The 72,089-nt window shown below is 40.3% G+C and overlaps 2 protein-coding genes across 2 annotated transcripts; one reads left to right on the top strand and one right to left on the bottom strand.

The window, feature by feature from the left end:
- The first annotated feature begins 26,300 nt into the window (after positions 1–26,300).
- On the top strand, positions 26,301–31,578 carry LOC131223588 (omega-3 fatty acid desaturase, chloroplastic-like). Its single transcript, XM_058219023.1, has 8 exons — positions 26,301–26,865; positions 28,525–28,614; positions 28,770–28,836; positions 28,953–29,045; positions 29,165–29,350; positions 29,445–29,525; positions 30,816–30,953; positions 31,049–31,578. The coding sequence occupies exons 1-8, from the start codon at positions 26,402–26,404 to the stop codon at positions 31,232–31,234; spliced, it is 1,305 nt and encodes a 434-aa protein (XP_058075006.1). The 5' UTR covers positions 26,301–26,401; the 3' UTR covers positions 31,235–31,578.
- Positions 31,579–50,666: 19,088 nt separating this feature from the next.
- Positions 50,667–52,740, bottom strand: LOC131223587 (uncharacterized). Its single transcript, XM_058219022.1, has 2 exons — positions 51,536–52,740; positions 50,667–51,224 (listed from the first exon to the last, which is right to left on the bottom strand). The coding sequence occupies exons 1-2, from the start codon at positions 52,530–52,532 to the stop codon at positions 50,866–50,868; spliced, it is 1,356 nt and encodes a 451-aa protein (XP_058075005.1). The 5' UTR covers positions 52,533–52,740; the 3' UTR covers positions 50,667–50,865.
- Positions 52,741–72,089: the final 19,349 nt, after the last annotated feature.

The raw sequence follows: 72,089 nt of genomic DNA, 5'->3' as shown, positions 1-72,089 counted from the left end.
AATAGCAGCGAGGACAATGATTTTCACCGTTAAAAATTTCATAGGGCCCACCATAACGTTTATTTTCCATCCAATCTGTTAACAAGGTCAAAAATGCATGGATGAAGAGAAAAAACAAATTTCATATTGATCTGAAGCTTCTGTGACCCCCGAAAGGGTTTCAATGGTAGACGTTCAATCACCCACTACTTTTTGCAGTGTGGTCTACTTAGATATTTAGATCTGTCTTATTTTTTGGCAAAAGCCCTGAGACGAGCTCGCCAAATGGATGGACGGTTTGGATATAACACATGCCTCGTGATGAGACCCACAGAACTTGCTGACGTAAATACATCAGCTATATAGGTTATAGCTGGTATGTGGTACACCAGCCAGTCCGCTTCCGCTACTCACCCTGCAACCAGCCAATGTCTACTGGTCCGTGCTCTCTGGCCAAGCATGATGTATGTGTGTCATCCATTCTGTCCATCCATTTTTCTAGATAATTTTATGGTATGAACCAACTAAGGTAGATCAAAATCTCAAGTGGGGCACACAATGTTGATTGAATTCTCACCGTTGAAAACTTCTTGGGGCTACAACAGTTTTGGATTACCCTGATATTTGTTATTTACATTCATCCACGTCCGTATGATCTAATCTAAAGGTTGGATGTCAAATAAACATTATAATGGGCCCAGGAGGTTTTTTAATGGTAGATATTCAATTACTATTGTTTTCCCATGGTGTAGGCCACCTGAGATTTTGATCTGCCTCATTTATGAGATATAATATTAAAATGCCATGTAAAAATAGATGGACGGTGTGGATAAAACACAGATCATGGTGGGCCCACAGAGCCGCGTCCCATTTTCACCGGTTGCCACTGCAATTGGTATGCAAGCGTTAAATGGGCCGGATCAACTCAACGGATCATTGGACCCGAGTAGACAATTAGTGGGTATAAGTCCGGATTTAGACTTATGGGACTAGATTAATGAAAATGTTCGACCATTAATCACCAAATTTGAATATTAATTTTAAAGAATTTTTTGGCTTATAAATGTAAAATGGGTCATACATGTTGAACGGCTAAGATTTTGTACATGCCAGATGTATGCTGTAAAGAGCCATCTATCAACATCATTTTGGTACGTGGCTTAGCACAACTACATCCAACCATCCATCTGTTTATTCCAGTTTGCTTGTTCCAGATTAGATTATCCTGACCATCAGATTTATGACCATTTTTGTTATGATCATCAGTTTTCTAAGCCATGCAGCACATTTCTTTCCATCATGAGACATAAGTGATTCTTTAGACTGATGAGGAATTACAGATGGTACACATTGGATGAATAATCCTTTGAAATGATCTTTGTGTTGACGAAAACAAAGATTAATAAAATATTTTTGTATTGAGATTGACTTCAAGATTAGAGTAATCAGAAAAATTACTGAAGAAATTTCTCAAATTAATAGTATATAAAAGGTCCACACTAGCAAAGATCACGAGGTCGTCTGTAAAAAGAGGATGAGAGATCGTGACAGTTCCCAATGAAGGAAAGTCCTGATTAAAGCATTTTCTCAACATTTTTGCAAGAAGAGTAAAAAGTATCTCCATAACATTAATGGCAAATAAAAGTATCCCTTGATATAAGCATCTATTGCTTTTATAAAATACACAAACCTCACCATTGATATTAATTGAAAAAGATGGAGATGAGATGTAAACATTAATCTAAAAAATCCAAGTATTTGGAAAATTAAGGGCACGAAGGGCCTCAAAGACAAGATCCCAACAGACAAAGTCAAAAACCTTCTTAAGATTAATCTTAACACATTCTAGGCAGACCTTGATCAAGATGAATCTCATAGACAAGATTATGGCTAAGCAAAATGTTATTAGAAACGTAGCGGTTAGGAATAAAGGTGGATTGAGAATGACCGATAATTCCAGGCATAACCACATTCATTTGGTTTACCATGATTCTAGATATAATTTTATATATCTCAGTAATTAGGGAGATTGGTCTCAGATTGTCTGGAGACTAAAAAGTTTGTCTTTGAAAACAGTGATAAGCATAGTATTTATAAGTTGCTTGAGAATTTTCAATAATTTGAAGAAATTAATTACAACATTACAGATATCCTTACCAATGATCGGCCAATAGGCTTTCTAAAAATGTATGGGGGATCATTTTATTTAGATGGGGGGATCGTTTTATTTAGATTCGTTAATTTAATGATAATCTCAATTCGGAGATGAAGATGGGGGTCAACATTTTGCTCCTAAGATAATTTTATCATGTTATCAATGAGTTGCATGTCGACCTAGGATAAACCCTCCTAACTACCATTGAAAATATTCTTGAAATGATTTACAATTATATTCTTTATATCATCTTGATTTTTAATAGGGATGCTGTCTTTATCGTTACATTTTTAGATTTTAGATTAAGCCTCTTACTCTTGTTAGAGGCTTAAAAATATTAAGAGTTAGTATCGCTGAGGTTCATCTTAAAATCTCTAGCTTTTTCCCTTAGTATATAGATCTCATGCTTTAGAGAGTGTCCAACCTCTCTTTGGTTGCTTTTTCTTTTTCCAATATTGGTTAAAGATGAATATGATTAGATTAATATCTGAACAAGCTCGAGGTCATCTTTCGCTTTTTAAAATTGGTCACTTAATTTAGGATTATTTGCTAGCTAGCTTTTAAACACAATTTTATTTTTTTTAAAGCTTAGTTGCAACAATAAACATGGGGATACCACCAACATATGTCTCTCATGCTTTCTCTACAACGTGTAAAAATTAAAAAATAATTTAAAAAAAAAAAAAAAAAAAAAAAAAACCATTCTTCTTATACTAATGATTGAAAAAGCAGAAGGGCGATTTAAAACTAGGAATAAAGGATGTGAAGTCCAAGAGCATATAAGCATGATCAGAGAGGCCTGCGAATAAGTAGGATGCCTTATAAGACTTAAAGAGGCTAATGGAGCCTAAATTTGCAAGAAGCCTATGCAATCTACATTCAATCCTTTGAGATCTCACACTAAAGTTAAGCCAAGAGAAGATGTTACCCAAGAGGGTGGGGTCTTCAAGACCAACAAATGTAAGACGTTTGTTGAAATATTTGATATATATATCTTGAGTTTAGATCTACACCTCCACATTTCTCTTAAATAAATCTTATGCAGTTGGAGTCACGCACGAGGATCCACGGGGACAGCATATGCATTCCAAGTTGAGAAATGTCCTTCTAAAGGCAATCTCTTTGACCAGAAAAGTTAAAGGCATAGATGCCCGTGAATATAATCTGACCTAAATAATCATTAGATCTAACATAATAATGCATTAGTTGATCAATTTTATGAGATATACATACTTGAATTGATCTATTCCAAGCTAGTAGGAATCTTCAATTAGAGCAGTATTATACATTAGAGTCATAGGTCCATGAGATAGGAAGGAATTACAAGAGACCTATAGGTTGGTTTTCCTAATATGAGTTTTAATAATGCACACTATGAAGACATAAGATCATTAATAACGTCCTTAATCTCTGCATTAAAGGCCTATTAAGATCATTAATAACCAATTTATTTTGTGATGTGAGAGGTGGGGTTTGCCTATAATCATACTTGATTTATGAGCACTGATAGTTAGGGATTATATAAATTCATATTCGCATTTAAGTTAAAAAGGACACCAAAGTTATTATGATTGCTTGTACTCGCCAAAGGATGGGGACTAAAGGTTTTTGCTCATGATCTATTATAAGGAGAGTCTTACTCCTTTCATAATTTAGAATTAGTCCTATAATAGGTAACGAGGGCCTTTCACCCGAATCACTCCGGACCTTAATGTGGGCACTTGTATTTTTCTCAATTGTCGTGGGAAGTTCCTTGATTTGTTTGTTGACCTATACTTGCTTAGAGGAATCCCCAAGGTTATAAGCAGGTCATAGGTTGGTAGGAGACTCATTAGCTTTTGAAGAAGCCTTGTCGCGGCATTCATTTTCAGAGTGGTTTAAAGTAGCACATTCTTTATAAGCGGATGGCTTCCAAACATATTCCACGAGTTGAACGATAATCTTTCATTTGCATTTGATTTTGATGGAATTTGAAAGAGTGGAGTGAATTCCAACCTCAACACAGATGTGAGAGATGTTAATTGGTAATTTTATTTTAATAAGCTCTTTGGTAATTCTATTATGTACTTGGTGATATATGTTGATTATATGTTGATAGCTATAAAAGATATATTTGAAATCAATGTGTTTAAATCTTAATATAATAATAAATTTGAGATAAGTGATCTAGGCGCTACAAAGAAAATTTTTATACAAAAATAGAAAGGTAGGCAAGTTGTGTTTATCACATAGTAAGTTCATTGAGAGAGTTTTGATTATATTTGGCATGGAGAATTCTAAGTGGTTATTCCTCTTACTGTTCATTTCAATCTTTTGGCAGCTCAGTCACCAAGTTCAAATGATGAGAGGGATTACAAGTCATAGGTTCCCTACTCTAATGCAGTTGTTAGCATAACGTATGTCATTATGCACATTATGCATACACAGGTCGAATATTTCATAGTAATTAGTGTTGTGAGCAGGTATATGGAAAATTTATGAAAGGTACATTAGCAGGCTATGAAATGGATCTACACTACTTGAAGAACATTCAAAGTACTATGTTAGTGTTAGGAACAATGATTAGAAAAAATTTAAAAAAATTTAATTTAATTTAATTTTTTTTTTAAAGAAAAGAAAAGAAAGAAAAAGAGATAATATTGTTGGATATGTGAATGCTGATTTTGCAGTATGATTGGATAAGAGGTCTACCGTGGGCTATGTCTTTTACTCTTAAAGGTGGCCTGATTAGTTGGAAATCGATTGTTACTCTATCTATCACTGAGGTAGAGTTCATGACCGCTATAAACGTTGTGAAAGTAGCTTTATAGTTAAATGCTTGGTTAGTGAACTTGGTTTGAAAAAAAAAAAAGATTTGTGTCTATTGTAATAGCCAAAGTGCTTTGTATTTGGCTAAGAATCAAGTCTACAATGTGATGTCTAAACACATAAATGTGCATTATTGTTATATTTGAGACGTTATCTCTTAAGGTGTATTGTCCTTAATAAAGATTCAAACTAACAATAATGTAGCAGATATGATGATGAAATCTGTTATTAGAAAGAAATTTATTTGGTACAAGACTTCTCTTGTGCTTGATGTTACCTAGTGATTGGTGATGTTTGGACAACTATTAATATAAGTTGTTTTTGTAGTATTAAAGAAATTAGCCTTTAAGTGGGGGAATGTTGAGGCAACAGAGACTAGAGATTGGCATTTTTAAATATGAAACGCCACCTCTCTCTCTCTCTCTCTCTTGATTGATTGATTGAGTGTATACATGTATGTATGTATGTATTTATACATGTACACACACACACGTAAGTGAAGCCTAGTTTCATTAGGTTTTTGGTACGTGTGCTCTCTTCGCGTGTAGTCTACAAAAGGAGAACATGGGTAAAGAGTAAAGTCATCTTTAAGGGAATTTCCGGGTGAGAGATTTTTATGTAGTGAAAAAGTGTAAGAGAGAGGAAAACATTTTTTTCTTCTTCTTGTTTTCTATTGCTATTAGTGAAGAGAAAAGTTCCATATTGTTGCCTTATGAAGTAGGCATATTGCAGACACGTAAATCTCTGTGCCTCTTATCTTTTACCTTTTGGTTCAGCATTTAGATTTTTATTTTAAATCTATCTTTATAACTTTTTGTTGCTTGGATAAAATGTGTGACACTAGTTTTCCACAACATAAGACCCTAAGAGTAGGCTAATCCAAATGTAGCAATCAGATCAATGATTAGTCTTTCTTCATGTTAAATGCAAATAGTTGCACCTTAGGCCTGTCCATAACAAGGTGTGAAGACAAATTATCACATACACTGCTACATGTGAACCTTCAATTAGAGGCAGCAATGGCCATGGTTTGGCCCGCTCGACCCTTAAGGCCCAAGGCCCCAACCCTACAGAAGCCCAAAAAATAGTTGGGCTTGTTCCAACCCAGCCCAAAATTTAATAAAATCCCTATTTCCCACTTGATTGTCATTGATTAAGTGGGCCACACATGGACGCAACAAAATCAACAGTCTGCATTGAGATGAATGGGTTGCTTAATCAAAGATTAGAATGGTATACCTGTACTGTATAAGACGATATAAGACATGAAGTTGGGTTAGGCTAAAATAACATATAGAGATAAAGCCCAAGCCCTGACCAAACATTTATTGGGCCATACAACTTGGCTTAAAATGACTTGAGCCTAAGCCTGGCCTGAAAATTGATCAGGGCATGAAGTTGGGTTGGGTTTAAACAACATGTATATATAGCCCAAATCAGGCCCAAACATTTATTGGGCAATACAACCCGGGGCTAAAATGACTTGACCCCAAGCCTGGCCTGGAAATTGATTGAGCCATTCATGCTAAAAATGACTTGGCCGAGCCTCAACATGGCCCAAAAATTAATTTGGCCATACATGTCAGGCCCAATCCTGGATCACAGATCAAGCTAGTTCAAGCCCGGTCTAGCGGGTCACCCTGCCCATTGCGATCCCTGTCTTTTTAGGCCCACTAACATGTCACATGTGTGGAACATCCCAGTATCCAACCCATGTAAGATATGAGCCAAACCATAAGGTTTACCAGCCTTGAAAGTCAGACCACTCTTGTTAAGTGGCCACATATGTGAACTGAGTTAAAACTATCAGCTGCCCATTGATTTCAAGGGTGTAGCCTATCTATTGAGCCGATTAGCTTGATATCTGCCTAAGATGATCTACATGGTGTGGCCCACCTTTGGCATAGCTCGAATGTCTTATGGAATGGTGGGAAAGCTGCTCCTGCATGTCACAGATTATATAGTGTCCATACCCTATATCCTTGCTTAAATTATAGGTCATTATGACATTTCTTACCATCTCCACCAATGTTATTTTTAAAGCTTTCATTAATATAAGAGAAAAGACTTGATATTCACGAAATCCACACCATCCATTAAGTTTTTTTTTTTTTTTTTTTTTGTCCTTGACCCAATAATCAAGATGATTGAATATTCAGTCCGTGAGATTAAATGGCATGGAATTGCATTAAATGGGATTAATACCATAAGTGCACAATGATTGCATGTATAGAAATACCATGATATTTTGACTATTCAATCCACATGTTTGGGATCAGATTAACCACCTTATTAAGCAAAACCTTGTTTGGTGGATGATGGATTTGTAATCAATAGATCAAATTCACAACTGATGTCGGTCACTTGTACACATACAACTCAAATGTCATATGTAAATGATAAATAAGGATGGACCGTATAGATAAAACACATGCATGAATGTGGGCCCCCAGATATAGTTGATTTAAAAAATCCTGCATGGGAGTAAATGCAATTCCATTCCACCTAATCCCATTCATCCCTGTGTCTCCAAACATTCTGTGTAATTTGCATGAAACCAAATGTAATTCCATCCCACTTATTCCCTCCTAAGCGGACTTACCAAACAGGCCCTAAACCTTTGAATTCATGTGCTATGGCCAGAATGCATTTTGGAATACAGTGATTTTTGGATAATTCTTTTATCCAAACGAGACACATCAGGTGAGAATAGGGTGTGAATGCGTGCATTTAAAAAAAAAAAAGGAATATTTGATGGCGTATGGACACCATGGTGGGTCCTAACTATTTCTTATGGCATGGTCTCCTTGAGATTTGGATGTTCATGACTTTTGGGTTCAATGGTTAGAATGAGGTGGTTTACCTCAGTCTAAGATGGAGTGGATCTCAAAGAAGTTACATCCATATGGCTCTCGATTTTAGAAAGTAAAACCATAGTGGTACCTAGGGTTAGTTACCCTCGTGCTGCCCTTCTCTCTCTCTCTCTCTCTCTCTCTCTCTCTCTCTCTCTCCACCTCAGTCTAAGATGGAGTGGATCTCACGAAAGTTACATCCATATGGCTCTCGATTTTAGAAAGTAAAACCATAGTGGTACCTAGGGTTAGTTACCCTAGTGCTGCCCCTCTCTCTCTCTCTCTCCCCCTTGTAATGCCTTGTAATTTTTCCTGCCATGAAAACTAAAGCCCCATCACGAAGATCACCTAGCACAAAAAATAAAAAAATGTAAGTTTGCTCATCAGGTAGGCCACACCATGAAGATCACCATTGAAATCAACGGACAATTGATAGTGACAACCCTTAATACAGTTGTGGCCCACATAGTGAGCGGATGAGCATGATTTTTGAGAACGATGATCTTCATAGTGGGGCCTACTATTTTTATTGTACCAATTTCCTACACAAGTGGCACGCCACAAGTTGTCTACCATAGCCTGTAGGTGATCTCAATTGTCAATTTTGCACCAATATTACCTTCCTCAAAAAACATCTGTGGATATCACCCTTCAACCTAGACTTGGAAATTAGTGATTTTATAGCAAACACAAGAAGGGTCAAGGATCGACAGACTATAAATACAAGGGGTGCAAGTTGGGTGGGTTGGGTTGAGGGTCAACCTGAGCCCAACCCAACCCCAAGAGGGCAATACCTACAACCTAATCCAACTCAAATTCAAACCCAAGATGCCCAATCCAAAGTCCTCTTTGCTCAACCCAACTTGACTGAATTCCAACGCAAGGTGCTCAATCTAAAGTCTTCTATGCTCAACCCAACTGACTCGAATTCCAACCCAAGGTGCCCAATTCAAAGGCCTATGTGCTGAACACAACCTGCCCAAACCTGACCTAACTCGAATTCCAACCCAAGGTGCCCAATTCAAAGGCCTCTGTGCTTAACCTGACTTGCCCAAATCCGACCTGACTCAAATTACAACCCAAGGTGCCCAATCTAAAGTCCTCTATGCTCAACCCAACCTAACTTGAATTCCAACCTAATGTGCCCAATTCAAAGGCCTCTGTGCTCAACCCAACCTCCCCAAACCCGACCTAACTCGAATTCCAAACCAAGGTGACCAATTCATAGGCCTCTGTGCTCAACCCAACTTCCCCAAACTCGACCTAACTCGAATTACAACCCAAGGTGCCCAATCTAAAGTCCTCTATGCTCAACCCAACCTAACTCGAATTCCAACCCAAGGTGCCCAATTCAAAGGCCTCTGTGCTCAACCCAACCTGCCCAAACTTGACCTAACTTGAATTACAACCCAAGGTACCCAACACGAAGTCTTCTATACTTAACTTGACCCAAATACACGTGATTATTCCCAACTCAGCCCATCCTGACCCGAAGTTGCTCGACCTGAACCCAACCCAAAATCATATTGGGTTGGTGTTTTTCAACCCGAACCCAGACCTTGACTATCCAATCAAAACTTAGGTTGGATCAATCAGGCTTGGGTTGAACTAAACAAAAGTTGTGATTAGCTTAAGGCCTTTCTGGAGGCCTATATCCTAGGCTCCAAGAGGAAAGGATTCAAATCTAATTATTCATGCACCTGCACAACTAGCCATGTTATAGTTCCATGCCCCATCCAAGGAGGTGGGAGCATATACCCATTGGTGTTTGGACTTGGTTTAAGGCCTGTTTGGATACACTTCTTCAAAAGGGGATTTCTGAAAAGGAGATTTCAAGCTTGCTTTTTGGGTTAACTCGGCAAAAACCAATAGGACTAGTTTTTTGGCCCAAACAATATTTTAGAACCTATTGTATCTAAGAGGAGATGTGGAGGGGGTTTGCAAAGTGCATCCAAATGCACAAGTTTGGATCAAAACGGAGTTTCCACCCCCAAAGCCCCTTAGGAGGGTGCATCCAAACAAGCCCCAAGGCATGTTCTTGTAGGTTTTTTCAAAATAAGAAGAAAAGAAAATTGGAAAAGAAGGGTTGTGGCTTTGGTGATTGTTGGTGTGAATGGTGATGCCTCTCGATAAAAGGAGCATCTTTTGAATTTGAAATGGAGAGATGTCATTGTTGGAAAGACACCACCATTGATGAAAAGACACCATGGAAGAAGATGTCTTTTCATGAAAAGGGCCTTAAGCATCTCTTGTGATTTTATATAAACCCATCTTTGGGTTAATCCAAATTAACAATTTCCAACAATCTCTCCTCCATCTTCTTCTTCTTCTTCTCCATTTTCGTTTTTGGATGTTCTTTGGAAAAATATAGTTTTCGGGTGCTAAATTGCAAATAGTTTTTCAGGCAGTACATTACAAACAATTTTCAAGGGGTAAATTGTAACAACACAGAAGTAAAGGTTGTACGCTGTAAAAGTGTGTTCGGGGTGCGGTTTTTCAGTTTTGCAAGCTGAAACCCACATTTCTCCGATCTTGAAGAAGAGGCTTATTATATCCTAGAGGCGGATTTGGTATAACCCTCTTGCAAATTGGTTTAATCACCAGTAGGGTGCGAATATCGCCTTAAAGATAGCGACATCGTAACACGCATTAAGCCTATCTTTAAGTGATTCATTTTCTATTTTTTCCCCTCAATAATAACAATTTTAAGGCGATATAGTGACCTCTTGTATGGGTCATCCTAACTTTGTTCGAATTACGCCGTTCGACAGCTCAAATTTTCTTCGATGGCAATCGAGGGTCCATCTCTTCCTCACATCACTCAAGTTGGATCATGTGTTCACTCAAAATCCTCCTTCACCACCATCTGATGATGATATGTTAGAACAAATTCAAAAGAGACAAAGTTGGGAGCGTAACGACTACTTATGCAAAGGTCATATCTTCAACGCTCTTTTTGATTCGTTATACGTTGTTTACCTTCAAAAGAAGACTGTTAAGGATTTGTGGCAAGCACTGCTCACCAAATACACATCAAAGAATGAAGGTAACAAAAAAATTCCTAGTAAGTCATTTTTAGAATTCAAAATGTTGGATGAAAAACCTGTGTAACATCCTTAATTTTTTACTGTTTTGAAATTCCTAAAATCATTAAATTTTTTTTATGTAATTAACTTATATTATCACTTACTGGTCATTAGCACTCAATGTTAATTTATACACGGGTGGAACCAGTAAAGAACCGCACAAGTCCGATTAATCAACCGTAAGAAGCCAACGAATCCGCCCGATTACTTGAACATCAAGTTTAGCCCCATGATTTGCTCATATAAGGCTCAAATCTAACTGACTCATCACTAACTAATCAAGACAATCATAACTAAATTAAAAATATAACCGAAGCCGAGTCAGATAAGGCCTGGATCTTGACTAATAGACCAAATTAGCCCCGTTACTCTTTTAGCCTAAAACCGATGATTTAGGGTAATCATGACCAAATCTCCACTTTCACTAGTTATAAATAGGCCACACTATGTACATAGTTAATACAAACCCTAATCATTGCTCACGAGAAATCTCAATACCTAATTTATTCCAGAAATGCCTCGATTTTCCGAACAAGCTCTGGACCGCTCGTTGGTGGGCCACTAATTCCAAAACTATAAAATAATGTCCGTCTTACTGGGCTCGACATCCATCGTGGGAGTCAGACATGGGTACTGTCTAGAACCGCTCAATTTGAGCCAAAGGACGAGTGCATGAGAAGTGCAAATACCCTAAAGGAAGAAGCTAAAACTTAAGTGAATTAAGTCGTCCACTCTTATACGAAGTTGAGGATTTCAAACCATCGGTTTACGACCAAACTTCATACATAGAGTAAGGATATTTCCTTGCTTATATCCGTATAATCGCGGCCTCGATCGACCATCGGTGACCGTTGAATAGACTTCTAATCATATATGTTGATCGGCGCATCGAAATGGCGGGCCGATCATATCCATACGTATATCATCATTAGGGCTAACTATCATACGGTGTATATCAATATGTATGCCCCATAGTGGGCCCTAGAGGTTAGAAAGACCCTCCCATAGGGCTAGTATAGTAAAAACCAAGCCCTTAGGGCCATTTACACCAAATCTAGCTCTATATAAGGGTTTCATTTATACACCTCTCTCCCCATATGAATTTACCCTAGAAGAAAGAAAGAGAGAAAGAGAACAAAAAAAAAGAGGAGAAAGAGAGAAGGTAGAGAAAGAAGAAGGGGGAGAGGGTGAGCCGTAGTTGAAGGTGGGGCTCAAGGGAGGTAGAGTCTTGCAACTCCTTCCCTCTTCCTCAAGAAATCCCTCACCCACAACCACAAGAACAACTCTCCACCGATTGGATAGGTAATCACTCTTCTTCCTTAGAAACCCATTGTGTTAAGCTAGGCCCTGCATGTATTCTAACATTCAAGTATATTTGACCTATGATCTCTACAAATCGACCCGCGAGTTTGGCAACCCTAGGTCGACTCTGCAAGCTCTTGATGATCCGTAGGTGCGGACTATTATCCTTAGGTGGCCTGGTACCAATTTTATTATGACTTTAATGATTATGAATGTTAGGATGATGTGCTTGAGTAATCTAGAGAGAACATAGCCAAGACCCTACATGATAGGTCTCCCTAAATTTCATGAAATGGTTAAGTATTGTTTATTTGTTCTTCAACATAATTGGGTTTGATTTTAATGCGGCATGTTCATCCCATATAAGATTTTAGCAAATTTCATGAAATGATTAAGTGTTGTTTATTTTTTCTTCAACATGAATGGGTTTGATTTTGGTGTGGCATGTTCATCCCATATATGATTTTAGTATAACCTTCATTGTGGCATGCGTGATTTCATTAATCTTTGTTGCTTGTTTGTCCTATGAATGATGTATAGTTCTTAATCTCTTCGGTAACCCCACTCAACACACTCACACATACATTAATGTCATATTTTGTTAGTAGTTGCATTATATAAAAATCTAAATTTTTATGTTGGATGTCTGAGTGCATGACTTTACTTGTGTTAGAAGACGAATCAGGAATTATTGGAATATTATTGAATGTCATCAAACCCTTAGGTTGGTCAGGGAATTGAGGTGGGAGAAGGTGGTTCCTTTGGTAGGCTATCTTGTGGCTAAACCAACAGATTTGGGCGGATGCGAATGGGCGAGAGTAGTTGGATTTCATGGGTCACTTGTACTCGATGTCGTCCGTCACATACTCGCCTGAACTCGTATAGTCTAGTTCACTTACTAACCAACCATGTTTATTAACCATGTCTGCTCACGCCTGTATGGAACCTGAAACAGCCTTCAACCACTGAAGCCTATTGATAACTATTTAAAACCGATCCATTGACTTGAGAACCGGGCATGGTGGAATGAGACACTGTATCCGAGCTGTTAGCCTAGTTGGGGTGACGAGTCTCCCCATAGTGACCGGGAGCGATCCCTCTTCTCAGCACTCCTCACGTGCTTAAAATCGGGGATGGAGAACGCGATGGGATTAAGGATCGCGGAGTCTTGGCCTCGCACGTTGAGGGGCCTTGGCCTCGCAACCAGTTGAAGGCAATGATACGTGGGGTGTACCAGTTTCTCCAATCTGCTGGATGAACGGAATAAACTAAATACTCGGCTAACATTACTCACGCATCGCATTAGCTAGAATTTGGCACTCGGCAATTGAGTCACAATGAGGGAGTGTTGGTCATGCACGATCGTTAGACAAAGTCGCTCCAAGGAGTGTTGTCGCGAGGTCATACATCATATCATAATACATGCATATGCATTAACAAGACTAGTTAGGGATCTGTGAATGCATGTCATTCATTAAATTCATCATATAATTAATGTTTGTTGTAACTTAAGGCTAATAGTAACCACTGAGTTAGTTACTCACACACACTCTAGGACAGTGTTTTAAAATACCAACCAGACCCTTTACTAGATGCAGATGAGGCAGAGCTCGACAAGCTGAGTGGGGTGAGCATAGATAAGGAAGAGGAGCTTCCCTGCTTCTAGACTTTCGGCAGATCCTTTTAGTTTGAGTTCGGGCCACCGCGAGATATGAGCCAGGGCTCTAGTCGCTTTGGGTCATGTATGGGTGGGACTGGTTCCCTATTTAGATGATTTGAGATTTGTGGTTTAGATATTTTTATATTTAGTGGCACTTGATACTACTTTATGACTTACTTATGCTTCATGCCTTATTAAACTCTCCATTATTTATGAGATCATCCAAATGTAATTAAAATTTGAAGCCCATTAGGGCACCCCATAACACCTGCGAATTTGGGAGCCGAGTTCCTACACAGCCCCTGAAAACCCGGGGTGTTACAACCTGTCCTTGATCAAGTACATAAGTTACAGGTCATCATCCAACAGATTATTGCTGATGACCCTAATCTCGACGAATCTTTCCAAGTATCCACCATTATTGCTAAACTTCCACCTAAATGAAAGGATATTAGAAAATTATTGAAACTGAAAAAAGAGAAAATATTCTTAGAGGACCTCCTAATGTTTCTTCAAATAGAAGAAGAATCTAGGCTCCGTGACAAAAATGAAGAACAACGGGAGACCATAAGTAACACTAATATAGTTGAGAATAATGTAAATCGGGAATTCGAGAAGCCACCTTTCAAGAAAGACAATAGGCTCAAACCTAATAACCAAGTGTTTAAAAAGAACACATCCAAGAAGGGTCCATGCTTCTTTTGTAAAATCTTTGGTCACTTTAAGAAAGACTGCCGAAAATAGAAAAAAAAAATGCAAGAAAAGAAACGGCAAGTCAATATAACAAAAGATATAAATTTGGCAGCTGTCGTCTCTGAAGTTAATATGTTGAATGAGGATGTTGAATGGTGGGTAGATTCTGGCGCTACCAGACATGTTTGTAGAAATTACAACATGTTCAATTCTTACGAATTAGTGGGGGATAATCAAGAACTATATATGGGGAATGCCTCCACATGTAAGGTTGTAGGAAAATAGAAGGTACGTCTTAATCTAACTTCTGGAAAAGTCTTTACTCTGAACGATGTTCTACATGTATCGGATATTAGGAGAAATCTTATATCAACTAGTCTACTGACTAAGTTTGGATTTAGACTCCTATTTGAATCCGATAAATTGATTGTGTGTCTAAAAATGAGATATATGTAGGGAAGGGTTATGCATCCAATAGAATGTTCAAATTGAACCTTATAAATAAAAATTCTTCTTCCGTTTATATGCTTGATTCACATGATGTTAGGCATGCTAGATTATACTTGATTCATCTAATTCTTAAATATACAAAACCTAATGACAAATGTAGTATTTTTGTACAATATAAAATAACTAGAAAACCGTTTCCAAGGGTGGAACGAGAATCACAACTTCTAAACCTAGTTCATAGTGACAGATGTGAAATGAGTGAGTTAATAATAAGATGGGGAAAAAGGTACTTCATAACCCTTATAGATGATTTCTCTCGTTATACCTTAGTATACAAATAAAGATGAGGCACTACAAAAATTCAAGATATATAAGGCAGAAGTTAAGAACCAATTAGACCAAAAGATTAAAATTCTAAGGTCAGATAGGGAAGGAGAATTTTCGGAGTTTTGTAAAACTCATAGTATAATTCACCAAATTATAACTCCATATTCACTCCAACAAAATGGGATAGAAGAACGGAAAAATAGATCTTTTATAGACATGGTAAACTCTATGCTCAATAATACCGGTTTAAGTTCAGGATTTTGGAAAAAAGCTCTATTGACTGCCTGTCATATCTTTAATAGGATACCTCACTCTAAGACTTGTAAGACGCCATATGAACTATGGAAGCATAATATTCGTAACATCTCATACTTCAAGGTATGGGGTTGTAGAGCCTTAGTTAGGCTTACTAATCTTAAAAGGCCCAAGATAGGTTTGAAATCTCTTAAATATATTTTCATAGGATATGCACAAAATAGTAAGGCTTATAGGTTTCTAGTTGTAGAGTCTAATCATACAATCCTGATAAACACTATAATAGAATCTAGAGATGCCGAGTTTTATGAAAACTTATTCTCTTCTATAACTAGAAAAAAGACAAGACCTTAAAATCCTAGTACAAGCAGTAATTCTCAAATACCTGATCAAGATATCAGAAGTCTCGATAAAGAGGACATAGAACCTATAAGGACTAAGGAATCAGAAAAGGTACATCTTTCAGACCCAACTTCTACCTTCTGCTAATAAAAGGAGATAAAGATAATATAACAAAGGAAACCATGTTAGTTTGTAACATAGAAAATGATCCGGTACCATTATATGATGCACTTAAATCTCAGGATGCTTCCTTTTGGAAGGAAGCTATAAATGATGACATGGATTCTATATTGAAAAATGGAACATGAAAACTTGTGGATCTACCCCCAGGATCAAAACCTGTAACACCCCATACTTTTCGGGTGTTACCTTTTAAACCCACAATTATTGAAACCTAAGATCAAATGACTTAACTTAACACGTACAGGGTAGGAATTCCAAGAGACGCTGAGACAATATGCCATGACCCTGCAGATCCAGTTTACGATCTGCAACAATCAACGAGGTAAGCATGATCGAACGACTTAAGCCAAATCAATTTCTAAGACAACTAATGATAGCAGTATTCCAAAACTAATCCATGGGGATCAGTGGGTAACCAAAAAAGTACCCCTGTGTTTTAAATATGTATTTAACCGTTAATAACAAATATTGAATTCATCTGACCATCAGATCGCATCATATAAGCCAAATACTTCCCCAAGTGGTGTGTAGCGGCCCACCTGGGCCTCACATGCTCCCCAAACTGGGCTAGGGCCCCTATATAGGGACCCCAAACCAGTTGGACGGGGTAGATCTGACGGAAACATTACGGTGGACCCCAAATACAGTGCGTGTGCACCTTGGACTATAAGCACGGGACGTGCGCTGGATAGAGTTGCTCGGTCTGACCGAGCAAAATTTCAAAATGGCCGGGATCTCTCCCGCCATCCAAAGACTTGAATCTGTAAAACTTTAAACCCCAAAGTGAACCTCACCGAGCACTTTCCGGACGATCCAAACCGTCCATTTCACGCACGTGGGTCTCCTGATCAAAACCTTATAGGGGTTTTGACCCCTACATAGGAACGATAGAGAACGGTTTCAGCCGTCCAATCCATTCACGAACGGTTGAGATCCGAAGGAAAGGACGATCGGGTGGCTTCCGTTGCAAGCCAAACCCCCCATTAACCAATGGACCCAGACCTTCCACGAGCCAGCTGGGGAGGGTCGCGTCATTTTCCAAAAACGGCCGGAAATAGCCTTAATGGGGAAAGCAGAGGCTTCCGTTTATGGGCTGAAGAAAGCTGGCACGGCCGTCGGCAGCTCCTCTGCCTTGCCTATAAATAGGCACCGTTGCCCAACGAATCCCACACAGAAAGGAAGGAAGGAAGGAAAAAGAGAGAGAAAAGAGAGGAGGAAAAGAGAGAGAGAGTGGAGCCCGGGTTCGGCCAGGTAAACGGCCCGAACTTCTATCTTTTTTCTTTTTTCTTTTCTTCTGTCTTCTTCTTCATTTCATGAAGATATCAGCTCCGCAGATGGCCACGTTTGGGGCCAAAAATCCGACCGCAGAGAAGCTTGAAAACGGCCTGAATGCACTCTTTTGAGGCTACACATGGCCTGAATGCAGGCCCTGTTTGAGGCCGAGCATGGGTTGAGTGTAGGCTCTGTTTAAGGCCAAACCATGGCCTGTGAATGAGGCTGAAACGCAGTCCAGAAACGGCCTGCAAACGATTGCCGTTTGAGCTGCAACACGCCCCAAAAATCTGGCTGCAAACAGCCCAGAAAACAGTCCGGAAACAAGCTCCGTTCGGGCCGTTCTTTGGCCGAGAAAATGGCAGCCATCGTGCCGCTGGTTGAGCTCTGAAATGGATCGAAAAACGGCCGGAAAGGAGCCGCGTTTGAGCTGAAAACCGGGCCGTTTTTGGGCTGGAAACACGGCAAGGAATGAGCCCCTGATCAAGCTCCAACGGTATGCAAAGATGACCTTTCAATGGGCCGTAAGTGAAAACTCAACATGGGCCCTGCACAATTGCAGATGGGCCACGCCTTTTGTCCATTTAAAATTACGGGCCGCACCACGTTTATGATTGGTGGGCCTCACGTGTTCAACTGGTGGGCCGCACCATCAGGAAATCACGGTGGGCCACACCCAGATGTTGTGTTCTGCATTCAGACCGTCCATCAATGGACGTTACTCCCTGGCCGCCCATCAATGGACGTGCAGTGATGGGCGAGTTGCTATGTATGTAAAAAAAAAAAAAAAAGAAAGAGGAGAGGAAGTATATGTGTATGTTAATATTATAATAATAAATGTTACAGTTTACAAACATATATAAAACACGACACATATGGTGGGCCCCACGTGGGACCCACCTGTTGTGATTGGATGGAGTACCCCTCCATTACATGAAAAAAATATGGGCCCCACATCCACGTGGGACCCACCAGGTGTATGTGTCTATATATGTATATAATATATACATATCCTATGTGGGCCACACCACGTAGGAAAGCACCACTGATGGCGGTGTTCCATCTCAGCCGTCTATCCATTTGTTGAGCTCGTCCATATGACGGTGGGCCTCGTGTGTGGACCCCACCTTGATATATGTAATTTATCTGCACGGTCTGTGCAATGAATCCCACCATAGCATAAGTGTTTTATCTGCACCGTTTGTGCAGTGGACCCCAACCTGATGTAAGTATTTTAGTGACACCGTCCATATGGCGGTGGGCCCTACCATTGATATATGTGTTCTTCATCCACACCGTCCAGCCCTCTGGACTGGTGGGGCCCACCTTGTGATGTGTTGCATATCCGCACCACCCATGCGACTCCACTGTGATGCATGTATTTTATGCTCACCGTTCATCCTAGAACAGTGATGCGTGGGCCACCGCGCTGCACGTATTTCATCTGCGTCATCCAGTCCGGCTGGACGTGGGCCCCATCAACCCGGACCACCAGGATTTATGTATAGCCCCACCGTCCTGGATCTACCATTATGTGTGTTTTCTACACTCCGTCCAGTTGCGATAATGTTGACCCACCCTGATATATGTTTTGTACACCACCATGACGTACTTATTTCATCCGCACCGTCCAGATTGTGCTGGACAATGTTTGGGATAGTGCTGAACTGTACTTGGACAACACTGGATTATCTAAACGGTATTTGAACGGTGCCGATTTACGTAAATTATATTTGAACGGTACCGATTTACGTGAACTATATTTGAACAGTGCCGATCTACACAAACTACATTTGGACGGTGCCGACTTACATGAACTATATTTGAACAGCACTGATTTACATGAGCTGTGTTAGAAAATGCTAATAATGTACAGTAACACAAGCGTTACACTTACAACTATTAAAATGACTTTTTTTGTGTGTGTAACCCAAACTCGCACATTAGTTGGACAAACCCACAGGGCCCACCTGATACATATAGGTCCCTGTGCGAGGCCTAGTTCAACCCATAGTAAGGATGAGCTCGAGCCAGTAGGGCCACCCTGCTTGAATACTATATGGTGCGCCTAACACAAGCCTAAAAGGCCTTGTTGTTGTATCCCTTCAAACCCTAAGGTTAGTTGGACAAAACCTTAGGAATACTTGACAAATATAAACTATGATTTTAGGAGACTCTTTGGGTGACCTTGGGCTGCAAGAAGACTTGGACCGAGTAAGTGAACATGACCCTACAGGTGATGATTTCTTCCCCTTGAGCTTTCCATTTTCCCATTAGCTTAAGTTATAGTTTTATTTTAATTCAAATTGATAATTGCTATCTCCATCTTATATTCACTTGTGTAATTGAATTGCTACATCACATGCTTAATGTTATCCCGTATATTTAATTCATGATATTGGATTATTTGTGGATTGCTTCTGGGATTTAAACTGGTACATTAGTGGGAAACCCTCACTTATAAATGTACACCCATACTTGGGATGTAACTCGATTGATGGTGATTGTAATGGACCTTCGATTTAGTGGTTATTGAGTGGTGGTCTAGTGGATCATTGATGTGTGTCTACCATTTAGGGTTGTTGTCTAAGTGGTTTTCAAGGATGATCTTTTATCGTATGCTTTTGATACTCGCCCTATATGGCTTATTTTGATATCTATCTTATGTAACTTATTTTGATATTGCCCTATGTGGCTTCGTTTTAGGTATTTTCCTTATATGGGTTCAATGTTTTATATTGTACAACCATGCAATGGTAAGCCCTATATATTGTAATATGATTGGCCACTAGTCGACAGGTTTCCATTAAAAATCCTAAGATGGTAGTCTCATAAGCCAAGGATAGTGGTATGGGACCTATGCCCGAACTGTCGGCTTACACTGGTGACAAGCCCCCGTAGTGATCTTGAGCTTACCTAAATTGGCTAATTGTAACTGGACTAATAACGGTTTGGCTAATCATGCATCCATAACATATTGGTAATGACAGGTGGCTAATTTTGGATGCTGTAGCACGTACCCTTAGGATCAACGGGGTATTGTTTCGCTAGCTCCCAGACCATCGACTATCGACCCCTATTCTGACTAGATGATTTTCCCAGGTCAATGATTTGCATGGGTGACGAGCCCAATTTCCGCACGGAGGAGCATCCACGGGGCGATGTGCATTCAGGCATCCATGCATTTAAAAAGACTGTATTATGTATTATTTTGATTGCCTTGTTGTTTATAACTATGCTTACCTAGTGCGGCGGTGTGTAATCTTGAGGGGAATTCACACTGAGTTGGTCACTCATCCATCAAATATACAACCGTACAGGTAGCACAGGTGGCTTAAGTGATATGCACGTTTAGACTGATGAGGAGCCGTCTTGGTGGTCAAGGATGTATGACTGTATTGCCAAGAGAAGTTGGGCGATCTTGCAGCTCCAATTTACATACACTTTATTATCTCTCTTGTACAAGTTTTGAAATTCTTGTATTCGTACTTGTGGAGACATTAATTTGTATAAATCATTATGAGCAACCTCTTATACATCCTAAATATAAATGTAAATTTTTCCTTTATGCTGACTTGTTCATTCTACGCTTACCTGCTAACTCTGATAAAATAAAAAAAATTGCATATGAGACTCGGCTCTTTTTAGGTTAATACTCAAGTTTTTGGGAAACGGATCATATACTTGGGTCTTGAAAACACGGGGCGTTACAAAACCAATAAACTGTAAACGGATTTTCAAAAGAAAATTAAGACCAAATAGAACTACAGAAAGGTTTAAGGCCAGATTAGTGGTTAGATGATTTACACAAAAAGAAGGTATTGGTTTTTTCGATACCTATGCTCCAGTAGCAAGGATATCTACTATTCGAGTTTTAGTTACTCTAGCATCCATTTATAAGTTAGAAATCCATCAGATAGATGTAAAGACAGTTTTTCTAAATGGAGAGGTCGATAAAGAGGTTTTTATGGAGCAACCAGAAGGTTTTATAATTCCAGGACAGAAAACTAAAGTTTGTAAATTGATCAAATTGCTATATGGACTTAAACAAACATCTAAGCAATGACATGAAAAATTCGATAAAGTAGTCACCTCATATGGTTTTAAGATTAATGAATCTGATAAATGTGTATATTCAAAATTCTCTGATAATAAAAGAGTAATTATATGTCTCTATGTAAATGATATGCTAATCTTTAGTACATGTTTAGAAGTTATAAATAACAGTAAAAGATTCTTATCATCTAGTTTTGACATGAAAGATATGGGTGAAGCTAATGTGATTTTAGGTATCAAGCTATTAAGAAACAATAATGGTATAATTTTATCTCAATCACATTATATTGAAAAGATACTCAAAAAGTTTGATCACTATGATAAGAACCCAGTTTCTACTCCTTTTGATTATAATATCAAGTTAATTAAAAAAGAAGATCGTAGTGTATCTCAGTTAGAGTATTCCAAGGTGACTAACGGTTATGTATGCCATGATTTATACTCGACCTGATATTGCTTTTGCAGTAGGTAAATTGAGTAGGTTTACAAGTAATCTAAGTTTAGATCATTGAAATGTTGTTTTTAGAGTACTCAGATATTTGAGAAAAATTATTAACTACGGTTTACATTTTTCTAGTTACTCTAGTGTACTTGAAGGGTATAGTGATACAAGTTGGGTCACTGACTCTAATGAATTCAAGTCTACTAGTGAATAAATTTTTATACTTGGAGAAGTTGTCATTTCTTGGGGATCCAAGAAGCAAACTTGCATATCTCACTCTACCATGGAATCTGAATTCATGGTTTTGACAGCTAGTAGTAAAGAGGCAGAATGGTTAAGAAATCTGTTATTAGAAATACCATTATTGATAAGGCCTTTACCACCGGTCTCTATCTACTATGAAGTGAAGCGACACTATAAAAGGCATATAACAAGACTTATAATTGAAAATCCAGACATATTAGTCTAAGGCATAGTTTGTTGCGGCAACTACTTGGAGACGGTGTTATAACAATGCAATATGTACGATCTATCTAGAATCTAGCAGACCCGTTCACCAAGGGACTGGCAAGGGATGTTGTTAGTAGAACATCAATAGGAATGAGACTTAAGCTAATTTCACAGACACCGGATGAGGGAAACCCAACCTAAGTTAATAGGTTCAATGGGCAAAGTACCTCACAGGAAGTGGCTAAAGAAGCACTATACGTTTTCTGTTTGTCTCATTCCTGGATGTATATATAATGTTGGGTACCTATAATGATAAAAAGGAGGATGAGCTGCTGCTCTTAATGAGTTCTTTTAAGGGTGTTATAGTTACATGGGCATTCATAAAGACTCACTTATATAAGTATTGGAAGTGGAGCCACTTCCTGATGTTCGAGAGTTTTTAATTACTCTCATGAACTCATGAATTCATGACAGAGCATAAGGCCGTTAATGTGCTATAATTTTAGAACACATGACAATTGAAATATATGTGTGCGTAACATGTCCGGTTATGTCATATAGAATACTTAGTTCAAGACCATAGTCACTAAGGATTCTGATTCAACTTTGACTTATTTACACTAAGTAAAGGTTCAAGTCCATAAGACACCTTCTCCTATGCACATATTTTTCTTACATACCTTGACCTCTGTATTTTAAAAAATAGTGGGGGATTGTTGGGTTTTTTCAAAATAAGAAGAAAAGAAAATTGGAAAAGAATGGTTGTGGCTTTGGTGATTGTTGGTGTGAATGGTGATGCCTCTTGGTAAAGGGAGCATCTTTTGAATTTGAAATGGAGGGATGCCATTGTTGGAAAGACACCACCATTGATGAAAAGACACCATGGAAGAAAATATCTTTTCATAAAAAGGGCCTTAAGCATCTCTTGTGATTCTATATAAACTCATCTTTGGGTCAATCCGAATTAATAATTTTCAACAATCTCTTATCCATCTTCTTCTTCTTCTCCATTTTCGTTTTTGGATGTTCTTTGAAAAAAATACAGTTTTCAGGCGCTAAATTGCAAATAGTTTTTTAGGTAGTAAATTACAAACAGTTTTCAGGGGGTAAATTGTAATAGTATAGAAGTCAGGGTTGTACACTGTAAAAGTGTGTTCGGGGTGCGGTATTTCGATTTTGCAGGCCAAAACCCACATTTCTCCAGTCTTAGAGAAGAGGCTTATTGTATCTTGGAGGCGGATTTGTTATAATCCTCTTTCAAATTAATTTAATCACCAGTAGGGTGCGAATATCGCCTTAAAGATAGCGACATCGTAACGCGCCTTAAGCCTATCTTTAAGTGATTCATTTTATATTTTTCCACCTCAACAATAACAAAATTCACTAGCAAATTGGAGAGAAGAGGCGTGCCTTGGACAATGAAATGCTCTTTTGGACTTTCCACCCATAACTGAAATGGACATTTTTGGACCCTTCCTTTGCCGACAAGTAAAAAGATTATGAATTTAAAGTTTGATTTAACACATCTAAAATTGGTCCAAGATATAAATTCAATCCAGCTCACAAATTCAACTACTTATAACCTATGATTTTTCTTGAGGAAGATCACGTGAAATCCATCTAGACCCAGGGCTTTAAAAGTCTAAAAAGCCATAGTTCATAAACTTGATGACTTTACTTGGAACTCAGTCCTCTGAGTCAACAAGGCAGCTAGCTAACGTTGCTGCGTCTTGTAAATTTTTTAAATAAAAATTTTTAATTCAGAGAGCCATCCGAATATCTGGGTTATATGATTCTGATGGACGATATGTAGACACTCTGAAATTCTATACATGCCTATATTAACACATAATTAATGGACTAAATTGGGGACGTCACAATCCTAAAATTAAATTGTTTGATTATTCCAGCCTCTTGATTCATGGACCCTTGTTTGTTGAGGTAGGACCATTGGACCATTGGATAGTTTCATTTTTTTAATTGTCCAATAAATTCCTCTTGATTCATGGACCCTTGTTTGTTGAGATAGGACCATTGGACCATTGGATAGTTTCATTTTTTTTAATTTTCCAATAAATGCCTCTTGATTCATGGACCCTTGTTTGTTGAGATAGGACCATTGGATAGTTTCATTTTTCAATTGTCTAATAAATGCCCACAAATATGTACAATTGGCAATGGGCTGGGCCAAGCTAGGCCTGCCCGGGATTTAAGACCCAATACCCGAGCCTAGGCCAAGCCCCAGGCCAAAAATTTTGGTTGGACCCTGGTTTGACCCACCCGACTAGGGTTTCTTTTTGGGTTAGCTTGTTGGCACGCACATCATTGCTAGTACACAACCCACATTTAGCCGCCCCCGCTAGGAAATCAATACCAAAGGAGGCCTGAAAGTCGAGCAGGTTGGGTCAGGTTGGTGCTTAACTCTAGCCCAACCCAAGGTTCCTATACCTCAACCCTAACCCAGGTAAGGAATTCTCAACCCAAGCCCAACCCAAGCGGGCTCGGTCGCGTTGATTTTTCAATACTTGTCTTCTTCTTTTTTTCTTTTTTCTTTTTTTCAACCTATGATTTTATTAATTATATATGTATTTATTTATCGTAAAGAACTTTTCTAAACAAACAAGCTAAAATATAAAACTACGCCTTTGAAGGTCGTATTGTGTAGTACTCAATTTATTTGAGAGAGAGAAATCCAGCATATCTTTTTAGCTTGAGTCATTGGAAATGACGTGGACCAATGAAACCCAACGGCACTAGAATTTCTTGTGCCTTCAACACAGACGATCCACACTCAATTATAATTTATAAGTTACTCACATATCGATCGAGTTCGGGTTGGGTCGGGCAACCCGAGACCTCAATCCGAGTCCGACCCAAGTTTTATCGGGTTGGTGTTTGTATAGCCCAAGCCCGAGATCAAACCCGACACATTCTGCCCAAGCCCAACCCAATGTCGGGTCGATCACAAGTCGGTGAGGTTGAACCGGCCCAACTTTCAGCCCTGTACCAAAGACCCCAGTGTTAAAATGAGAATTTTTATTTTTATTTTTTCTTTCGCTTGAATATTCTTAATCTATCCATTAACCAAGTGAGCCACAAACAAAGAAATGAACATCTTATCTTAACGAAACTAACAACCAATATTGAAGACAGATAGATTGCCTAACCAAGGATTCAAATCCCATACTTGGGTAACGTCGCAGTCTACAAATGATATGTTCTGGTCCTGGCATGCGGATTCTAAGGATTTTTCTATAAACAGAAGTACAGAATTTTTCTAATGGCTATTCTCTATATTATTTAATCTGAAAGAAATAACCATTGCTTCCATAATAATACTGTGTCAGTTGCAGGGATGTTTTCAAAGATACTTGTGATATTCAGATATTAGACTCCTTGACTCATCTTTTAGTTGGGATTTAAGCTAATATGGAATAGCATGATGTTTTTGGTTTACTTTCTTTTTATTTTTTTCTGTTTTCTTCCCGTTTGTTTAGTTAGCTTTATTTCTTCTTGTTTTTTCCTACCAATAAAATTTTATTCTTTAAAAAAAAAAACCAATAAGTCGGTTGGGCTAAAATAACTTAAACCCGTATTCGACCTGAAAATTAATTGGGCCATAAATGCAGGCCGAAGGCCGGCCCATTAAGCCCACCAGACTGGGTGGGCTACTCGACCCATTGGCACATTAAATAAGGTTGACTTTTGGTGCATGATAAATCTAAAATGAGAATCTAAGCTTTGGATGAGTATGATTTTCGGCCAAGGTATTAAAATGATGTGGTCCAGCTATTGGATGGAGTGGATGTCACAGAACTGTCAAGGTGGGCCCATATAGGATTCGTATCCAGGACTTTATAATTCCAAACCAATCAGGGGCTCTGTACAATGCTCTGCTGTGGAAATCAAAATAAAGAGTAACAAGTGGCTCTGAAGTAAGCAGTACAACAGCTTATCATCTACTCACCCTTTATTTATGCAGTGGCTGCTGCTGCTGCTTCTGCTCCTCTCTCTCATCCTCTCTCTCCCTCTTGAAGAGAGAGAAGGAAAGAAGGAAAAAGAACCCATCTTTCCTGCTCTTGGGTCTCCATGGCGAGTTGGGTCTTTCCAGAATGCGGTTTGAAGCCCCTCCCTTCAATTCCGAGAATGAGTACGAGAATAAGATGCCTTTCCTATCCCAATAGCTCTAATTTCCGAAGATCTGATTTGGGTTTCATCCCTTCTTTCATCTACCCAAATGGCGTTTCTTCAAAAAGAGTTCTTCGATTGAATGTGGCCGCTCCTTTGCGGGTCACTAATGCTGGTGATGAAGAGAGTGAATTCGATCCAGCTGCGCCTCCTCCGTTCAATCTGGCCGATATCCGTGCTGCAATTCCAAAGCATTGCTGGGTCAAGGACCCTTGGCGGTCGATGAGTTATGTCGCCCGTGACGTCGTTGCTGTTGTTGGGCTGGCTGCAGCTGCAGCCTATCTCAACAGTTGGATTGTGTGGCCACTCTACTGGGCTGCACAAGGCACAATGTTCTGGGCTCTCTTTGTACTTGGCCATGACTGGTAATCACATTTTCCATTCAATGCTCTGGATTCGTTTTCTTGCTTATTGTTTTTGCTGGTCTTATTTGTGAAAGCACATTTGCGCCGTACTGAAATGGCGAATTGCAGTCGTTTGATAAAAATGGAAGGTGTATGCGGTTTCCGTATTCTCTCAAATCGGCTTCAAATCGCTATTGAGTTCAGTTATTGTATGATGAGAACTAAGCACAGTGGAAATTCTGCGAAGTGGGCATTTCACACATTGCGCATTTAGGATGTGTTTAGCTGCACATGCCAACTGAATTGCGAACATTCAGTTCAATCAAGATGAAATTATTAAAAAAGAAAGAAAGAAAAGAAGTTAATGATGCTTCTGAAAGACTGCCGGGATGGGTGGACCCACATGAAATTGAATTTAAATCTTGACTGTTTGAAATTCAACTTCAAATTTCAAGAGAAATAAGAAAAGATAAATAGGAGGAAAATTTTGTGCAACTCACCCACTAGTGGTTGCCCACAAGCAAGGTGTTCCGTATCCATTATGATATGCCCGTAGATGCTAATACGTATAGGTAACAGTTATTACCATTACACAATACTGGGGTGAAACAGGGCAGTTGGTTTTTTGGGACCGTCCCGGCCGTTACGGTCGTCGTAAAGGCTGTTACGGGGCATAACGACCGCTACCCCCATAACGGTAAAAAAACGGCCACTTTTTTTTTTTTTGTCCATTTAAATCCATTTTTCTACCCCCCCCCCCCCCCTTTATACGTTTATTCATTTTTATTTATTTATTTATCTTTTATACTTTTCTCATTCCAAAAACTCTCCTATATCATTTTACAATAGATTTCGACCACTCTTACTATAGTTTTTAATATTAAAATTGTAGATTGAAGTGATTTGAGCGAATAGAAGGCCCGATGGTCTCTTTTCATTTTTATTTTTTTTTCAAAAAATTGAAAAAGTAGTATTTATGCCCTTTTTTCTTATTTCTAGTTTTAATGCTTGGTTGTGATGTGTAAACATTAGATACATATAATCATGTTCACAAATTCACCAGACAGCCCAATACAACACTCTCACCAAAGAGTGGACCGTTACACTACCATAAACATATTTAAAACAAAAAATGAATACATATTGGGAGTATTTACATTATTCTTGATTTTCTAAATATTTTTTCAAAAATTTTCAAGCAAAAGAAAATTTTTAACCGTTACGGTGGTCGTAATAGTCGTTACGCCCTCATATCGGCCGTTACAGCCGATATCCGTATCAGTAATGGTGGTGACCGTTACGGCTACCGTTAGTAATACCTTGCCCACAAGGCAACAACTTGTTAGTAGTCACGATGAAGAAGTGGCCTCACATTGTAGCTTCATTTCTTTTGAATCCAACTCAAAATAACATTATTGAAATTTCAAGCAAAGACTATGGATGCGTTTGGTTGCACTAAATATCATGAAATTTCAAAATATTTCATGATTAGCTAGTCTAATTTAGTGCAAAATATCATGATGTTTGGTGCATCCATACACACCTTATTCATGTAAATGCTAATCACAATTTGGATCATTTCCACTTTACTAATAATTCAATTCCATAGTCCATTCAAATGCACCCTTAACAATTCCCAAGCATGGCATTAATGGTTTTTTGGTCTTTTTGATTGGCTAGCGGGCATGGAAGCTTCTCAAACAACCCGAAGCTGAATAGTGTTGCCGGGCATCTCCTACATTCCTCTATTCTTGTACCGTACCATGGCTGGTATCTCCTCTCTCACTAATCAAACTCCTTTTCTTTTGCTTTCCATTCTCTTCTTAACTAGTGGAAGAATATGGCATTTGGTCTGTTTCAGTTTCAGCCATTGCACCTTCATTTGTCGAGTTCTAAATCTTGTACATTGTTCGGATGATCTTTAGGAGAATTAGTCACAGGACTCACCATCAGAACCACGGACATGTCGAGAATGATGAATCATGGCACCCAGTTTGTATCTCGATCATCTCATTGCATTCTTCACTCCATACATAATAAACTGTTTCTCAGTTTTTGAAATAATCTGTTGATTTTTATTTTATTTTATTTTTTTTCTTCTCGTGCAGTTGTCCGAGAAGGTTTTCAGGAGTTTGGATGCTGTTTCTCGTAAGCTTCGGTTTACTGTTCCTTTTCCCATGTTTGCATTTCCTTTCTATCTGGTGAGTACGCGGCTTGTTGGTGAATGCATCAAGCAATGGACTTAGAATGTTCTGTTTGTACTTTGTACAAATCTCATGTATTGAACCCAGTTACTCCTTGTTGGTTTGCGTTGTTACAGTGGGTGAGAAGTCCCGGAAAGAAAGGTTCTCACTTCGACCCAAACAGTGACCTGTTCGTACCCAATGAAAAGAAAGATATTATCACCTCTACATTGTGCTGGATGGGGATGGTGGCATTGCTTGTGGGATTGTCATGCGTGATGGGTCCTTTTCAGATGCTTAAACTCTATGGTGTGCCTTATTGGGTGGGTTCTGTTTTTCTTCTTATTTTTCAATGAATTTCTACCATTGAGGATTGTTTGATTGTAAACAGTCTCTTGAATTTGCTGCTAAATGCAGATTTTTGTTATGTGGTTGGATCTTGTAACGTATTTGCATCACCATGGGCACGAGCAGAAACTACCTTGGTACCGTGGGAAGGTATGATTCATTTTGCCATTGTGGAAATGTTTTGTATTCATTAACTTCTTTGTATAGCTGACAAAACCAGTTTGTATTCTACTCGGAATTAGAAAACTTCGAAAAAACACTCCTATGGGCATCCAACCCTATTTGACGACACCTACATCCGTTCTAAATGGCATTCTGTTTGGATAACGTGGAAAATGCCTCATACATTGAGCAAAATGGACTTTCTCCATCAAAACGATCCAAAATGGAGAGTGCATTCATTTCTTTATTGGAAATAAGCACAATGGCCATTTCAGAAAATGTCCATTCTACTTAAGGTCCTCTTTGTTTTTCCAAATTCCATGGTAAAGTAATTCAAGTGGACCATCATTATTATTTCCCAATGTTTGTCTTAACAAGTATTAGGGCACATAAATCAAGGGTCAAATACATGTGTAATAGGGGAGAGGTAAATGCATTTGTAATCATTATAATCTTGCACTATAAAATCTCGATCTGTACAATATATAGTAGCAAAAACAAACAATGAAAGCATGCCATCATTTTGGTCAAATGTAGATGACATCACCTGACAAGTAAAGCAAATTGTAATCATTGCTCATTTCCTTTCATTTACTGAGGTAATTGGAAAAACAAACATGCCCTAAGATGAATTCGTTAACATCCAATAGCAGCCGAAGACTTTATCTTGCACATTCGGCTGAATGTTTTCATCAAGACAACTGGCAAATGATCAGCATTTTGCTTCCACCCCAAACTGGTGTAGCAGTCCTGATAAGATACAAAATAATGGGGAGCAGATAGAGATGGTTTGGTATGTGATATGAACACTGAAGATGGCCCCAGTAAGGTGGGGAGCATTAATTAGAGTTGAAGGGCCTAAAAAGAGAATTGGAGGAAGACCTAAAAGGACTCGGATTATGGGGTGAGAAGGGATACGAGGTTTGTTAGTTTACTTACTGAGAATAGTGAGTTAGTTACGATTGACAAAACAGGATTCATAAACCCAACCCCAAATGGCTAGGAGATGATTGTGACAATGGTGATGATGATGATATACATACATACATTCATGTATGTTTGTCCATGTATCTCTTCATGTATATCATCTCAATCATTTCACTCTTATGCCATGGGTCATTAAAAGGAAAAGAATTTAATATTGTGGCACAAATGAATGAGTGATGATTCAAAACAAGTAAAACTTCTAGCCTATTGTAGCTCTAGAAATTCCATGGAATTTTATAAGCTGCCTCTTAATATGTGGTTGCTAATTCTCCTGTTGCTTGTATCTTACAGGAGTGGAGTTATCTAAGAGGAGGGCTGACAACACTCGACCGTGACTACGGATGGATAAACAACGTCCATCATGATATTGGGACTCATGTGATACATCACCTCTTCCCACAAATACCACACTACCACTTAATTGAAGCAGTGAGTGCTCTTCAAATCTGCTACTTACTGATTGAATTCTAATGAATTGTCTATTTAGAGATTTCCATAATGGTTGCTTTCTACCAATGTTTTAGACGGAGGCAGCAAAGCCCGTGCTCGGAAAGTACTATAGAGAGCCGAAGAAATCAGGCCCTCTACCATTTTATTTAATTGGAAGTCTACTGAGAAGCATGAAACAAGACCACTATGTTAGCAATACCGGAGATGTTGTGTACTACCAGACCGACCCTCAATTGTATGGCGTCTCACAAAACAAGTAAGAGAACAGCTGCAAGGGCTAGTTGAAACGTGGGTCTGCTGCTGCACCTTCAAACCTAACTTGTTCAAGCTAGGAATGCTACTTGGTTCTTCACATTCTTTCTTGATTTGAAATTTCAGAAAAGATATGGGCTTAAAAAGACAATTTGGGAGCCTCCCTCTTCTTCACGTAGGCATCCACATAAGCCGGTGTCATCCACATAAGCCGGTGTCTTCGATATAAGCTGATCTTTTAGTAGACTAAGTAATGTATTTGTTATTCCAGAAGAAAGGTTGTCTTCAGCAGCGAATAGTATGATTGTTGGGTTGATGAACTAGTGCAAGAAAAAAAAAATTTATTATTTTTCATTGCCTTCTGACTCTTTGTTCTTTGGTTTTGTTTCTTTTCAAGTTGTAAAGAAATAGATGATGCTTGGCTGTCTGAAACAGCGGTTTAAGTTCGGCCAGTTACACTACAGGTTGGGTCCACCTCCCATGATCTAGACTATTCATCTGGTGGCCGCCATTAGGTACGGGTCATGCCAAATCTTAGCCATACCATTGTCGATGATTTTTATATTGTGGATTACTGGCTAAATTGTTCATGTGCAGAACAACTGGGCAGTGAAAATCATCCAGTGGAAAAGATTTTAGCAGCATGATGTTTCTGTAATGGAGACTATCAGATGAACTTTTTGGATCATCAGAAGCTAGGTCCCATCTATAAATTTGCTAGATTGAGCTAAAGACCATGCGACACTGTTTCATTAGACCCGAGTTTTGTGAAGGCCACTCCCACTTCTACATGCGTGGGACATCTAAACCATTCATCAGGTGGGACCCACACTGGACCAAAAATCAGGATGGGAAACTCATCAGGTGGGCCACGTGTACAATAATAAAGGCGGTTAAAAAGAAATTGCCAATGATCAATGTTCAGCTTGCAAGTGCAGACGAACAAGTGAAAGCTCTGCTAGATATCAGGGCCCACCTGATGGCGACCTGGTTGTCCCACTCATATGGCAGTTGCAGAGGAAAAGGAACGACGATAGAACTACTTAAATGGCACTGCCACTAGATGAGCACGACAAGATTCATTTCAGTTGTCTTTCATGTTGTATAGTTGCATTGCACATGTGCAGACGGTTGCGACTCTTTTGTCACGCACCACTTAAATCCTATCCAGCTAATGGACCAAATGGACAAGTACATGTGTAAGGCGAGCCTACTGTATGCCCATACATTGCCCGCCGCTGTCCTTATCATCTCCGATACAAGATTTTAAGACCGCAAAACCATATTAAGCTAACGTGGAAGTAAGAACAACCAAAGGCACATTTGGATGGTCTTCCATGAATCAAACTCAGAAGATTTTGTGTTAATCTATCAATGCCAATGGCACTCAATAAGAAGAGGGCTTTCTTTGTGGCACGAGTGCTAACCAGGCATACTATCCGAGGTTCGGTCCACTCATCATATGGGTCGCAAGGTGAACATGACCTCCCCCTTCCTTACAATCTGCTTGGGTGCATGTATGTCTCACGAAGATGGGTGCATCGACTCACCCAACATGTACTACACTAACAGGCCCACGCATGAAACAGTTATTAGTTTGTCCATCCAAATTGGGCATCATCAATGAAGATCTACGAAAATCATCATACCACCAGAAGATTATGATCATAAACAGTTTGAATGAAAATGTTTGCAAGGAAGAAGTTAATTTTGTTGGGAAGCGTGGAAGTGTGAGCCCTCAAGATCTGACGGTCTACACGATATGGAACCCTCAAAAAGCAGAAGATTAATGCTCCAACGGCCCGCCTATCTACTACTAGAGCAAATGGATCTTATTCACGCCTCTGATCCTACGGTATAGATAGCCTCGGATCACGTTCTATGCATTAGATTGTCCCAAGGACAAGCCAAAATGGACAGATTATTGTGCACACTATATCTTTCTGTATACTTTCAATATTTCTTATGATTGATGCCCTTTACGATAGAAAAGCTCATCCCTTTTTATAGGAAAGGAAGGAGATGGGATGAGACCAGATAATCCGGTCTTCTCCCTATCTCCCATTCAAAAACAAATTCAATTTTGAATTTGAAAACTTAACAGAAAGGAAGAGGCTGGAAGAAGCCTAAACTTATAGGACCCATCCACTGTGATTGCTCACCAGTGAGCCCCACTGGCCTTCATCCAATATCTCCCACTCAATCACATTGTGGGATAGGCACAAAAATTTATCCGTCTAACTTGCCTAATAACAATCAAAGACCAAACATCGCGATCAAAAGAATCAGAAACGTGGGACCAGCTGGATCACCGTAATCTTCTCATAGGTGCTTAAGTAATAAGTGATCACCTAACTAGTACTTAATAACCTAAGCTTTTCAATGCCTGTCCCAGTTCGCATGACCACACCAGATGGAGTTAACTCCCGATCTGGAGTACTTGGCCAACATACGCACTTATCCAACTTATCAAGTTATTTTGAAAACTTGATTTTTCACAAACTTCGACTAAAACCAATTTAATGCAAGACTCATACATATATATATATATATATATATATATATATATATATATATATATATATATATATGTATTTATATGTATATATATATATATGTATATGTATATATGTATATATATGTATATGTATATATATTCCCCACGCAGATGTGTAATTTGAAATTAATTAAGCCGCTTTCCTAACGTAACTGAGTCTGACCAATTAAGGACCTTTCGTCATAGTACACTAAAGTAGCGACACTCAATCTCATCCTCATATATACAAGAGGAGGATATCTAAAGACACAAAGAGTCACCTACGGGACTGGCTACTCGCATGTCGTAATGCTTAGATCAAATCAAAACAATCTATAGGTAAAAAGTCTCAGCATGTGGCTACAATTCACGTCGTAAAGTAGACAATATTATGTGAATGTCGGATCTATAATACGTAGGTTATTCATCATGAGGTACGACTCATCTCATAACCTCATAACCTGTCTATAAATTCGGGCCATAACATTGATCGCATGAAAAATGAATAGTGCGATTATGTTATTCAACTTTATCAGTCTCATCTTCAATCTTAAAAGATTATAGGTGGATACGACTCACTCATATCATCATCCTTTATTATTCACAATAAAGAGAAGTTCATACCTCAGTGTATGAACATGGCCCCCAAATGTACCTCTCTTGTAGATTGAAGGTTGGTCAACTCGTGCGAGTGGGTGACTGGCTTGCCTACAAAAATAGAAATCCTACATGATCTCAAGGTAAATGCTGATGATCTACTTACCTAGTTTATATCAGTGTTCAATATTGAATAAATAGAATGTGTTATTCATTAATGGAAGATCAAAAGTACTACAAAAAGCACATCACTCAAGCTTTCCTTAATCCCATTTGCATGACGTGAACCTGAAATAGATCTCTATTTATAGGTTTCGTCATGGGATCGGCCATCATCTCCTTAGTAGGAATGTAGCTGAGGGCGACCTTCTTATCTCTCACTTGATCACGGACGTAATAATACGTGATCTCAATGTGCTTAGATTTTTGGGAGTGTTTAGGGTCCTTTGCTAAGTCAATGGCAGAAGTATTATCTATCTTCAGCGATATAGGCTGATTAATACTCGGTACAACACCTAGACTCAATAGAAATTTGTGAACCCATATACACTCCTTAACTACAACACAACATGCAATGTACTTGGCCTCCATAGATGAAAGAGGTGTACATGTCTGTTTCTTAATCGACCATGAGATAGCTCCTCCTCCGAGTAAGAATACATAACCTAAAATAGACTTTTCCTCGTCGGCGTCATTACCCCATGCAACATCAGAATATCATTTGAGTTCGAGGCTTGTGCCTTTATAACACAACATTAGGTTTTTTGTTCCTCTGAGATAATGGAATATACGTTTGATGGCTTACCAATGAGACTGTCCCGGGTTACTCTGATAGCGGATGACTATGCCAACTACATAGATAATATCCGGTCTAGTGCAAAGTATAGCATACATAAAGTTCCCTACTGCGCTTGCATAAGGTACTGAGGACAGCCAATTTCTCGACTTCAGTCTGGGGACACGATTTTCTGTCTAGCTTGGTAGCTTTATCCATAGGGGTTTCAACAGCTTTTGAATTTTTCATCCTGAACTGCTCTAAGATGTTTTGTATATAGGTGGCCTGAGACAAGCCTAAAAATTTCTTAAGGCAATCTCTAATGATTTTTACCCCAAGAATAAAGTTAGCTTCACCGAGGTCTTTTATCTTAAAATTAGAGAATAGTCAATCTTTAGTCAATATCAACAATTGCATATCATTACCAACTAGCAGGATATCGTCTACATATAGAGATAGTATCAGAAAAGATCTTCCAGACCATTTCATGTATACACAATGATCTTCTTCACTCATTGTGAATCTAAAAGTAGTGATGGTTAAGTGGAACCTCATGTACTACTGTCTTGAAGATTACTTCAACCCATAGATAGATTTCAACAACTTGCAGACTTTCTTTTGATGTTTTTTTGTGCATATAACCCATTGGCTGTTGTATGTATATCTCTTCATCCAAGTCGCCATTTAAGAATGCGGTCTTTACATCCATCTGATATAACTCTAAATGTAAACCTACAAGAATGGACAACATCATACGGATTGAGGAGAACTTTGCAACAGGTGAAAAGGTCTCCTCGTAATCAATGCCTTCTTTATGTAAAACCTTTAGTAACTAATCGTGCTTTATACTTATCCACTATACTATCTGCCTTTCTTTTGATCTTTAGTACCCATTTATTACCTATCGCTCTGCAATTGGAAGGCAGATCAACAAATTCTCAGACTTTATTCTTTTCTATAGAAGCAATCTCTTTATCCATAGCATTTACTCAATCGGCCGAGTTAGAAGATAATAATGCATCCTGATACGAATCATGTTCGTCATCATCAACTGCAACATAAGAGAATGTTTGCCCCTCAATATCGAAGTATCTTCGCGAAATCAATCCTCTTTCGCTTCAACGTAACTCAGGAGCCTGCTAAGATGTCCTCTCACTATCTTGACAAACTATGGGAGCATCATCATTTTGAGAAGCAGAACTCCCACTCTCCTGAGATACATCGGGTATTTCAAAGAGTTCTATTGGAACCTTTTGCTTCATTCGGATGAGGTATCTATCTTCGACGAAGGTCACGTCCTGGGATTCTATCTCAATCCAACGTTCATGATCCTCATAAACTAGAACTGTAAGACCCGTATCCTAGCCTATACTGTTCCATAGGCTTCCGCGGTCCTCTCGGTCGAATTCCATTGACCTGCGACGTGTAGACAGCAATTGCGCTTGATCCTGAGTCGTGTCCCGTATATTAGAGTCGGCTTGACTTGAGACTTGTACTATTGCAACCGCACCGTCGCCACGGTTCCAACACCGCATCTTATGCACCGATCCAATACCCTGGCAGGAAGATATGGGCCGGCGTTTATTTCGAAGAAACACCGCGCATTTGCAATCCCAAGAGAATCTCTACAACATGTCAAATCAATCTCATCAATCAATCCCATCAATCACTTCATATCAAGTACAAGAGCACTCATACTTCCTTTCTCCACAAGTCAAGCAACCACCAAGTCAACCAACCTCTCACCTCACCCATCACTCACCTCACATCCATCACTCTCTCTCCTTACATCCCATCTCCCCCTCTCTTTCCCTTCACATTTTCTAAGCAAAAAAAAAATCCAAGCAAGAGAGTGGACGTCCATGGTTTTCCAAGAGAGGAAGTGCATGTGTGTGCCCACCTTCCCATTCCAAAACCCATCATCCTAGCCATTCAAACCTCATCTTCCACCATCAAAGTGAGACACAGGGAGACCGGCTTTCCAACGGATCGAGAAGATCAAACGGTGGGTGCTTCTATAGGCTAGTTTTCATGTTTTTATGTTGGGCCAAGTGAGCCCTACCGATCAATGGTATGGATCTCACTTTGGACCCTAAGATGTGGCCGATAGCCCACCTTGATCTTCATGATCATTCCATGATGGGGCCATTCTCCATGGACCCCATCATGATGTTTATTTTCTAACTTGAAAATGGGTCATCTACACCTTCTATTTCGGTGGAGAAAGAATCTCCACCATTAATTTTGATCGATGGGCCCATATGAAATGGGACCCACTTGATGTATGTTTTAAATCATGCAAGGGAGGACCCATAATGTCGGGGTCCCTCCATCTCACGTGCGTCCCACCTTTTCTTTCTCTCTCCCTCTCTCTCTTTCGTTTTGTTTCCCATTATGTGTGATGATGTGGCTGTGTGGCCCATCTGAGTGGACCCCATCATGAAGCATGTATTTTTTTCCAAGTCACTTGTAGGTGGGGCCCACTTTATGTATGTGTTGTATCCACACCACTCACCATTTGGTGACCCACCCAAGCAGGGCCCACCTCAATGCACGTGTTATGTCCAGACATACTGGGACGTCAATTGAAAACACAAATATGAGCTTGATTCATAAGCTTTAGAAGGGGCTTGTCCATGTATGCCCCACCTTGATGTATGGGACTAATCCACACCGTCCATTTCATTTTCCAAATCATTTTAGGCGTTGAGCCGAAAGATGAAGCTGATCCAAGCTTCTGGTGGGCCATACCTTTTAAAATAGTGATTCTGACCATTTAAATTCAATTTAATTTTTATTACACACCGAAATATATTCAATATTGGACTTGTTTGGCTTGTCTTGAGCCGTAGAGCACAATGGCTGGGTTAGATTCAGCTGATGCAGGCCCCACCTATGAAAAACCTTCGAAAAACAATAAATCAAAAAAATAAATTAAAATGCTCAAGAGAGGAAGCCAGTCAGACGCTGCAGCAAGCAGCGTCCTATGGCTTGTAAAACGGGCAGTGACCATGGCCCCCACTACAGGTCCCACCTTAATGTAGTTCATAAATCCACACCGTAAATTGGGTGGGACCCCTTTTGGTTGTGGGCCACCCCAAAAATCGGCCACATGTGGGACTCAGGCGGCACACACGGTAGGAAATAGTGTGATTGAGCGGCTGCCATTGAAACTCTTTTGAGCGCCATAGGAGTCTTGGATTAATAGGAAATTTGTTTCCCCTTTCCATCCCGGCCCGGGTGACCTTACCAACGGGTTAGATTGCAGATAAACATTATGGTGGGCCCCACGTGGGACCCACAGTGATGTATTTGTTTTATTCACACCGTCCAGGCGGAGGGTGGAACCCACCACGTTTGTAAGTGTTATATACATGCCGTCCACCCATTCTCCGTAGATACAGTGGGACCCACTTTATATACATGCCGTCCACCCATTCTCCGTAGATACAGTGGGACCCACTGCTGTTGACTTCAGCAAGGTTGTGGACCCACGTATGATGCATACCGCACCGTCCACAGCCCTGGATGGTGGGACCCACCCCATGTGTGGGGCTTCACCTGATGTGTGTGTATATATAGATTATAAATTATATTGTGTGTGTGTGTGTGTGTGTGTGTGTGTATATATATATATATATATATATATATATATATATATTAATATAAACTTGATGGTGGGCCTTCATGGGACCCACCATGATGCATGGGTTGTATCCTAACCTTCCAACCATTTCCAGAGATCATTTTATGGCTGGAGACTAAGAATGAGTCAGATCTAAGGCTCAAGTGGACCCCACTATTGAAAATAGTGGAGACAATGACATCCACTGTTCAAACTTCTTAGGAGCCACATTAGCTTCCAATTAAGCTTATATTTTACTTTCACTTCATTTACCTCTATATTAACTTATGAATCGGTTGGATCTCAAACGCATCACGGCGGGCCACTCCGGGATATGATCATCCATTGAGACCCACTTTGATGTGTTTTGTGGCCATCTGTGAGGCCACCTTGATGTTCTTTGTAGCCCATCCGTCAGGCCCACCTTGATGTATTTTTATGGCCCAATCGAGGGGCCCACTTTGATATACATGTGACTCATCAGGATGTATCTTTGACCCATGAGTGAGGCCCACCTATTGTGCATTTTGAGGCCTAGGTGCAGGGCCCACCTGTCATGTATTTAGAGCCCATGGGTTAAGGCCCATTTGAGGAGGCCCAGCATGATGTATTTGTGGCCTGTTGTTGAGGCCCACCTTGATATTTATAAGGCCCATTTGAGGAGGCCCACCTTGATATATTTGTGGCCTGTTGTTGAGGCCCACCTTGATATTTATAAGGCCCATTTGAGGAGGCCCACCTTGATGTATTTATGGCCTGTTGTTGAGGCCCACCTGGATATTTATGAGGCCCATTGTGATGTATTAGGGCCCATGGGTTGAGGCCCATTGTGATGTATTAGGGCCCATGGGTTGAGGCCCATTATGATGTATTTGGGGCCCATGGGTTGAGACCTATGGTGATGTATTAGGGCCCATGGGTTGAGGCCCATTGTGATGTATTTGGGGCCCATGGGTTGAGGCCCATTGTGATATATTTGAAGCCTATGGGTTAAGGCCCATTGTGATGTATTAGGGCCCATAGGTTGAGGCCCATTGTGATGTGTTTCTGACTTATATGTTGTGGCCCCTTTGATATATTTTCAGCCCATGTGATGAGGCCCATCTTGAGGTATTTGTGGCCTACATGGCTAGGCCCGATGTGGTGTGCATGCAGCTCAATGCGGGAATGTGCACCCGATGTAATGTGTGATTTCACTATAATGTAGGTAATGATGTTGATGGTGGGCCATGCATTGGGAGCAATGTTGGTTTGACATCCACATTGTAAGATTAATGTTAGTTAAATGTCCACATTATAACTCTCCCTAGTGCCCATTGATAGGCCCATACTTGTTATGTGTTGGCCGTCTAGGCCCATTTGCATTGTAAGGATAGTCCATCACCTTACAACATGCTTAGTATAATTCCATGACTCATGTCATACGCACCATATGTATCCATGATATGAGTAGTGATTGATCATTGTATACGCCATTAGGCAGACTATTTACAGGACTCCTTATGAGATGGAGTGCCCACATTATCGCGCCGTACGCACAGGATTGCTGTATGACTGGATAATGTGACTCATGCATCTCGCATATATGTGACTTGATCATTATACACCCTAGCGACATCAGGGTCGTGGCCTTCACAGACACATCGTAGATGGCCAAATGGGACACCGAAAATATTTGGTTCTAGCACTATGGGCACTTAGGATGTCCTTGGGTGAAAATTTCAGAACCTCCGAGGCCATGAGTAGCCCCAACGTCTAGACCGAGTGGAATATGAGCGCCCGAGTGCCGAATACCAGTAGGCCGCGTCTCCCACTATGTCATGGTCGGTTGGGAGGGGGTGTAGCCTTATCTGCCCGAGTGAGGGGGCTATAAGCTAGGCTGAGTATGATCAGCTCATAAATGGGTCCGCTATTGATGAGCCGGGTAGGTATTGGAAGACTACTGGTAAGGTGAATAGTGAGGTCTATTCCGCTCGCTGGGCTGTGCAGCTAGGGAGGAGGCAGTCGGAGTGGAGTGTAATAGACCCCAGTGATTTTTTCAGAGAGCAACCGTACTGAAATGTGGACTTATTGAGAAGGAATTGCATATTCATTCATTCATTCATTCACTATCCACTCGGGCTAGTGGTGCGTAACTATTTGTTACGTGTACCATTGCATGGCCAGGATTTCGGTTGGGCGCGCAACTAACCTGAGATCAGGAGTTTACCACATTGTGTCTGACTATCCAAATTTGGGTATGAGACTAATTTAGATAGAAGTCCCTTGTGATGGACCCCATAGCCTATGATACTTCGTACTATCATCCCGACTTCACATTCCAGCATGGTCATTTCATTCGCACCGCATATCACATTGCATCTGCAGTACTTAGCATTTTGGGTTAAAATATTTTTGCACTTATATGGCCTAGATGAGGTTGATGGTATTCGTAACTCATCAGGATTTACATGTTGCATTGCATCCTCAGCATCTGTTATTGTCTTATTATGTTTTGCATCGCATGACCTTGGTACGGCTGATAGCACTCATGGACTTGCCAGTATATTTTCGCTTACTCTGATATCATATGATTCATGTCTTGTCAGTATTTTCGCTTATTCCAATGATGTATGATTTATGGACTTTATGGTATACTTGACACTTATCTTGTGCACACACTTTCACCACCCTCTAAGCTTTTGTAAGCTTATACACGATAGATGCTGCAGGTGGCGTTAGGTTGCAGCAACGTTGAGTCTGGAGTGTGCAGCTGTCCTCTGGAGCTTTGATTTCGATATATGTATTTCCCTTTCAGCATTGTATTCAAATGTTTATATTAGTGGATATGTGGTGATGATGTTGCCTTTATAATTTGGGTATACTTGTGGTTATGCTCCATATAAAAAAAAATCATACTGAAAATCCTCCTTGTAGGATCCCAGGATCGGAATCTGGTGCATGCGCGCTGGGAGCCGAGAATGGGATACTACGGAAGCTGTCCGCAACGGATCTGGCGATCGAAAATTTTGTGAGTCCGGTTTTCGAGTTTAGGGCGTGACAAGAACGTATCCCTTTGAATGCATGGGGTACCTTATGAACATGCATTCAATGGTTTTACTATCAAGTTTACCTCTATACGGAGTAAGAAGCAAAATATATCCCAAAGATCCCCAAGGGTGTAAGTTGGCTATAGAAGGATCCTCCCAGACCACATCTCATATGGAGTCTTAGGAATGGATTTAGATGAGACTTTATTAAGGACGTAGACGGCTATTAATAGTGCGTCTCCCCAGAATGTGGTAGAAACATTTGCTTGTGTCATCATCGATCTAACCATATCCAATAATGTCATATTCCTTCTCTCTACAACACCATTTTGTTATGGAGTATAAGTCATTGTGTATTGCCGAACAATGCCAATGTTTTCACAATATGATTTAAATGTTTCAGATGTATACTCGTCACCTCTATCAGATCGAAGGATTTTATTCTTTTTCTCAAGCTGATTTTCCACCTTAGCTTCATAATTAAAAAAATAATCAAAAGCCTCAGATTTGTGTGAGATGAGATATACATATCCATAGCGCGAGTAATCATCAATGAAAGTGACAAAGTATTGACATCCATTTTTGGCATGTACATTAAAGGGTTCATAAATATTTGAATGGATTATATCTAGTGTGCCTTTCGACCTAGCCACTTTAGGAAATGGTTTCTTCGAAGTCTTCTTGTATACACAATGTTCACAAAATGGCAAATCAACTTTGGATAAGGAGTCTAACAGACCAGAACGTACTAGTCTTATCATACGATCCTTTCCGATGTGACCTAACCTCGCATGCCATTTTTGAGATTCAGATACTATAATTTCATTTGATATAGCAGATAAAGCAAGAGGTGCATTATCACTATCTACGTTTAGAATAAATAAATCTGAAATTAAATTTTTTCATGCAAAGATGAGGTTATTTAGTCTTAAAGAAACTTTTGTCCCGAAAAATCGAATATCAAAACCATCAAATAATAACCTATAAACGGAAATTAAATTTCGATACATCCGCGGTGCATAAAGAGTATCACAGAGGATTATTGTTTGCCCTATGCACGTACGGAGATGGGAAACACCAATCCCTAGTACGTCTTCGACAGCATTATTTCCTATATACACCTTGTAACTTCTCTTGGTTATAAGTCGGAATTCCTCGAGTCTTCGATGACTCCATGCCACGTCCTTTGTTGCGCCTGAATCCAAAATCTACTTGTTAGATATAGTATCAACGGAAAGGATTTCAGAACAAATGCCTACATACAAAGTATCTAATAACTTAGGAATTATCATTTTTTTATGAGCACACTACCGAGCATAATGGTTAAAATTTCCGCAGACAAAGCAGACTATATTTTTCTTTTTCTGCTTCTTCTTTCCATTCCCCTTCTTAAGATTTGGAGGAAGTGTTGTAGACTTCTGTTCTTAGTTATTCTTTTTCACCTTCTTGCGAGCTTTGAACCGTTTCTTGTTAGTTTTTCGCTTATGGGTCTTTGCTACAAAGGTCTTGGTCGAATCTGACTGAATTACATTCATTTTAACCCCATGTACCAAGTGGCTACAAAAGTCTCTGAACGTAGTGATAGAATCAGTATGATTCAAAATTCTTATGATTGGGACCCAAGACAAGGAACGGTGCATTACTATTATCTTTTAATTTTCGGTCAATTTATACCCAACATTCCTAAAGGCACCTATCATCTGCTCCATCTTACGAATATGATCTTTGATGGGATAGCCGACAGACATCCTATACTCCTGAAATTTTAATTCCATTACCCGAACTTTCGCATCTGACTTTTGCGCATAGGCATTTGTCAGTGCTTCCCAGATTCCCTTAGTCGTTCATGCACTTCATACGTAGGTATGAATTATTTGTGCATAGTGTTAATAAGGACATTACGGGCTGAATGATTCTGTTTATGCCACTTATTGTAGCGAGTCATTGCAGCCCTATGTTCCCCTAAATTTTTGTTTTCAACCAGTATTGGTTCCTCTTGAATCTCATCGAGTGTGTGTGATATATCGTCCTCATCCAGAAGGCTTCGCACCGCGTGGGACCAGTATTTGTAGTTGTCATCGTCGAAATGTTGTCCTTTCAGTTGTTCAGCGATTAACGCTTTGGTGGTCATCTCTTCATTGCATAAGTATCACTACTTAGTTATGATCTAAGGTATTGATTCTTATCATAAGCATTTCTATATGTTATTCAAATTTTCAAACTATAAAAGTAGTCAACACATTTTAACGAGATCTAAAAGTCCGCATTCCCAAATAGGTAGTGTAGATCAATCAAGTTATCTATTTAAGATGAGTTTAATGTTTTTATAAGAATAAATTTGTATAACGTACAACCTTCCATTACTTGGTTGTATGCATCATTTGGTGGAAGTGAATAAACTCCTACTCAGGTTCCGCACAACCTTTATATATAGGGAGCATAAGTACTAAGTTTTCTATTTTCAAATGAAAAATGGGCTTATATCTAATCACATCAACACAAATTATATCACACATATAAACATCATCATCAGAAAGAAAAAAGAAGTGCTAAGATATGAAGAGAGTTCTATCTTCACTAGTGATCATGTCCATTAGCGATAGATCAGATTATCACCGTTAATGATCATTGTTGATGATGGATCATTTCATCAACATTGATCATCATAGTTAATTATCGTTTCGATTACTAATGATCTCTAGATCACTAATTCTCAAAGTAGATTTTATCTACAACATCCATCCATTTTGTTAGCTTATTATAGGCATAAGCCCAAATCCTATTCCAGTTAGATATGATTGTCCCTAGGTGTGATTGAAAGATCATATCAGTCCAGCAAAATGATCACAAACATTAGGGCATATGGTAATATTTTACCACAAGTTCATTAGTGATCAGTGTATTAAACCTGATTCTCGAGATATGAAAATCAATATGGCGGTGGATCTGATGGATGGATTGGATCACGGATCTATTATGCCATGCTGGCATGTGTGGCATGTACATGAGTTTTATTGTTTATTGCTTATATTGTTTCAGTTAGATCTATCTTACTATTATCATTGTGGCAATGATATTAGTGAGACTGCAGTGTTCGCTGTGGACCATTGAAAAAAATGATGGTGACTCACCATCCTAGCATGTGGCTCTGAGTTGTAGCTATCCATACCATCCAAATTGGTAGTTTCCATTATAAATAGAGTATATCTCTAAAATCACACTGATATAGAAATCCTAACCATCCAATTTGCAGCTATCCAATGGATGGTTAAAAGTACAATGCAATTGTGATACCGACGTAACACAGTTGGTCGCCGATTTCGGCAATTGGAATTTCCATACAACTTATACGATGGAATCACAGTCATGCTTAAATGTTGCAGAACTGGGAATTGCACCAAACTTAAAGCGAGGTGGGGCCTAGCAGTGAAATTAAGCGAATGGGCAAGATCCATGACTAGTGTTTAAAAAATGTTGTAGTCTACCAAACCAACGATCGCCACCACAATGTGGGCCCCACATGCACAATCTGATGAGCCAAGCAAAAGCTCTTCATCATTGATCCATGTTCGCTGTGTAGGATGGGACTTTCAAAGTGACTCCCACCCATTTAGAGGTTTCAATGGTAGATGTGCAATCCCCACTGCATATAACAGTGTGGTTCACTTGATAATTACATCTGCCTTATTTTTATTTATTTATTTATTTTAAGCATAAAAAAAAAAAAAAAAAGAGCTCTTAAATGGATGGACGGTTTGGATATAACAGATACCTCGTGATCAGACACACATGACTTGTTGATCACGATACAATAGCTATATAGCTGGTGTGATGTACACCAACCTATACAGTAGCTATATACCTCGTGATCAGACCCACATATGTTGATAATTCTAACAAGTGGGTCCCACCGTTTGGTAATCCAAACAGGGCCATGATTGCCACATGTACACCGCATGGTAATCAGCAATGGGATGCAACGGATTAACGGTCTGGATTAAACATCTATAGGCCCACTTATTAGAATGAGAATGCGTATACATAGCCCAAAGATATGGCCCACTTATCACATGATTCCTTGTAATGGAAATCAGTGTGATCTACAAGGTATCTGGCGTGCATGTAAAGGTAACCATTATCTTTACATGTATGGAAATGTAAAGGTCTACACGATCACCTTGCATACGTGTATTCAAATTATTCAACATCATAATTATTCATAATCTAATCCACCATACACATGGCTTTATGTGTATGGAATCCAAATCATTCAAATTGTCAGGTCATGGTAGTGGGTACTGTCCACAGCAGTCTTGTCCCGGTCCAAATTTTATACATGCACATACATCCACGTGGGACCAAATTTGGTTCATATGTGCACATCAAGAGTCACAGTGCACACACTGATCCGATACCATACAAAAGCCATGATCAGGATTCCAATCCAAAAAAAAATGGCCACTTACCTTTTTAGATGAAAATAATCAAAGATCCGTTATTGAATTGCTTTGAAACCACTGTTGGGAAGTGTGGAAGTGTGAGCCCTTAAGATCTGACGGTCTACACGATATGGAACCCTCGCAAAGCAGAAGATTAACGCTCCAACGGCTCGCCTATCTACTACTGGAGCAAATGGATCTATTCACACCTTTAATCCTACGATATAGGTGGGCTCGGATCATGATCTATGGATTAGATCGTCCCAAGGACAAGCCAAAATGGACAGATTACTGTGCACACTATATCTTTCTTTATACTCTTGGTATTTCATATAATTGATGCCCTTTTACAAGAGAAAAGCTCATCTCTTTTTATAGGAAAGGAAGGGGATGGGATGAGACCAAATAATCCGGTCTTCTCCTTATCTCCCATCCAAAATCAAATTCAATTTTGAATTTGAAAACTTAACAAAAAGGAAGAGGCCGGAAGAAGCCTAAACTTATAGGACCCACCCACTAGTGATTGCTCACCAGTGGGCCCCACTGGTCTACGTCCAACAAATTTATGCCATGCTAATCAAGATGCTCATCCTTTTGTGAATTCTCTTGTGAAAGACAGTATCTCTAGGAGTAGTTTTCTCATCTATTTACATATTATCCATTGCCTTAAGGGGTCGTTTGGCACCGTGGATTGGAGGGGATTGGCAATCCCCAGGCCGTTTAGCACCATAAAGTAACAGGGGGTTGGCAATCCAGGGGGTTTGCAATCCCCTCGATCTGGGGGTTTGTAATCCACGCTCCGACCTTCGATTAGCTTTTTGAAGTAGCTCAATGGTCGGAAATCCAACCGTTTTAAATTTTCTTTAAAAACCTATTCGCATGCACCCATTTACCGCAACTCTCATTCATCTTCTTCAAAAAAGCTCATTCATCTTCTTAAAAAATGTTGTGACCATTACCTGTCCGGTATCGGTGAAGGTTACTGCATACGCTGCTAGAGTCTGCCGAAAGGTTGCTGCGGATCGCTGTTACAGAGTTATAGAAGGAGACGGATTGTTTTATTTGAAGGTGACGAACAGTAAAGGTTGGTTTATAACGTTTTCTTTTAATGAATTATAATTTATTAGTTGCATGGCCCATTAAAATGGTTATGCAAAATCTGTTCCGATTATGTGATGACTTGTCAAAATTTATCCGTATGGCCAAAATATTGTACTAATTTAGGCTTAACATGGGTCACACCAAATTAGATAGTGAATGGAGGGACGATAACACTTTATTCATATGTCCCACCATGATGGTTATATGGACCGTGTAATCCAGCCATTATATAGCCCATTAAAATTTAAGATTTGAGAAAAAAATCTAGGGGTAAATATCATTCAAGTGGATTAACTGGAACTACCAATGGCCCTAAAATTTAGGTCCTACGCCTAAAACAAATTCAACCATTATAATTACTTTTACACACTATTTTTAACTGTGTGATTAACTGGAACTACCAATGGCCCTACAATTTAGGTCTTACGCCTAAAATAAGATAACTCATATTATAGTCGGAGTGAATTTCCAACTATCATTAAGGAACCTAAAGAACTTTGATTTTTGTAATAAAAATCAAGTTTGCAACGTCCATCCTCGTGAAGCCACTACATTTTAATGTCCTTCATGTAGGCTCAGTGTATTCTTTAAAATACACTGCAGGGCTACCATCATTCATCCATATTATCCCCTCCGTCCATCTGTTTTATAAGATACTTTTAGTAGATTACTCTAAAAATAAAGCATATAAAAAAACTAAGTGGACCACACTATTGAAAAAAGTATTAATTGAACATCTACTGTTGAAAAATAGATTCTTATTGAATTAAGGTATCTCTTAGAGCATAGAGAGGTAGCACGATTTTTCATTGAATTGCCTGTTAAGTTGAGGTGGGAGTTTCTTGTAAACAATATTTGAGATTGGTATGCTTTTAGTTAGCTTTGTTAGTTTGGCAATTTGAGTTTGTATAACTTTAAAAATATTTAATATTTGACAGTCTTTATCCTTTTATTTATTAACGTGGGTGCACGTATGTTTTGTAATTTCTATGGTGTGTTTTTAGACCACCCGAAATTATAGTAGATATGTTTATCTTAACACATGACAATGGTGAAATTTAGTAGGCCCACTTTTCTGGCCCACCAGAAGTTCGGAATTACATCTTTCTTTCTTTTTTTCCAATGTATATATTTTGATGGGCTTGTTATAACTATTATTTATGTTGTAATAAATTTTAATCGATTTGGGTATTTTAAATAATTTACTTGGTCTCCTTAAATATTCATACAAATATACTACAAAATTTAAGGGGGTTTCAAATCCACACTCCTAAACACAAATTTTGCAATCCAGAGGGTTCCAAATCCAAGGTGCCAAACAAAAACAAAGGGTTCCGAATCCTAGGGGTTGGCAATCCAGGGGGTTCTGAATTCAGGGGGTTTCAAATCCACGCTCCCAAACAGGCCCTAATGGATCTAGTTTGCTTTTGTTTTTATTTTAATAATAATAAAAAAAATCCCTCCATTAAAAAAAGGAAAAGATTTTAGCTAAAATATCATGATTGCATATGTTTTTTCATTAATTTGTGATGATCCAATCCATTTCACTAGATTTTTAAAATAAAAAAATAAAAAAAAAAGTTTTTTCTTTTCTTTTCTTTTTTTAAGGGCCCGTTTTGACCCACCGCAGTTCGTGTTGTGCATTTGGATGTACTTTCACAAATCCTTTCTGATTCCCTACTCATTGAAAGAAGCCCTAAAAACCCTATTGGTTTTCGGCAAGTCAACCAACAAAGCACACGGGGAACCCCCTTTTGCGTGGTTGTGTCCAAACGGTCCATAAGTTCAATTTCAAGATTTCAAGTTTTGAAGTGATGAGTGCCTTCACAATCCCCTTAGTTACCTTCCTTAGCATCTCTATGGACAGTTTTGGCTGCCAATTGTAATTACATTACTTTCAAGTGGGACTTGGAAGCAACAAGATTGTTAATGGGCTGGGATGGCCCTTGGGATTTCAGGCCTGGCCTGCTTTCCTGGGCTTGGGCTCACATATTAAGCCCAAGGGCCACACTGGGAATAAAATTCAATTTATTTGGACTATGTACTTCAAATATTTCATTCCTTGGTAAATGTGTAGTTGAACTGATGATTAGAGTGGCATGATTTTTTGATTTTTTTTTTGGCCATTGTACATGCATGGTGGGGAACACCTAATGAACAGCCAGATCCTGCACAAAAGTGAGTGAACCCGATCTCGGGCCTTGGTTTTACTTTGCAGGCTGGATTGGACAAACCTCGGCCTGTTGACAGCCCTAGAAAGCAATGTAACTGCCAGGAGAGGGCTGTGCCTGTCCACAAATGCTAGGAACATCATTATATTTGGTCAGTTCTTGTTTAAACCTATCCTTTCCAATTCAATTCAATTCTGCATACAAGGGGAAACCTAAATGCTGTTTATGAACTGGAGCATTACTGTAAAATGAGACGGATTTGATAAAACTCATGTAAGGTTGGAACAGAAAGAATAGACACCCCAAAAATCAGGCCATTTCAAAAATCAGGTTGGCCACAACACATGATTTTAAAGGATTTAGGCATGATTTTAAATGGTGTGGCCCATCTGAGTTTTGGATCGACCGACCTGATTTTTATGAGCCAAGGAGAACACTATTGGGTGAACAAGTCATGGTTCGCAACATGAATCACTTGTGCATCCAAATGCATCCTGAATACAATCTACGAAACTGAAGCACAAGTGCAGAATAAGCAATGGTTTCAATACAAACTCATGAAAGGTTGGAACATAGAGAAGAAGAAAGAAGAAGAGCAAAAACCAACTTAAAGGAGGATGCACCTACAATCGAACTGTTAGAATTTCGTTCTTGGTTATCTGAACTTCTTCAAAAAGTAATTTACATATCTTTTTCATGTTGATCTATCTGATATTTGCAGTTTGTTATAGGTAGTCTTGCCAAACTAAAGAAAGCAAAGATTTCAAGTGTAGCTTTCCAATTAGTTAGTGTTTTTGAGTCTTATGTAGTTGTTTAAGAGCCTTAGATTGAATTTCAATAAGCTAAACCCTTGCAAAGAGAGAGCCCTAACTACATCAGCTGGTGTTAAATCTTAAATCTTAAACCACATGTGGCATTGATGCACCAAATTCCGATCGTTCATCTGATGCGCCCTACTGAGATGTGATCATCCAAATCGTGGCCCACCATGGGTGATTAATGAAAATACGAGCAGCAGTCTACATCCCATGGACGATCGAATATATGGCCCATCTTCAATCTGTACCATTTGGTCTGTGGCCCATCTTCCATCTATAGTGCATGAAAATCATAGTCTTTGCAATGCTTGCTCAAAAACCATAAATCTAAAGAAACAGCAACTGGAAATGGCGAAATATAGGCATACATTAGTGTGTTAATTTCAGCATTACAAGAATACATCTCATGTCATGCTTTCTTTTACTGTTGTTCGATACATTGCCCAGTCTTTTGTTAGATACTGTGTCGATATCATTTTATCTTGAAAGATGGAATAGAAAAGGCAGTCAAATTTGGAAATTTCTCTATACAATTTCACACGATTTGATCATTGCAGCTGCGGAAGCTGCACAAGTTCGTCTATGGCCTCCTGAAGAATACAATCAAGGATGAGAACTGCAAATTCAATCCCAATCTCTTCAATTTCCTCCGATTTCGATCCATTCCTCGTAACCCAATTTGAGTTCTCCGCGTCCTCTTCCGCCAACTTGCAAATCTCTCGCCACAATTCAAAAGAGCCGGGACGATTGTGTCTCATCTTTTGTGGAAGGTCACCTTCATCATCAGGTGATTTTAGTTTGGTGTTATGCAAGATTGAAATACAACTAATATGTGAAGATGGGTACTCGAAATTTTCGGGTCCGGACAGTTTCCTTCTTGAATTTGACGGGCTCGGCCTTGGATCTTCTGTTGGTCACAAACATCTTATTAGAACAGAGAAATACTCAATTTTAAAGAATGAGAAATGCTGACCCAAGATGCATAGAATTGAAAAGAGCAATCGGTCCACACAAGTGGGTGACCATTCCTAGACCAAAAATCAGGCCAGTCCTCTGATCAGGTGGGCCACACATGTATGACTGAATATAGACCGTTAGTCATCTTTTCTATAACCATCCAACGTTCTTGTACATGTATGGTCCAGACATTAAAGCAGCCAGATTTTTGGGGAGGGGCATGTTCAAGGTGATGGCCCTTCTAAGGATCTATGAAATTACCTGATGTAACTGTTTCGGAATCCATAAGAAATTCAGTGTCGATGTCGAAGGCGCGATCAAGAACAGAGACTGGGCTTGAATTCTCAGAGCTGCATTCAGATTCCACTTTCTTAGCAGCAGAATTCCTGTTCTTCTTCTTCTTTAGACGCTTCGCTCCATCGGAGACTAAGATTTCCTTGCCGTCGATACGCGTCCGGGAGATCTCAGCCCTCGGAACAAAGCATTGTTTTCTGGAAGTCTCTTTCTTGCAAGGATTGGCCGCGCGCTTAATTTCACTGCAATCTCTGGCTTTCTGCGAACACTTGTCGCACATCCTCACCTCCGACACCTTACTTCTGCAGCGATCATTACTGTTTTTCCTCACTTCCGACGCCTTAATTCTACAGTGGTCGTTCCCCTTCTCTCTCCGGATCTCCTTCGGCTTTCCCTTCTGTCGATCAGCCCTCCTCTCCTTCAATTCTCCAAAACCCACATCAGATTTCAACCCCTTGGGCCCCAAAACAAGAGATTCATCTCCACCGGCCGATCCAAAGCTCAAGAGAAGGAAATCCTGGTTCTCCTGCCGCAAGAACGTGGGAACTTCACGAAACGACGTGGACGCCCGGACCCCACGATGGATTGGAAAGATCTCGGCCCAGCTGTTGAGAGAATTCGCCGACCGGCTCCTGGCGATCGATTCTGGAGCCGTCCGAGGGAATTCAGGCATGGATTCGAGACCCATTAGCCGTGCTACTAGGCTAGGTGAAGCTGCAAAAGAAGAAGAAGAACCATTGATCTTGGACTGAGTCTTTTGATCTTCAGAAGGGAGAATATCAAATCTATCAGCTTCTTCAGCGCAATTGGAAGGTTGGATATAGAGGTTATTGCCACAAAGGAGACGGCGTAGGATCTTTGGGAGGCAGCCGGGTGTGGGCGAATTGTCTGAGTTTTGGGAGCGGGCATTGGTGTAAGAAGAAGAAGAAGAAGGAGAATGAGAAGAAGAAGAGGAGATCTTCATTTGAGAAATGTTGGGAGAGAGAAGTTGAAATCAATGGAGGGAAGATGCATTTATCATCCTTTCAATAGAATAAAGAGAATAGAGAGAGAGAGGGAGGAATTTGAATGATAGGAAAGAAAAAGAGAATGTTATCATGCTATAATGGTAGAGAGAGAGAGAGAGAGAAAAACAGAGTGGTTTGGAGAGAAATTTGAAAGAAAGGGAGGGAAAGTTGAAGGGAATATACAGGTGGGAAAGGGAGAGAAATAGGTGTGCAAGGGAAGAGCTGGTTTTATCCGTCGCGACTAAGAATCTACCGTTTGTCGCCACCAGGACGCGCTCGTGGGAGTGGATGGTACCTGCATGGAGACGGACCGTCATTGTGGCCGGGTGTACATCGAGTCACCCAAGTCAAGCAGTCCTTAGCTCGACTAGGCTCGGCCACTAGCTGACCTCAGCTTGAACTCGGCCTAGCTCGGTCCTCATGCTTAACTGGCCTGCTAGGCTTGATTCGGTCAGTAGCTTATGCTAGATCGAGCCAAGTTTAAGCTAAGATTAAGCCAAGTTCACCAGTGCAGCATTTTCACAAACATAATTACATCTTCAAAATCTCATTGTATTTGAGACAGCAACAATAATTTTACATGTATTTTAATCAAATGCTTTCTCAGCAACATATAAAAAAATAAAAATTATTAATTTTATGTACACACCTTCCTTGCCCCCAGCCAAACTTCTTTGAATTATTTCATTAAACACTAGGTGGGTTAACATCAATTTCAAAGTAATCGAGTCATTGAATTGGCTCAGTTTAAGTTTGATCCAAGCCAGGTATGATCTGAGTCAAGTTCAGCTAGGGCCAAATTTAACTCATTTTCCAGCTCAAAAAATAGCTCGAGCCGAGTTGAATGGAGCTTTTTCGAGTCGAGTCGACGAGCTTAGTCATGTACATCTCTAATTGTGAGGCCTACTTTAATATATTTTCTTTTTAATCCACGGCATCCATCTATTTTGACAAATCACTTTAGGGCAAGAGGATTCAGGGGAGACAGATTGAAGGCTTGACTGGACCACACCACAGGGAAACAGTGGGGATTGAATGCCTACCGTTACAAACCTATCATGGGGACAGAGTTGTGGATCAAGCTGATATTTATATTTACCCTTCATCTAAGCATTTTGGACCTTATGCGCAGGTTGGATAGAAAATAAACATACGGGTGGGCCCTAGGAAGGTTTCAGCAGTGGGCGTCATTGTCACCACTGCTTCCTGTGGTGTGGTCCACACCAGCCTTACATCTTCCTTCCTTAGATCCTAATGCCCTATGATCTATCAAAATGGATGTTCTGCATAGATAAAATAAATACACCATGGTGGGGCCCACAGAGCCACAGCAAGGACCGTCCCTCTCTAGCTAAGTCCTGACTGGGTAGCACCCAATAAGCTATGTGCGACCCACAGAGATGCGCGTGATAAATCCACTCTGTCCATCAGTTTTTCAGAACCACAAAAAGACAGGAGGAAAAACAATAAGGCAGATCCAAAACTGGGGTGGACCACACTAAACAGTTAGAACGTAAACCTCCACCGTTTAAACCTTCCTGGAGCCGACCATGATGTTTATATGCCATTGAAACCGTTAATGGTGTTATTAACTCTCAGATAAACCGTAGGTACAAATATCATCCTGATACAGAACTTCTTTGTCCCCTTCAAAGTTTCCAATGGAAGGCATTTAATCTCCTCTGTTTCGTGTGCCGTGGCCTATCTTAGATTTGGATCTGCTTGAAAATTTTTTAATACTGTCTTATTTTTCTCTTTAGAAAATTATGAACGGTGTGGATTTATCAAGGACATCTCTGTGGGCTCCACATAGCTTTTGACGACATGAACATGCTACCAGGGACAGGCAAGTGGCGTTCCCATAGAGGTCCACTTTCTATAGTTATCGATTATTTAAGCCCTATATTTTCTACGTAATACCATAAAGAAGCTATATTTCTGTAATCATGCTTTATTGATTATCACATCATTAGATTTTTGCAGTTTAATTTGGGCCACTGAAATCTACTTTTAATTACTTTAATTCATATATAGATAATGATGGTCGAAACAATCATTTAAGAGATAGTTTACTAAAGTAACCTCTAAGTCTTGTATTCCACAACATGGACGGTTCTGATCGTCGGAAAACTCATCATGTGGGCCCCAGTGGGAGTCGGCACACAGTGGATCATGCGTCCCGACAGAGGCAAAACGAACTCCATTGTCAAAGACGCGGTTTGTATTTGAACGAGGAGTGGGATCTGCGGATTTATTGGTGAGAGATTACCGGACGCGGATATCTTGCCAAAGCCTTTGGCAGTAGGTTTCTGTGCTGGGAAGCGAGTTAATGCACACTGTGATGTTTGTAAGAAATCCACCCCGTCCATCCGTTTTTCATTCTTATTTTAGTGCATCAGACCAAAAATGAGATGGATCTAAAACTCAAATAGACCACATGAGAGGAAAATCTTGGGAAAGAAATGCCTACTGTTCAAACCTTCGTGGGCTCCACCTTGATATTTATATGCCATCCACACCGTTTATAAGGTCATTCCCACTGTGATGAACTGAAAAACAAAAAATCCTGATACAAAATATTTGTGTCCATACAAATGTTTCAACGGTGGTAGTTCAATCATCAATGTTTCCTCTCGTGTGGCCCACCTGATTTTTGGATCTTCCTCATTGTTTGTCACATGTCCTAAAATGAGCTCCCAAAACGGATGGACGGGCGGATTTCTCAAAAACATTACGGTGGGCTCCACCTCGATTCCCAGCGGAGGAAATCCGCGTCCACCTTTCACCTGTTTCCTGCCGCGCGTATGTAAGTCTATGTTACATCCACTCCGTCCATCATGTACGACCCTCAGTGATAGACGCCTGGAGAAAAAATCAGCTAGGTAAACGACTCATGTGGGACAGACCACAGGGAAAAATGACTGTGTGTTGCAAACGACAGGTTCGTGAGTGGGACCACCACGGTGTCTATCTTTCAGCAGATCCGTTCATCATGTGTGGTTCGCAAGTATGATGGGGAATACAAAAATAGCCTGATCCAACACTCATACGGGCCATACTGAGTGAACTTAGATACTGGGTCATAGGAGCTTTATATCAGGGTGATTTTTTGTATGTACGGTTAAATAATTCTATGACACCTGATAAACGGAATGGATTTCATTTTTACAACATGGTGGGCCCCGCAGAGCTAAGGTGTTGTACTTGTTGCGTAAAACAGGTGTGGTAGACGATTCCGGTCCGAATTAGAGAATGCCTGGCCCGCATCTTTACACACTGTGCCCGCTTTTTCCAAAGGCTGAGTTATTTCCTACTCAGACAGTATATGAGGCGTGATACGCATGCGCACTCAGAAATTGCACACGTAGTCCCACAATGACTCAATCTAAACCGACTACATTCTGGAACCCACTGTTTCTAAGTCATAATTCCAAAATAAAATCAGTTGGAAAATTCTAACCTCTGATTTGTGGACACTTTCTCTCTGAACTAGGACCACTGGTTTTTTTTCCATTTTAAACCGTCGAATAAATATTTATCAAACCGTTAGTCGGAGATTATAAGATAGGCGTAATTTTTTTGACGCTATACATCTAATCTAGGAAACTTAATTTGGACGGTTTAATATGACTTAATCGCATGCCACATGTGCAATTTCTAAGTAACTTTTTGTGCCTGCGTATCATCCATCACACTCTACCAGAGTTCCAAAGTTTTTCTCGTTTTCAGTACTGAAAAGTGGGGCCCATGACTAAGATTTATCTTTTTCTTTGTCCCCCCGTGCATTGACCACGCCTTCAAAATCTCCTCAGCTGAACGGAAACGGATTGGCCGGTGTACCACACATAAGCTATGTAGCTGCTGTAGGTACGTGTCGTGCGAAGGCCTGGCGATCCTCGAGCTCCGAGTTATACGAACGGTTCAAAGGAGATCAAAGTTACATGGCCCTACAGTGATGTATTTATTATATCTACCCCGTTCATCTATTTTTAGAGATCATTTTAGAGCATTATTCAAAAAATGAATCGTATCCAAAGATCATCTCATCCGGACCACATCACAAATAGCAGTGGAGATAAAGATTTTCACGGTTAAATGATTTGTAGGGCCCATTATAACATTTATTTCTCATCTAACCTACTCATAAGGTCACAAGGACCTGAATGAAGAAGAAAAACAAATTTCATATTGATCCAAAAATTATGTGACCATAAAAGCGGTTTCAATAGTAGACGTTCAATCCCCTGTTACTTTTTGCAGTGTGGTCCACTTGATAATTAGGTTTACTTTATTTTTAGCTTCAAACCTTAAGACGCGCTCGTCAAATGGATAGACGGTTTGGACACAACACGTACCTCAAGATGGTACCAGAACTTGCTAACGCTAATAGAGTAGCTATAGAGCTGGTGTGAGGTACACCAGCCAATCCGCTTCCCAACTGAGAAAGCTCGTTAGACTCTCCTGACACACAGATGGTAAACGGGAGAAATGCAACAAATGCTCCCCGTTCAATCAAAACGGAAATTGGTCAGTAGGTTCTTATAATATCAATATTGCTCCATCCAAGTTGGGATAGAAACGATCAACGGTCTAGATTATCGAATGATTATTCATGTTTTAGAATTTGGAACCCATGCGTAATGTACAAAATTACGCCTGCGTGTGTTATAATCCTCCTCAATTATTGCGGCTCAGGCGTAAACGAGTTCCTTTTGTCCTCTGTCGCGACTGAGGTTCCAGCTTCTTTCGGCTCCCACAGGGGCCCACACACTGAGTAGTACTGTGATCGAAACCATCTATGTTGTCTTGTGTAGGTACGAGCTACTTCAAGAGAATTATTTTGAACGGATGATCTTGACCATCCATCACCTGTTGATGAATTTAGAACACCAAAAAGAAAATTTTCAATGGCTTGCATTCAACTCTAAAAATCAAGGGTTCAGATTATCAGTTGAAGTTTGATCATGGGTTAATTGCCTTTTTCGTTGATTTCATAAAGACAGCCCAAACCACCGTACAACCTCAGAATGCGAGCTCAGTCGGTGGCGACACACGGCAGATGCTGAGTCGCGACAGAGGTAAAAACGAACTCGTGGAAAAGAGGGGTGGCGCGATTTGTCCATGCGTTCACACGGAAAATCTCTTCCGAAGATCCAGCCCTTGACTCTATGTCGGTGAGGCAAGGCTCTTCAGCTTGTGGGCCCCACCATAAATGCCCCTAAAACTGCATCAATTAGACAAATGGACAGCCTAATCGATTGATCCTTACCATCCATCCGATCAGCCTTCAAGAAAAATTGCTAGGAATGGACAATCTATTCATCCACTCATGGTGAAACGGGTCCGATCAATAAATCTAACATCTATCTAGTGGAGACCATCATGGATTGCTTATGTCTACAAAGAGTGATCATCCTATCCATGACCTGGGAAATGGGCTATTATGGAAAGGACGGCCAATTTTCAGATCTGCATGGTGGCCTTTCAAATACGGTTAGATGAGATCGACCGTCCAGATCGTGAATCCTCATGCAACTAGCTCTACTGTTGGTTTTCAGGTAATGTAGAGGGAGCGTACTGTTTATAGTAAGTTGCGAATTCTATGAGTTTTAGATGTAGATTGATTCTGAAATCTATTACATTGCTTAATACCTTTATATAAAAGGTTGTGAACTCATGTTTTTTATTAGTTAATCAATCTTGAGTTTTATAAAATTTATTTTCTTACTTATTTTTTTTCTCGTAGATTTAAGGATGATAAAGTCTAGAGAAGTTCTGTAGATTCGGAAGGAGTTATCTCCTTGAGGAAGATGGATCTCAACCTCACGTCCTTCCCTGCATCATGTTTTATCCAAGCTGTCCACTCATTTTGAAAGATAATTTTAGGACATGAGCCCGAAAAGGAGGTATATTGAAGGTACGAGTAAACTACATTATAGAAAACATTGATAACAATGACAACCACCATTGAAACTTTTCTAAAGCTCACCATGATGCGTATTTCTCATCCAACCCATCCATAAGGTCATAAAGACCTGGATATAAGGAAAAACATAAATATCAATTTGATCTAAAACTTTCTTTTTAACTATAAGAATTCAATTTCTATTGTTTCTCTTTGTGTGGTTCACTTGAGCATTTAATCTATCTTAAAAGGCTAATCACCTAAAATGATTTTTCAAAATAGATGGAGAGTGTATAAAACACATACATTACGGTGGGCTCCGCAGGTTTCCTAGCGGGACAGTTTTTCTCTAGCTGTGTACCCAATTTCTACCCCATTTTAGTGCATGAACCCAAAAATGAAATAAATTCTAGTCTACATATAATAAACAGTAGTGATTAAACGCCAACTATTAAAAAGTTAATCAAATCTACCAAAGTTTTGGACCGAGCTGATATTTGATTTTTTTTTCCCTTCATCCATGTATAAATGACCTTATTCATAATATTTTTTATAGTGTGGTTATCTTGAGTTATGAATTTGATTTTCTTTTTCTTTTTCTTTTTATAGTTTATGCTTTAAAATGAACCGATACAGTGAATATTCGAGGTGGATATAAAACAAATATAAAGATCCTGATGCATCCATACACGTCGGTGTCCTTGGAAAGAAATGTGTCATCGTCCTAATACCTAACATGGAAATCGTGGATACTTTCACTACGGCTAAAACCAAAAGCAGGGATGATGGATTAAATGCACTTGTACCCATAGGAATTTGTAACTATTGTACTATTTTATTCTTAGAAAATTCTTGAAATTAAATAGTAACAATGATGTATTTTGATGATACTATGGCATTAAAGTCATGAAAAATTGGCATCATTATAATTGGTTAATTGGTGAAATAAATACTCTTAGGTTATAAATAGGACAATTAAGTAATGAAAAATCACCTGACACCTGATTTAATAATTGGTGAAACCAACTGCTATAAAATCATGTTGTAGCATTGGATCATTTATTGCATGTTGGTTGGAGCCCACTGTGATGTTTACTAGAAATCCATCCTATTCATTTATTTTGCAAGTTTATTTTAAGATATGTAGAAAAAATAAGTCAGATCAAAGACTCAAATATTTTCCATTCATTTTTGTCACATGTCTTAAAATGAGCTTGCTAAATGGATGGATAGGGTAGATTTCTAAAAGACATCATGGTTGGTCCTGCCCAGTTTCCCAACCCCTCATTTAGGGGGCGTTTGAATCATAAGTTACTTAACAAATTATTTATGTTTAAGCAGCTTATCTTGATTTATATTTATTAAAATAAAGTAATTAAGTAACTTTAAATAATAACAAAAGCTACTTATAATCGATCATAAATAAAATTTACATTTCTCAAATAAGTTATTATCTACCGCCATAGGTAGAAAAATATAACAAAGTAGAAAAAGTAATTTATTTCATGGCATCCAAACCAGGCCCTTTTTATCAATCCTAGCCAACTAATTAGTTTTTTTTCTTTTCTTTTCTTTTCTTTTCTTTTTCATTTTGAGTGGAGACTCTATCCTAACTTATAATAAGTTAACATTTGTTTGACAAGTACCTCCATTGCATTTGGGCCGTCCATTATATGCTTATTGATTAACTGGTCATTAAATTAGGTTAGTATAGTCATTTATTTACATTGGGCCACTTTTTGATATATTTAAATGAGACAATGAGCTCAAAAATGAAGTAGGATAGTGTAGTCATTTATTTGACAAGTACCTCCGTCGTATACATGTTTTATCCATGCTGTCCATCCATATTTCTATGTCATTTTAGGATATGGGTTTAAAAAGAAAATAGGTACAAGGGCCTTGATGTGGACAACACCCCTTGATGTGGACAACACCACGAGAAATAGTGAGGATTGAATACGTACTCTTGAATACCTATTGGGGACCATTCATAAGTCTTGAATACTTATTTGGACAACACCACAAGAAAAAGTGAGGATTGAATAACTACTCTTGGATACTCAGTGGGGACCAGTGATAAGTCTTGGATCGAGCTGATATTGTGTGTTTTTACCTTACCTAGGTCTGTATCACCTGATGAACAGGTTGGATGGCAAATGACGGTAAGAAGGTTTCAACGGTGGATATAATTATCTCCATTATTTCCGATGATGTGATACACTTCAGTGTTGGATATGCTTCAATTTTAGACTCGTGCCCTAAAATGAAGGGACTAAACGGATGAACGGCCTGGATAAAAAACATACATCAATGGTAGGCCTCACAGAGTCCGTCACCCGGAATATCCGTAGTCCTCGGATCACCGCGCAATCCGCGTCCATTTAATTTAGGTACCTGTATGGCACGTACATGCCGTGTATCAACCGTCAAAGTCTGCAGAGTATCAAAGCTTTTTCTCTCCAGCCAGGTACAGTACGATTAAAGACATAGCTTCTTAGCTGTCAGAACCTAACACGAGCTAGATAATACTAGCTCCACACGCTCTATCTTCAAGCGCCAACCACAACAGATGCATCACATGTGACAACTTTCAAAGAAAGCGTCTTTGGAGAAATTTTGTTATCCCAAGATCTTTTCCGTCCATTTATCTATATTCCACAAATTTACAAACATATAGTCGGTTAGATGATACTCAACTCAATTTTAACTGGGCCAGACAAGATTCTTAATAATAATACATATAAAAAGATCTAAGTAAATGATGAACGGTTCAGATCTTGAATAAGTAATTGATATAGGCAAGCATGGAGTATCTTCATTCAGCGCTTGAAGATGTGCGTTTGAAATTAGTTATTTGAAAAATGGACTATTCAAATTCCATACAGGGCTGCGGCCGGAGTTGCTGACTTTGGTCGTTGAAACTTCAAAATTGAGAGGCTGATCTGTAACTGGCCTAGCTGCCGACGTGTCCTTATTGTCGCGGCAACACCGAATGGTCTTTGTCTATATTACGCGTGGCTTGCGCAACCACTTAAACTGCGCACGCTTCCGTTGTCTTTATTCGAGGAGAAAAGGGCTGAGACGGTGCAGGAGTAACCGAGACTGTAGTTCGTAGAATCTTCACTGTAGTGATGTCCGAACCGAATTACGTACTGAGTAATCCAGACCGCTACAGTGTACTGAGTAAACTCTGTGGGGCCCACTGTGATGTGTGGGTCTTATCCACGCTGTCTATCTGTTTTGTCAGCTCAGTTTAGGGCATGATCCTGGAATTGAAGCACATCAAAAGCTCAAGTGGACCACACCATAGAAAATTGTGGGTATAATGATGTCCACCGTTGAAACCTTCCTAGGCTCGTATTGATGCTTATTTGTCATAAAATAAAATAAAATAAAGATGGGAAAACACAAATAGATGATCCAAAACTTCTGTAGCTCTAAAGAAGTTTTCAAGGTAGGCGTTGAATTCTCACTGTTTTGTGTGAAGTGGTCCATCTGTGGTTTGGATACGATTGCATCTGGAGCTTCTGCCAAAAAAAAAAAAAAAAGGAGCTGGAAGAAAGACGGACTGCATGGATAAGACACATACATGCGGGTGGGCCAGGTGGGTCCCACCTTGGATTGCCAGCCACTGCACAATCTACCATGAGCTTGGGTCGTGATGATGATTGGCTTATGTAAAGACGGACCGATAAAAGTTCAGATATGGACGTACGGGAGAGACAGATTGCCAAAATCCTGTTTCCAAGGGTCTAGATTCAATGAAGGGGCCAACAATACATGTTACAAATAGAGTTGAACGGCACGTTGTGTTTGAGACTGCCATGTAAGCGGGGCATTAACCACAATTTCCTTAGTCAAGTGAGCAACGTGATGGCCTACTGGTGGTTATTTTTGAAGTGTCCAATTTTCATGACGAGGTAAGAAAGTATCAAGTTGGGACCTGCAAGGGTTATGCCACCCTGGTCCTCTAGCCTGTGGATATGATAGGGTTGATTTTAATGGTCACGTGTTCTTTTAAACAAATGTTATATATTGTTGGGTATCAACTAAAGTATATAAAAATAAGTTATGTTTGGGGTGGCTTGTTAGATATAGTTCTTGAGAACTTGAGATTAGACACAATGTGGATCTCAATAATGTTGTAAATTGGATATCTTAAATCTTAGCATTATTGTACTACTCGACCAGTCCAGTGGCTGGCTCGACCGGTCGAGGGTCCACTCGATCGGTCGAGGCCCGCTCGACTCAAAGTCTAACGAGTTATGTCTTTTGTTGTTCCGTGTTTATCGACCAGTTGAGAGTCTGCTCGACCGGTTGAGGCCCTCCTTCGACTAGTCGAGAGTTACGCAGATAATGCGCGGACTGCGTAAATTTGAGGCGGTTTCGAAAAGGTGCGAAAGGAAAATTTTCTAAACTATAAATAAGAGTCCCTAGATCTATTCTAGGGTATGGTAAGGCTTCCTAAAGGGATTTCAAGGGTTCTTAAAAGGGTTTTATGGTTTCTAAAAGGTGTAGCAAGGGTGAAATTCGAGGTTGTTCGAATCGGGTAAGTCTTTTCTCTTGTAATTTCTATTTTCATAGTGGAATTCTGTCGCTTTGTGTCGTGGTTTTTTGTCGATAGGGTTTTCCATGTTAAATCTTTATTCTCTCGTGTTTGCTTGGTGTCATTGGATTGCTATCCTAAATCTAAATCTGTGTGATTTCGCAACACAAATCCCAACAAGTGGTATCAGAGCAATCGTTGGGGCACAGATCTGAATCTGAGGGATTAACAATAATGCAAGCACTAGGTATGAGATTTAGAAGTACTCAGGGAAAAATAATTTTGAGCTATAGAAGATCAAGATGATTAGTTCCTTAATCAAGCAAGGCGAAGATGGTGCTCTTGAGGAGTGAAAGCCTACAATGACTGATGATGATTGGAATACTCTTGATAAGAAGGCTTATCGTCGATCCGTTTATGTCTCACGGATGAGATTCTCTACAATGTCATAAGGGAGAAAACTGCGACTAAGTTATGGGCAAAGTTAGAGGATTGTTGCGCAACACACCAACAACGCAGTGAACTGAGATCCAATATCCGGTCTCACCCACAAAAGATAAACAAGAATAAATATAAACTAGAAACAGATTAAAGCAATCCAAACAAACCACAAGACAAGATATACGTGGAAAAACACTAAACTAGGGTAAAAAAACCACGGATGGAAACTTCCACTATGAAGAAAAATGAAGATTATAAGGCAATATACTAACCTCTCCCTTGGAAGTACATAGAAAATCCTTTGCCCACACCTTAGAATTATTTTTTCATATTCACCTTAACCTTAGAATAGCCCTAGGGACCCCAATTTATAGTTTTGGTAACTTTCCTTCGCACCCTTGCGAAAAACCGACTTAAATTTCCACAGTCCACATCAAATCCGGAAACGAATCTGCGTAACTACAACTAGTCTAGCAGACTGCACGATCGGTCGAGTGGACCCCTCAATCGGTCGAGCATAGCCCACGACCGGTCAAGCACCTCGGACACCAAAATTGATACTCGCTAGACTTTGAGTCGAGCCAGTCTACAATTGCTCACGACTGGTCATGTGAGCTCCACGACCGGTCGTGCGACCCCTTGATGTGGCTCCACATCTCAACAATCTCCCACTTGGAGACACATTGTCATAAATCTTCGTCTTCTTCATCCGGAGTGCACCACCTCCCCGTCTTTAAGCCTGAAGACCAATTAAAGCTGAATAGAGCTTCAGCTTCACCCGTGTGACCGCCTTGGTCAGCATATCCGCAGGATTCTCCCTTGTATGAATCTTCTCTAGAGCAATCGATCCATCTTCCAGTAACGAACGTATGAAGTGATAGCTGATGACAATATGCTTCGTCCTTGAATGAAAGACTGAATTCTTAGCCAAGTATATTGTACTCTGACTGTCACTGTATAGCTTGCAATTTGCTTGCTTCTTACCCAACTCTTTCATGAAACCTTGCATCCATACCATATCCTGGCACGCTTCTATAGCCACAACATATTCTGCTTCTGTCATATTGATAGATACTATCTTCTATAACTAAGATACCCAACGGACTGCAGCACTACCTAGAGTAAAGACATAACCTGTAGTGCTTCTTCTGCTGTTTATGTCTCCTACCAAATCTGAATCCACGTAGCCTTATAGCTTGATTTTTGATCCACCATAGCATAGCCCTACATCCTTAGTACCTACCAGGTATCTAAGGATCCACTTCACAGCTTCCCAATGTTTCTTTCCGGGGTTGTTCATGAACCTACTAACAACTCTCACTGCTTGAGTAATGTCTGGTCTCGTACTCACCATAGCATACATGAGACTCCCTATAGCTGACGCGTATGAGACTTTAGCCATGTAGTCTCATTCCTCCTGCGTCTTTGCACCTTGCTCCTTAGATAGCTTGAAGTGGTTGGCTAATGGAGTGCTAACCGGCTTAGCACCTTCTTCACGCCCCAAACTCGGAAACCGGACTCACAAAATTTTCGATCACCGAATCCAGCGCCGACAGCCTCCGTAGAACCCCATTCTCGGCTCTCAGCGCCCATTTACCAGGTTCCGATCCTACGATGCTACGGGGAGGATTTTTAACATCAGTTTGATTCGTAATAAGCATAACCAAAGGCATATCCCACAAACAACAACCAAAAACTCCATCACATTTTCACTATGATCAAAAACTTTACAAGTACTATGAGTATAAAGGGAAATACAATGATAATGAACAAAAAGCTCCAAGATGATCTATAAAGTGCTCCTGCCTCAGCGCTGCTGTGCTCCAACGTCACCTGCATGCAACGGTCGTGCATAGGCTTATAGAAAGCTTAGAGGGTTGTGAAAGTGTGTGCTCAAGGTGGTAATGCAGTTATGCAGTATCAGAGTAATGTGGAACATGCTGATGAAAGCTAAGAATATCATTAGCCGTACCAAGGCCATGCGGTGCAAAGCATGAATGATGTCGGCCATACCAAGGCCATGCAATGCGAAATGCAACTCAAGCATACAAATCTTCCTATAAGTCCACATATCAATACAGCTCAGATCTGAAATATCACCGGGGTCTAGTATACTCCAAGCCAGATTGCTGCCCCATCGCGCTCAATAAGGTTAGTGGAAAAGACCTCACTATCTGCCTACCAATATCGGGCTCAGCTCGTCAATAGCGGACCCATTCCTCGAGCTGGTTAGACTCAGCCTAACATTGCCCCCTACTCTCGGGCGAGTAAGGCCGCACCCCCTTCCAACCGACCACGACACAGTGGAAAGCGCAACCGTCTGGTAATCGGCACTCGGCGCTCATGCACCCACTCAGTCTAGACGTTGGAGCAACCACTTTGTACCATAAGGGTTTAGAGACTTTCACCTAGGGATATCTATAGCACCCCATGTAGAACAATATTTTCGGTATCCAATCATGCCAACCACAATACGTCAGTGGAGACTATGGCCCTGATGTCGCTAGGGTGTATAGTAACCATATCACACGATGCGAATGCATGAATCATACTATCCAGTCATACAACAATCCTATGCGTATCATGCGCTCATGTAGGACAACACCCCCTATCCAGGAGCCCCTAGACAATCTACCCGAAGGCATATGCTATGATCAGTCATTTCTCATATCAAGCATACGTATGATGCATATGATCATGAATCATGGAACTAAACATGTTATATGGGATGGATGATGTTCATAACAAAGATGGGCCTAGACGGCCTACACATTACACGTACGAGCCTAACAATGGGCCCTAGGGAAAGGCATAATGCGGACATTTAACCAACACTATACTTGCAATGTGGACGTCAAACCAACATTGCTCCCAAGGCACGACTGTCATAAACATCATTACATAAATTATGTTGGGATCACACATTGTAAGAGACCTTAAGTACATCCCATTGGACCTTAAATACGTCAAATGGGCCATATCATATGGGCCTTATATTCATCAAGTGGGCCACATCAATGGGCCCTTTGTACATTGCAATGGGCCATAACCCCTTGGGTCTTGAATACATCAAATGGGCCTAATCTCGTGGGTCTTATGTGTAACAAATGGGCCACACCAATGGGGCCCCAAATGTACATCAAATGGGCCTCAACCCATAGGCCCCAATACATCTTAATGGGCCTTAACCCATGGTCCCCTGATACATCAAATGGGCCTCGACCCATGAGCCTTACATATATATCAAAGTGGGCCTCAACCATGGGCCACAAGTAAACTGAGATGCTACAAGGAGGATTTTCAACATCAGTTTGATTCGTAAGAAGCATAACCATAGGCATAACCCACAAACAACAACCAAAAACTCCATCTATGATTAAAAACTTTACAAGTACAATGAGCATAAAGGGAAATACAATGATGATAGACTAAAAGCTTCAAAAAAAAGATCTGTTACGCGTCCAAGCCTCAGCACTGCTGCGATCCAACGTCACCTGCACGCAACGGTCGTGCATAAGCTTATAGAAAGCTTAGAGGGTGGTGAAAGTGTATGCTCAAGGTGGTAATGCAGCTATACAGTATCAGAGTAATGCGGAACATGCTGATGAATGCCAAGAATACCATTAGCCGTGCCAAGGCCATGCGGTGCAAGGAATGATATCGGCCATACCAAGGCCATGCAATGTGAAATGCAACTCAAGCATACAAATCCTCATCTAAGTCCACATATCAATACAGCTCAACTCTGGAATGTCACCGGGGTCTAATACACTCCAAACCAGATTGCCGCCCCATCGCGCGCAATAAGGCGAGTGAAAGAGACCTCACTATCCGCCTGTCAATATTGGGCTCGGCTCGTCAATAGCGGACCCATTCATCGAGCTGGTCAGACTCATCCTAGCTTTGCCCCCTACTCTCGGGCGGGTAAGGCCGCACCCCCTTCCAACCGACCACGACACAGTGAAAAGCGCAACCGTCTGGTAATCGGCACCCAACGCTCATGCACCCACTCTGTCTAGACGTTGGAGCAACCTCCTGGTACCATAAGGGTTTAGAGACTTTCACCCAGGGATATCTATCGCACCCCATGTAGAACAGTATTTCCGGTATCCAATCCTGCCAACCACGATACGCCATGGAGGCTATGGCCCCGATGTCGCTAGGGCGTACAAGAACCATATCACACAATGCGAATGCATGAATCACACTATCCCATACAAGGCAACACCCCCTGTACAGGAGCCCCTAAACAATCTGCCCGAAGGCATATGCGATGATCAGTCATTCCTCATATCAAGCATACGTATGATGCATATGGTCATGAATCATGGAACTAAACATGTTAAATAGGATGGATGATAATCATAACAAAGATGGGCCTAGACGGCCTACACATTAGACGTACGAGCCTAACAATGGGCCCTCGGGAAAGGCATAATGCGGACATTGAACCAACACTATACTTGCAATGTGGACGTCAAACCAACATTGCCCCCAAGGCACGACTGTCGTAAATATCATTACATAGATTATGTTGGGATCACACATTGCAATGGACCTTAGGTACATCCCATTGGGCCTTAAATACATCAAATGGGCCAAATCACATGGGCCTTATATTCATTAAGTGGGCCACATCAATGGGCCGCACCAATGGGCCTTATGTACATTGCAATGGTCTATAACCCATGGGCCTTAGAATGCATTAAATGGGCTTAATCTCATGGGCCTTATGTGTATCAAATGGGCGTCGCCAATTGGGCCCCATATGTACATCAAATGGGCCTCAACCCATAAGTCCTTTAATGGGCCTTAACCCATGGGCCCCTAATGCATTAAATGGGCCTCGACCCATGGGCCTTACATATACATCAAAGTGGGCCTCAACCATGGGCCACAAGTACTGAGATGGGCCTCCCACCACCAATATATCAGATATAATATAATATATAATTTATATACAAGTACATATAATATTATATATAATATAATAATAATATTATATATATATATATAAAAATATACACAAACACGCACACACCACACACGCACGCACCACACACGCACGCACCACCCACGCCGGACGGTGGGGATAAAACACTTACATCATTGCTGGCCCCACCGTCCGCTTGGACGGTGGCCATAGAACACATACATCAATGTGGGCTCCATGTGGGGCCCACCAAAATATTGATATGCCATCCAACCCGTTGATAAGGCCACATGGGCCTAGATGAAGGGTGAAAATAAATTTCACCCTGATCCAAAACTTCTGTGGACCCAAAGAACGGTTTCAAAGGTAAAGGTTCAATCCCACTGTTTCCCACGGTGTGGGCCACCTGAGTCTTGGATCAGTCTGATTTTTGGAGTGGGCCCATGTCAGGGGGTGGCCCACCCTATGAACGGATTAGATGGGAGATAAACATTAAGGTGGGGCCCACGGCTGCAGCCGTGGGTGGTGGCGCGCCCGTCGGCCAGGCAGAGGCTCCTTGCTCAGACGCGCTGCTGTGTTAATTTTTATTTTTTATTTTTGATTTCAATTGTTTTCGTGGTTTTTCACAGGTGGGACCCACGTCTGAAAATCCACTCCGTCCAATGGTCCTCCATGGCTCAAGACAAGCAAAATAAGCCCAATATTGGGCATATTTTGACGTATAAAAGGGTTAGGGAAGGTTTCAATGGTGCAAACCACCATTTGCCACCGTATGGCCCACCAGGACCTCGGGTTGACACCATATTTTGGTTCAACGCCTAACCTAAGGTTTAGAACGGAATGGACGGCGTGGATTGAAAACATACATCAAGGTGGGGCCTACATGTGTGGGCCTCCTCTATTAGCTTGGAACCAAGCTTATTTTTGTGTTTTCAGCAACCGTCCAGCGTCCCTGGACGCTGGACTCTCTGGCCGAGTAAGGTGTGCCTGCTTATGAGGGCCACCACTGATGGATGGTGTGGGTACAATACATGTAAAGTGGGCCCCACTTGTAAATGGTTTGGATAACATAATAACTTCATGGTGGGGTCCATTCAAGTGGGCCACACAATCTCATTATCATAACAAAAAAATAAAAAATAAAAATAAAAATAAAATAAAAGGGAGAGAGATAGAAAGTGAGACCCGCGTGATGGAGGGACCCCGGCACTATGGGCCCTCCCTTGCACTAAATCATACATCAAGTGGGTCTCATTACATGTGGGCCCATTAAAATTAAATCCAATGGTGGAGATCCCTTCTCCATTAAATTAGATGGTCTAGATGACTCTAAATATGCAAGAAAATAAACATCATGATGGGGTCCATGGAGAATGGCCCCATCATGGAATGATCATGATGATCCAAGTGGGCCATTGGCCACATCTTAGGGTCCAAAGTGAGATCCGAACCATTGATCGGTTGGCCTCACTTGGCCCATTTTAAAAACATCAAAAACTATCCTATCAAAACACCCACCACTTGATCTTCTTGCTCCCTTGGCTTCCTTAGCTCCTTGTGCTTCTCTTTGATGGAAGAAGATGAGAAATGGATGGTTGAGATGGGAGATCTAGGGATGGAAAGGTGGGCCACACTTGCATTTTCTCACCATGGGAGGGCTCATACGTATGGGATTTCTTGCTTAAGGGAGAGTTTGCAAATGAGAGAGACTTGTAAGGGAGAGAGAGAGAGAGAGAGAGAGAGAGAGTGATGGGTGATGGAGTGATGGATGGGAGAGAGGGATGAGTGTAAGAGCTCTTTTTGACTTTTTTGGCAAAAGTTGTAAGAAAGGGCATGGGTGGTGTAAGAACTTTTTGACTTTGGGGGTTTGCTTGGGAAAGGGTGAAAGATGATGTGTACTTGACATGATGGAATTGATGGATTGATTGATTGATGTGACACCTTGTAGAGATTCCCTCGGAATTCGCACGTGCGGCGTTTTCTTCGCACCGAACGCTGGCCGACATCTCCCAACTAGGGCATCGCATTAGCGCGCGAGTCGCGGCATCGGAACCGCGGCGATGACGCGGTCGCTAAGGTATAAGTCCTGGGTTGAGCCGACTCGGGTTGACGACATGAGAATCAGGGTCGCGCGCAAATACCGGTTAAGGGTCGAAGCTTGCTGAAATTTGACCGGAAAGACCGCGGAAGTCTAAGGAATGGTACGGTCTAGGATACGGGGCTTACAGCTCTCCCCTCCTAATAAAAATTTCATCCTCGAAATTTACATAATCATCACAACTAAGCAGAACTCATAAGGAAGAAGAAACATACTCATCACTATATAAAATCAGAGATAACATACAATATACAACACAATCAATCATCAAAAAGATGGGGATAACGCTCTCGAATCTCAGCCTCGCGCTCCCAAGATGCTTCCTCAACAGAATGGTGACCCCACTGAACCTTCACTAATGGAATGACCTTGGTCCGGAGGACCTGCTCCTTCCGATCAAGGATACGGACTGGCTGCTCAAAATAGGAAGCGTCCTCACGAACCTCTAACGGCTGTCAATTAATAACAGGAACGATGTCTGACCCACACTTCCTCAACATGGAGATATGAAAAATGTTGTGGACGCCAGACAACTGAGATGGCAAGTCAAACCGATAGGCCACGGTGCCAACGCGCCTAGTGATCTCAAAAGGTCCTATGAATCTTGGGGCAAGCTTGCCCTTCATTCCAAATTGAGCTACGCCTTTCATGGGCCAAACCTTGAGATACACATGGTCCCCTACATCAAACTCTAAGGGACAACACCGAAGATCAGCAAAACTCTTCTGCTGGCTCTGAACTATGCGCATCCTCTGCCTGATGATATCAATAGCCTCTGATGTCTCCTACACAAGCTCGAGACTTAGGAGACGACACTCTCCAACCTTGGTCCAACAACTCGGTGATCTGCATGGTCTGTCATATAGTGCCTCAAAAGGAGCCATGTTGATGGTCGCCTGATAGCTGTTGTTGTATGTGAACTTAGCTAATCGCAGATGCTCATCCCAGCTACCCCCAAAGTCAATCACGCAGGCCCGAAGCATATCCTTAAGGATCTTGTTGACTCTCTCGGTCTGGCCATCGATCTGCGAATGATATGCAGTACTGAACTGAAAGTCAGTGCCCATCACTCTCTGAAAGCTTCCCCAAAACTGAGACGTGAACCTCGGATCTCGGTCAGAAACGATTGAGACTGGAACACCGTGCAGTCTCACAATCTCCTCGATGAATATTCTCGCAAGCCGGTCCAAAGGCCACATCACACGAATCATGAGAAAATGTACTGACTTTGTCAGAAGATCCACGACAACCTAGATGGCGTCATGACCGCACTGAGTCCTCAGCAAGCCCATAATGAAATCGGTGGATATGTGCTCCTACTTCCACGTTGGGACGCTCAATGGCTGCAATGGACCTGGGGGTTTTTGATGATCGGCATTGACACGCCGGCACGTGTCACACTTGGCCACAAAACTAGCTATTTGGCACTTCATCCTTGCCCAAAATACTGTCACCTCATATCACGATGCATTTTTGTCGAGCCAAGGTAGATAGAAAACCGCGATCGATGTGCCTCGGTCATAAGATCTCTACGTAACTCAAGAATATCCGGAACATATAATCGGCCTCTAAAGCGAAGTCCACCGTC

This window comes from Magnolia sinica, chromosome 13, assembly GCF_029962835.1.
Source record: "Magnolia sinica isolate HGM2019 chromosome 13, MsV1, whole genome shotgun sequence".
In the NCBI taxonomy this organism is placed as follows: domain Eukaryota; kingdom Viridiplantae; phylum Streptophyta; class Magnoliopsida; order Magnoliales; family Magnoliaceae; genus Magnolia; species Magnolia sinica.
This window is presented reverse-complemented; position numbering and strand designations above follow the sequence as displayed.

Bases quoted from the DNA above. Each gene is read 5' to 3' on its own strand.
- LOC131223587 (XM_058219022.1), bottom strand. From the start codon at position 52,532: ATGAAGATCTCCTCTTCTTCTTCTCATTCTCCTTCTTCTTCTTCTTCT. The intron at 51,225-51,535 runs GTAATTTCATAG...TGTGACCAACAG, and splicing joins TTCCGAAACAGTTACATCAG to AAGATCCAAGGCCGAGCCCG.
- LOC131223588 (XM_058219023.1), top strand. From the start codon at position 26,402: ATGGCGAGTTGGGTCTTTCCAGAATGCGGTTTGAAGCCCCTCCCTTCA. The intron at 28,837-28,952 runs GTTTGTATCTCG...CTTCTCGTGCAG, and splicing joins ATGATGAATCATGGCACCCA to TTGTCCGAGAAGGTTTTCAG. The intron at 29,046-29,164 runs GTGAGTACGCGG...GCGTTGTTACAG, and splicing joins TTGCATTTCCTTTCTATCTG to TGGGTGAGAAGTCCCGGAAA.